The following is a 72,089-nucleotide window of genomic DNA, read 5'->3' on the forward strand; positions in this document are numbered from 1 at the left end:
TTCCTTTAAAAGTCCACACCATTTTAGTACATATCTTTCCACTGCCAATCACAGGAAGAGAGATCACTCTTACTCTATCCACTTCATATTAGACTGCAGAGAACAAAGGGACATGATTTTACTTTGCCCTCCAGTTCTAGACAGATTCAGTCCAAATGCTCTTCTCTTCCAGACGCCCAGACCTTCTCCATCACCTGCTGCTTTCTGAGTTCCCACAGAACAGCACACAGTTCTTAGGACGTGGATGAATCACAGTTTAGTCTTGTATTTAAACAATGGCCAATTTAAAACAAAATGAAATCGATGGTTTTCTCAGTTGAGTCAGGAAAAGCACCTGATTGTGTTCTATACACATAAGTGATTTAATGAGAAACTTACAAAATGCAGGACTCAAGGAAACGTTCCTATCTTGTTAAAGGTTATACGCTAATAAAGCAAAGAAGTTTACTTAATAGGAAAGCTTTAAATTATTTGTCTTTAAAACTGGAAACAAGAGAAACCTACTTATTTTCTAAATTAACATGGCACTGGAGGACTTCGTTAGTGCTATAAGAAAGAAAAGTAACAAGGACATTAAGGATTTTTTTAAAAATGGATTTTATTATTTACAACATATATTATAATAACACATGAAACACTAGGACTTATAGTAACATTCAGCAAATTTCTTAGATTAAAAGAGTAGATAAAAATTTATCACCAGCACTGATAGAAAATTAAGTAAATGGGATTCCACTCATAATAGATATAAGAATTAGAAAGTGTCTAAGCTAAGACTAGGCATACAATCTTTGGTGACATTTTAAAGCTATAATAAAGCACAAGAAAAATAAAACATGACTGATACAGCATGCTCTTAATGGATATAAAATTATATATTGTTTGTTAGCCTTAAATTAGCTATTTCAGGCTAATTTCAGTTAAAGTTCTCAATAGCATTCTTATGGAACCTGATTAACTTATCAAAATTTATATCAAAAGATTACAACCACAATAATTGCTATATTGGTAATGAAAAAAGAAAAAGAACGGGAGCTTGCCCTCTCAAACATAGAGACAGGCTTCAAAGCCATATTAACAAAATCATTTTTATTGACCAAAGAATTTATAAATAGACTAGTAAAATAAGATAATTCAGAGGCAAACTCATGATACATGTGCATACTTAAAATATAGGAGGTTTCTAAATGGATTAAAAAATTAAATGATGAATTTGAATAAATCAAATTCACAAACCTGTTCAAAGAACACCAAAAACAAATTTAACAGTTGAAAAACTAAGAAAAGATATTGGAAATGTACAAGCTTGGCAAGGGATTATTATCTAGAACTCACAAGGAACTCCTACAAATGAACAGAAACACCATAACGCTAAAGAAAAAAATGGAAAAGGTTAAGAATAGGCAATTTCCACAAGTGGGCTCTTCAAAGGCTAACAAGTGTATCAAGAGTTCCTGAAATGTGTTAGTAATTAAACTAATGTGAAAATTAGCTATTACTTTATACCTAATAAATTAGAAAAAAAAATTATAATGCTGGAAATATCAAATGGCAGCTGGGTTAGATATAATTGCTAGTCCTCTGAATAACCACCAACAGTCTTTATTCAAGTGTAGTATGTGAAATATCGATCTCTGTATATGTGCAAATGTACACATCTTGAATATATATATATATATATGTGCTCAGCAGGTAAATCTTACATACACTTACGATAGACAATTGTGCCCTGAGTTCATAGCCCAAATGTTTTTCTCACACAGGTGCTGAGGAATGTTTCAGAGCATGCTCATCATAATATTGCTCATGGTGATTGGAAACTAGGTATTTGTCTTAATTTGTGCTTTCATCATTGGAGCCTCAGTGATGAATGTATTCCAAGAAGTCCACTGAAACCTTTAAGTACTCATCAAAGCAGGAGTCATGCCTGCGTAGCACCTAGGCCGAAAGATGAAGTGTGTGAAAGTCCTGCTCTAAGTAGAAAGTGGGGAGAGGAAGAAAGAGAGCAAAAATCATTATCCACAAATTTTGACATCAGAACAAACACTATATACAGATGACACCAAACTATGATTCTCTGAGTCCTGGATTTAGCAAATAAATACTTGAGATGCTGAGTTAAATTTGAATTTCAGAAAAACAAGTCATTTTAGTATAAATATTTCCAAACAATATCTGAGACATCATTATATTAACATTGTTTCATACTTTACTGAACTTTAAATTTAATTGAGAGTCTCTATTTTATCTGCTAATTCTGCACCAAGAGAAAAAAAAATAGATACTCATGTTAGAATGGTTAGCTTTTGAGAGTATGTAGACAAATGGGTCTTGGAATTGTAAATAAAATGCATGAAAATAAAATGGAATAACTGAAAAATAAAGGCAAGGGAGGGCCAAGCACAGGTCTCTGATAGTAATGTCATACACTGGGTATAATTAACTAGCTGGTTCTGAAGAGTAACAAGGTGTAGTGGATTGATAACTGGTCAACTTATAACCCCCAGCTGAACTGAGTAAGTGTGGTGCTGGGTGTGGGAGGCCCACCTGGGGACCGTCGCCAGCAGCATAAGAGGCAAAACTGGAGAAGAAGAAGTAGGCTGTTGGGAGCAGAGAAAAGGCTTTTGGGAGCTGGTAGAAGCTGTTAGGAGCTGTTGGTTCTATTGGAGGAGCTTGTCATGCTTGTCACTGGCGTCTCCTGAAGAAGCTTGCTGTGTTGGCTTCCCTGATGGGAACTCTGCCATCTTGATCACTGGAGGAGCTCGGGACCTCACTGTTGCTGAGGTGGCTGTGGTAACTTTCAGGGGAGCTCTGGTTCTTCTGCGTGTCACTTCCTGGCTCCAGTGCAGATCACTCAGCCTGCTAGCCCAGATCCTTCATTCCTCTGGCACAGACTTCCTAGATTCCACCACTGACCTTTGGTGGACCTAGACTCCACCACTGCACCTTTGCAGTGCAGATCCATGAAAGATGCCTGCATGAGATGTTGTTATGAGCTCTGGGCCTCCAGGTGGACACATGTGAGGCACTGTTATGAGCTCTAGGTCTTAAGCTGGACTCATGCAGGACATTACCGCGGGATCCAGGCTGTCAGCGGGATTCTTGGTCTAGTGTGTGGACAGATTTCCTGCACAAAAGTGCAGATTTCCACAACAAAAGTATATACAGATTTCCACTACAAAAGTATATAGTTCTTTGGGTGACTATTATAAATAATCATATAAAATATGTGTCCTGTATTGTATTGTTTCTCCCCTTGCACAATAATCCCCAGACCAACACACAGTGGAAAAAATGTAGAGCAATCATTGGATAGCAAAGGAATCCTCAAATACAATCTGTAGTAGCCTCATGGAAAAAGACATGGAGACCATGGAATGGAGTTGATTTGCAGGGAGATTTCCTAGTAAATTAAATCCTTTCAAATAGAGAAATATACATATATATGTGTGTAATTTATATATAATTTTCTAATATATATGCTTTTTAAAATTTTTATTTCTGAAGAAAAATATATATAGTGTTTTTTAAATAAAATAAATTGTGTTTTTTTACATAAAATAAATCCCAGGCTATTGTGTAATAAGTGCATTTTTGAAATGCTACACCATGCTTTAACACACAAGGGTAAAATACACAAAATCACTATACAAACAGCAGAAAGTTGGATTCCAACTTGTTTGGGTTTTCTTTCTGCAGTTACCACATAGAGAAAATGAATTTGGCCAAAAAAATAAAAGAATTATGAAATCCTGAACCCATCATAAGCCCTGTGTCTTAGTATTAAAGTCAACTTTGTCAGCTTACTTTCACCACAGAAATGGTGTCTTCAGGCCCAGCATTACAAACAAAACACTAATATTAGTACCTTGTAAAGCTGAAGTAATGTGCATATCAAAATGTTGGATTAATAAGCTGTTGAAAGCAGCAGAATTTAAACAAGTGAGTTAAGTTAGAGGGCTAACTAAGTGAGCAAACCACAGATTTTCTGGCTAGACATTTCTTTGCATAATTAAAAGAGTACCTGGGTGCTAGAAATGTAGCACAAATTTAAAATGCCTACTGAGGATGCACGAGCCCCTGAGTTCATTCCCTGCCACCACAAAAATGAAGACATAACAGTACCGGAGTACGTAAATTCTCCCTTCATCTGTTAAGAATTTCAGATGTTGAATCAGCTAGAAATGAGGGGAATATCCTATAAATCTGAAACATGGTCCTTTAAATCCATCCCTCATTCTCTAGGAGCACGAATTACCTTTCTCTTTCTTTGCTTCCATCTTATCTTGCTGATTATTCTTACATTTCTCGCCTGTAGTCCTAAATGAACTCGGCCAAAGCTAGTTAGCCCAATTCTTCCTGGCCTGAGAACTTGGTCCAACCTTCCTTTCCCCTGTGGTTTTCCTATGTTACCACCTCTTACAAAGAGCTTTTCGAGAAGTTTTTCTTACTTGATAACTCCTGAGGTTATCACAGAAGTGGATGACAAACCAGTAGACTTGTAGACTTGTGCAATGCTCTTCTAAGAACAAAGGCAGTGCAGTAAACTTTGTATTTCCATAAAAAAGAATTAAATATCTCTCTGTGAGTTGCATCAATATTTCATTCAGAAATTCATGACTTCGTTATAGGAATTAAAGTTATCGTTTTGAGTGCTTTGAAATCCTAGGTCTAATGGGGAAAACCTGTATAAATATGGCAAACTTCCTAAAGTACCTGAACCACACCTTTTAAGTAATCTTTCTTAACATAAATAAAGGAATGGACACTGACGTTTTTCTCTAATGTTTCATTACGGTTCTTCTAAGAAAAAGCATAGCAACAAGTCCATTTCTAGCAGAAAGTATTTGACATTTATTTCACCTAATTTGTTAATCATCTTGAAATATTTATTTTCTGTGAGATATACCTTCAGGCAACAAGATGATCTCTACCATTTTGAAATTTATATTCCAGAGGGGGAATACTGATAACTAATAAATAAGCAAAAATTAAATAAGGTAAAGATTCTCAAGTAAGTGATGCCTTGGATACTTTTTTTTACTCATTTGCTTTTAGTTTCTTTTTGCATGTATGGTTATATCAGAGAAAGTATGTGTTCAGTGTCCTAGGTACTCTGCTAGATAGACCAAAAGTTGACCAATTTTTTTTTCTGGAAAATGCCAGATAGTAAATGTTTTAAACAGGGACACCCATGGTCTCATCTCTGTACTCGTAGCGCAGAAGCAGCCATAGATAATACATAAGCAAATATTCAGGTTTATGTTCCATTAAAATTTTACTATGGACACTGAACTTTGATTTTCATACAATTTTCATGTATCCCTAAATATTAATCTTCCTTTTGTTTTCAACCATTTAAAAATGTAAAAGCCTCTCATAGTTGGCGTGCAAACAAAATAGGCAGCAGGCTGTGTTTGGACCACAGGCCGGAGAGCTGTAGTTTGCCATGCCCCACTTGACACCTGTTTCTCAGTCCTCAGCAAGTGTACAAGTGAGCTGCCATCTTGTGAAAAGGTAGATTATGAAGTAGTGGGTTTGCAATTGGACTTGAGACTCTCACATACTCATGTTACTGATCTAGGGAACCAAAGATGTAGAAATCTTGGTTGTGGCTGCACAGAAGTTCTTTGCCCGGTAGAGAAAAGTGTGGGAGATCTGTTACTGGATAGGGCTTGGGGCAGTGTGGGATAAATGGGAATTTCACTATGGCCTCTCCAGACTTTGATTTTACTTTTAAAACTGAGATTTTATTTATTTTTTTTTTAATTTTTATTTATTTATTTATTTATTCATTTTTTTTCTGGTACCAGGAATCGAACTCACGACTTTGCACTTGCCCGGCAGGTGCTGTGCCGCTGAGCTAAATCCCCAGCCCCTGAGATTTTATTTTTAGAGTAACTTTTTAAAAACACAAAATTTGGGATAGACCAAAACAAATTTGGCAGAATCACATGGTAAAATTTTAAAAAGCTATTAGATATATGTTTTCTAAGAATAGTAGCAGGCCTGGAAAATACATTCAAAATCATAAGAGAAAATTTGAATATACACCCTATGTACTCACCATACCTACTCATGTGTATGCATACAAGAAAGGAATTCCACATAATTTTGCCAGGGATTGTATTTGGGGAGTAGAATGAGAGAAAGTTTTACTTGTTTCATTTATATTCTGTATTTCACAAATATTCCCCTGTAGGCAACTATTATTATGAAATAATATACATGAAATACATTTTATGAAAGTTGAAGACACAAATGAAGAATTAGGCCATGCTGAAATTATTATTTATCCTTCCCTCTCAGTCAAAATTCATTCAACAAACACTCATTAACTTTGAGAGCCTATTACATAGAAGAAAAAGATCATATTTTTCTTGTGGATGTCTGCAATTTCCAGGCATGACCCACAGTTTTGAAGGAAGATTTTTCCTGTAAGACCTGAGTAACTTCACAAAATAGAGGCCTAATTCTTTGTTCTTTGAGAATGGATATATACCATATTTTTGTTCAATCTGAGGAACATTGAAGGAAATATATACTAATGAAATAAACTTACCACTTCCCTGTGTGAGATGTGTTGTATTTTGGTGATGTTTATTGTACCAAATACTTACACTGTGCTCCCAGGGACCATATAGAAATATGATAAGAGGTACAGGCTCTATAAGGGGTCTGAATCCCTACCTTCTGCCCTGGGAGTGAATTTCAGGGCTTGGCCCCTGCATTAAAGTTCCCTACAATTAGTACATCTTACTAATTTCACAAACCTTTAGCACCATTCTCCACCTTAACATTAACACTATCACCTGATGTAGGCTGGGTAGTACCTCTTAAGAGACAGTTCAGAGTAGTTTCATAGATTGCCTAAAGACACACAGCACATAGACAAGGAACTTAAATAGAAGTTGAAGCTTTCTTGGCCTTCTTCCCTTTCCTCTAAACCTCCCTGTTGATTTTGCAAAGGGAATAAACACAAAGCCAGTTGACAGACAACTAGATTTGTTAGGACATTTCACTTTGTTTCAAGTTAAAATTTTCTGTAGTTGTTTGGATCCAACATTGAATCCAGTATAAATGAAGCAGGAACTGAAGTAAACTAGGGCACATTTAGCCCTGATGGTATGTGTCAAAATACCATTTGGATCTGTCTATTTAAATCTACATTCCAGGATTTTTCACAACGAAGAATAAATAAATAGATGCATTCTTGAGCACAGTGCTTCATGAATTTGGGAATTTTACCTTGTGAGTTTTTTTGGTACTCTGATTACTATTCCGAGCTTATCTTTTGATCTTCTAAGATAAATGCTGTATTTTTTTTCAAAGAAATTGCTATTGAAGTTGCTACTCTATTTTGACTTTGATATGTTACTTTATTCACTTTTTCCTGGGTTTTTTTTTTTCCTACTATATATTACATTTCAAGGTCTTTAAGAAATAACCTTTTCATTTGTAAAATTCCAATTACAGAATTTTAATAAAAAAGGGTGTGGTCAGACTTATTTGTTATTAAAAATTGAAGAAAAATCCATTAGTAAATTAAACTGAAATTACTCCTTTCACAAAAAAATAGATTTATAAATCAAGAAACCCAAGGTTACCATAGCAATCAGTGGCATCGAAAGATTAGAAACAGAGGACTGTATTCTACTTTCTAGAAAACGCTTCATTAGAGAAAAGATATATGTCTTCAAGGTATGAGAGGACAATAAAAGTATATCATCACTTAACAAAAAAACTTCCAATTCCCCCCCAACTAAAAATAGTACAAAATAATTTGTATAGCTTTTAGCATGAGTGTGTATGACACTTCTATCTGGCACCATCTGATATTTATTCAATAAAATGAATCAGATAGGATTGCATTCTCAGCTGATTATATTTATAAAAAATACCCTCGATGTAGCAAAAATGTGGTAGGAAAAACTATTCAGAAGAAATGAACTTGCAGACAGAAAAGCATTTTTTTTTTTTTTTTTTAAGCAAGAAAAGAACCAAAGGGGAACAAAGTCAGCCAAATCTGAGCTGGACTTACAACTTACTTTGGGAATTAACACAAAGTCGTGTGTGTGTGTGTGTGTGTGTGTGTGTTTCTGTAAGTGTCTTTGCATGATTTCTGGTCTTTTGGCTCATCGAAAATACACCAAATAGACCTGCTGCAATGGACATCTGTTGTTTTTGCCTGCCCAGCATCCGTTCCCCCTTCTTTGGTCAAAGCATTTTAGCTTTCCTTTGAAAAATCACACTTTGCCCAATGTGGATAATCTTTGTGTGATATTCACTCAAGATATCCTTCTCTGCTCTGAACAAAGGGCAGGAACATGACCCCAAACAGGCCAACCAGACTGTCCATTGGACATCTGAATCTTTTAGGAATGATATAAGGGCAGCAAATGCTTGGCGGGAATCCATCACAACAGGAGCACCAGGAAGAGACTGTGCACTGTGTCCTGTGATTTTGATCCTCAGAGCAGCCCACTCATCATCTTCTCAGAGGCTCGGTTACTTAAGTTTTCTTCTATTCAGATTTATGCTTTTATTTATCTATTTGGATTAACGCAATAAACCAGAATTAATTTCTGTTGCTTATAACCAAACCTTAATTGATATTCACACCAAATGGGGCATGACACATTTCATAGAGCTAGCGTGTGCATTTCACAGTTTCCACTTTATAATTAAGTTTGGGGGGGGGCACACTGTGATCCTAACATCAAGATTTTCTAGAGATTGGATTCTGTACTGTCCATCAGGATCTTCATCCTCAGAACCTGTTAAAATCTTATTTAAATCATTAGATTCAAGATTCACATGCATAGAGGAAGAAAAAGCAAGGAGGTTTTTATGTGTGAATAGTCCATCTTGATTCATTCAATGAATGAGCAAAGGAAAAACAGGGAGATATACAGTGTTCTGGGTAACAACTAGCACACCCTTAGGTGGGAGGATTTTGTGTGTCCAAAACCACAATGCTTTTAGCCCCAGATTAAGACTCTCCAACATGAAAAAGCCCAGATGAGAAGGGGATAATTGCAGAGTCATCCCAGTATTTTATGTAAGGCAGATAGATCTTCCATATAAGTAATTGAAAAAGAGCTTAGTGGACATAGTGCCACTATTCACAGAAGGTAAATGTGGACGCAACTCCTTTTGTGTCCTGGATGCAAGAAAAGAATAAAGTGGTATCTACATATACGACAGGGTGTTACTGAGCAGTAAAAGAAGAAAAATTCTAATACATGCTAAAATGTGGATGACACTTGAGAACATTATACTAAGCAAAATGAACCAATCGCAAAAGATAAATACAGCAGAATTCCACATATGTGAGGTACATTGGTAGTCATAGTTATAGACATAAGTAGTGTCTTCCAGGGACCACAAGCTCCTAATGGAAGAGTTTAATGGTCAAGAGTGTCAGTTTTTAAAGCTGGAAACAGCTCTGGAAGTGAGGTGGATAGCAGAGCCAGTTGCACTGCATTAGGAGTATATCCAATGCCACTCTTAACTGCACACTTGAAAATGGCTGAGGTGGTAAATTCTGTCACACATATTTTACTGAAATTAAATCAAGGAAGAGAAAAAGTGAGCTTACATGAATGAAGTATTCAGCTTTTTGTGGAAAATGTTAGGACAAGGGCTGAGGCTAGGATTTTAATTTAACCACATAGTACTGTAAGACCCAGGGGTTTTATTTTCTATTGTCATAGTTTTCAGACTCCAGCACTGGAAGTTCCTCTAACAAGTCAGAAAGAGAAGATGAACCCATTTTTCAGAGGATAAAAAATAAGTGATTCGGATAGAGAACTTACTCAAAATATCAAAGCTAATAAGTAGAAAAGTCTAGTGAAGTCCTTGCTCTTGAGAAGTGGAGCTCTATACATTTTATAATTTGATGTAAACTTTCAATTCTATAAGTACTATAAATTATATTATACTATATGTATGGTATGTGGTACATGGAAGTTGCTCTCAGAATCCAGAGATTATTTGCTTTGTCTCAAAAGATTGTTATTTTGGTTGGATTCCCAGATGTTTGGAGACTTATATGCTCTTTTAGAAATCATAACCAATAATCATATTGAATAATAACACTTATTATTACATTAAAGATTCCTTTATTTCTCAGACTCTGTGCAAATCACAGTGTATGTATCATTTCATTTAATGCTCATGGTAAATTTACAAAATTGACGTGATTGTTACTACTCTTGTTTTTCTGTTACAATGAACAAACTTAGAGAAACAGAAGTGACTTGTCCAAAGTAAGTCTACCAGTCACTAATCAGTGGTGATAAGATCCAAGAACAGGAAGTTTGACACCAACACTCCTCACACATCCCTACTTTTGAATTTGAACTCTGCTTCTGCCTAGTAGGTCGTCTCATTGAGTTATTCCTTAGAGTGGGGCTAGCATTCATTGAGAGCAATCTTCATTTCTTTCACAACAAAAAAAGAAGAAATTAATTAGGTTCTGTTTGAGTGGCAGGATATCATTCTTCCTTTTTGCGGCAAACTTCCTTCCCGCCTTATCCCTTAGATATCCAGCACTTGTTTGTTCTATTTCTTCTGAAGAGAATCTTCCAATTCTTACTCCTTTCTCTGATCTCATAAGGGCCAGTGATGCTTATAATGGGATTCCAGGGCTATATAGGTATCTTCCTCATTAGATTGGGAACTGCTTTAAATTTGGAATTTGGATTGTTCATCATTATCTCCAGAGCCTAACACCACCACCCTTGGCACATGATAGCACTTAGCAGGAAGGGCTGGCAAATAAGTGATCCTGGAAACTTTTATTGGAAATCTAAATTGCCTTCCTTGGCAAGTACATTTTTAAAAACAGTGCTCTACATACTTGATGCCCTCCCCTTCTCTTGATTTCAATTATTTACATCAGAATTACTTAATCATGTGACAGATAATTAAGGAATACATTATTTATGCTAAATAAATTACCCTGACATCACTTCTCTTTCCTTCTCCTTGGCTGCAGAGTTGGAGTTTCAGACATCTCAAAACTATCTTGGGCATCATCTCTGCCCAAGTGCCAGCATCACCATGTCAGGTCTCTTTGTAAGTGTTTCTCTTGCACTTGTGCTTCTAATCTCTTTTTTCAATCCTTTTGCTGGTATAAATCAGCTTCCAGTCCTGCTACCTGCAAAACTGTAAAGACCCTTAACTTATGTGGGGCTCAGTTTCATCATCTGTTAATAGTTTGCTCTCCTTTGCCAGCAAGTTGCAAATGCTGTACAGAATTAATGAGGTCCTGGCAAGCATGAGGTTGTGAGTTCAATTCCCAGTACCAAAAAAAAAAAAAAAAAAAAAAAAGATTTAATGAGGGAATGCTTCCAACACATTAGCAAAGGAAATGCCAGCTCAACAATTCTACCCCCCAATACATGAGACTGCATATCTGCAGCAGGCATATATACTTAGCAGAAATAAAATGGAATCATAAAAGTATGGAATATTAGAACTGTAAGCATTGTGTCATTATAATCTATCCCAATGTCTTTTCTGCAAAGCAGGAAACATGCTCAGAATATGTAAGTCATTTTACCATGCCTAGTAATATATTAATAGCCATGATGAATATTTATTAGTAATAACCAACATTTAATGAGTGAAAGTACCAAACATCATGCCAAGGACATAATTAACATAATCCACTTTATTGGATGATCACAGTACCTTGTAAAATCCTTGCTTGATGGGGAAACTGAGGAAGAGAATTTAAATGCTATGCTAGGCCATAGGGAGGTGTCAGTGTCAGGGCTTAAGCACACACTCAGCAGGGATCAAGAGCACAAGTTCTTGCTCATTATACTGAATTACTCCTCAGAAAGAGTCAGCAGTTATGGTAAAGGTCAGAGTAGGCACATGCACTCTACCCTCTTCCTTCCAAGTCAGAGAATCTTTAAGATGCTATGTCCTACTGCACGAGCATGCCTACTGCACTTCCCAAGATGGAGCTCCCATCTCAAAAAGAATACTGCCTTGTTGTAGACTTAGCAACTCAGGTCCCTGAGGACCTCTCAATAGAGCTTTATGATTGGGTTCTCCCTTTCAGCATCCATGCATCTATTTAGATATTTTCCTCGTGGCAGCATTTGTGCTCGTGGAGTTTTACCGCTGGTCAGAGCACTCTTCTTTGCCACCAAATTGTAATTGCTGTCAAATATCTGCAGGATTTTCATGCCTAATGGATCTATCTGAGCACATTGAGTTAAAAATACGTATTTAATCTATAAACAATAGCTGTTTCCTGTGATTTAGATGGGCACTTATTTGTGTGGTGTATGACCCTCAAGTATTCCATCAGCTCCAAACAGAGCTTTTTGATTTCAGATGTTGAATATAACTGTTGATTCTGGCTCAGCAGTGTTCCATTTTTCTCTCCACTGCTTATGTAGAGGCAGTTGAAGGTTTCAGGGAATTTATATACCATGCTGGTATTTTAGTTCATGTGAGTGAAAATACTGTGTCCATATTCCCTGCACGGGCTATGTGTTTTACTAAATCTGCAGTGCTGGTTGAACATGCTGTGATGTACAGAAGACAATGTTTTCCCTGGAGAGGAGATCCTTTGTCTGATTGGCAATGCAAGCCACTGCAAGGTCAAGGTTACTGAGTGGTATTGGCCATCTGTTATCTTGGCAAGTATTTGACTGGAGGGCATTAATGTGTTTGTAATTTCCCACTTGATCTGAGAATAGGGTTAAAAAGACATGGTCGCCACTGGGAGTCACAGATCAGATCTATACCAGCGGTCTCCCTCCTTGCTTCCTGCTTAGAATGGCCTGGGCTGTGCTCAACTTTCCTTTCCTGCAAGTTGTTGAGAGGTGGCCTATTTTGTCATGCTACTTGGAGAGAAAATCAAAAAGAGGATCCCATCAATGAGATTATAACAAACAATTTTAAATCACTCTGAGAGGACTTGAGTTTTATAAATCTTTCTAAAGCAAAACAACGAAGCAATGAAATCTTAATATCTGCTTAGGTAATCAGTTCTCATTGCTCCATTTACCTAGAAAATTGGGGCAGGAACAATGCATTTTGATCAAGTCCTCCATATGCAAAGACACATGGACCTGTTTGGGGGCCTGTTAAATGGTAAGAACATATTTTATAGGTCTTAAGTTTCTGCGGAAAGTGGTCCTTTACTTGTACCTTCACCAGTGCAAAATCCTAAACAGGGAAAGTATTTCAGAGAAATGTCAGGTACAAAACGTCATCACAGCAAAATGGAATGCCCAGGAGGGCCATACTGGCTAACAGGAAACAAGATTTTAGCATCATAATGAGTGCATGGGTGCTTCCTGATATCTCTTCATCTACTGAATCAGGCAGTCCTTCTTTTTCAACTAAAACAAGGAGGAAAAGCAGATGGGGAAGCAATTCTTAAGCAGACTATAAGTGAATCAAGAAAAATAGCACATTTTCAGACTGAGTATACTTTTAAAAAGAATAGTCGCGAAGAAGGACAGGATTTATCAAGAAGATTCATTGCCAAAGCTTAGCATTTGGTGGGAACTTCAGCTCCCTCGAAATGTTAGTTTAGCAAAGGATCAACATGTGTACATTAAACTTACAGAAGTAATCTAAAAACTTCAAAATAGTATGAAGATAAGTCTAGATCTCTCTTTTCTCATGATTTTTTTTATCACTATCTAAATCATGGTTGAAGATACTCACGTAAGTATTTAGATCTTAAAACCAGTAATATCTCTGCAAAGGATATCTTTTGGCCTAGCTCAAAAGATCGGTTGTCTAGATTGTCTCATGCCTGAGAGTTGAAGAGATTTGGGGACTCTGGTGGAATTTAGAGTAGGAAAATGGAGCTATTTTCACTTTTACGATAACCCTGCTTTGCCTTCAATTGGTAAGAAAAAAATCACTTCCTAAAGTCCTGCTTTCTTTATATTTCCTAAAATGTATGCAGATCCTTTTTTGTGGCAATTCATAAAAGACTCCCCTTTATTTTTTTATAAATTCAGTACAAATTCTAAAACCGAACATGATAAAAATTGACCATTCATTTTCCATGTCAATAGAAGGAATATAGTCATGTAACTAAAATTTATACCTGAGGAAAAGAATACTTTCCAGTCATTACCATATCAGACTGGTGTTTACTGGGCTTTGGAGAAATTTTATAGACTTTTATTATAGACCAATTGAAAAATAATTGAGAAACAGGGTTACCAAATAACTAAGTGATCAAAACTAAGTTGCTTTTCTTGTCTGAATGTATTTGCTAAATGTCAAAACAGATTTTTGGCAAGCAATCTATTAATTAGTTTTCCTACATCTAAATTTTGTTTCATTTTTCCTGTTTTTTTCCTTCTCCTTCATCCATCAAGGATACACTCATTGAATACAAAATTCTAGTGTTGTTTCATTTTGTTTTGTTTTTTCCAGCACGTTTAGACAGTTTTAAACTTCCTTCAGGCCTTCATGTTTTCTGAAAAAAAAAAAAAAAAATCTGCAGTCATTCAAATCATTTCTGTATAAGTAAAATGCTATCTTACAGTTTTTTAATCTTAATTTTAAAGCAGTTTAATTATGATATTTCTAGGTCTGAATTTCTTAGAATTTTTCTTGCTTTCGATATGCTGACCCTGAATCTTTAAACTTAAGAGTTTCACCAAATTTGGGAGTTTCTCAGCCATTATTGCATTAAAAATTGTTATAATATTTCCCTCTTCCTCTTCTCTGTCAGAGATAACTATAGCCATTCAGTTATTTTCCCACAGAGTTTCACTCATTTACCTCAAACATTTTTTGCTCTTTGTTTTCACAGATTAATTTATATTGATCTATTTTAACATGAACTGACTTTAACATATGCACTGTGCTACTTAGCCCATCCAAGAAAATTTTAATTTCTTTTATTTTATTCTTTTTAGTCCTTATTCCCATTAATTCTTCTTGTATCATCATTTTCTATAAGTCTCTGTTTTTCCAGCTGTTTCGGGTGTAGTTACAGTGGCATCTTAGAGCATTTTTATCCATTAAACTCTTTAGTGAATAATTTTAACATTTCTTGTCATCTGGGCATTGATATTTATTAATTGTCCTTGCTCACAGAAGGTCCTTTATATGCCTAGTAATATTGCATAAAGTCATGGACATTTGAATACTACAAGCCTTGAGTCTTGCTAAATCCTGTGGAGAATGTTTATAGCTTTGGTTGTGTCACTTTGGTTGAAGCTGCGTTACAGTGTGCAATATGTGGGGTATGGGTCCACTGTCACATCAGTGCCCAAACACTGTACAATGATATTCAGATCTGCTCCACCTGTGTACAATGTAGTGGCCCCCTTGAGACTCAGGTGGTGGTCTCTCTGTTACTTCAACTATCAAATTTTTAATGTTCATGTGTGCACAGCCAACATGTGAGTCCAGCAGTTCATAAAGAACATTTCCCTAGGGAGTTTCTTTCTGTTCTCCGTATCTGAAAAATGCTACCATTCTAGAGGACTGGGAAGATGCTTCCCAAGAGATGGAGGAAGTAGGGAGGCAAGGCAGGAACAGGGATTTCAAAAAGAGAGAATCAAAGAAAAAATGGAAATACAGCTTTTTCAAATTGGAAAGGGAACAAAAGTTGATGGGAGCAGGAAGGGATGGGAGGGGAAAGGAAGGGAACAAAAGAGAATTAAGATGTGTTATGCACATGTGCAAATTCCCCATGATAAAGGTAATCTTTATGTATTGCAAACGTGTACTAATAAAATTAAGTAAAATTAAAAAAGAATGCTAGGGCTTTGGTAAACACCTTCTGCTGTGCACTGCTATGAGTAGGACTTTGTTCAGGGCCAACTTATAGGAGTATAGAAGCAGGGGTGGGGTGATGTGCCTCCCCTCCTCTCAGAACTGTAGTTCCAAGGAAGAGGGAGGGATATTCCTTTCTCAGATGTTAGACTCCTGTGCACTCCTATTTCTGGGGCCGCTGCTGCTACTCTAGGAGCCTTCTGCAGCCATGATGTAAGAAATGGGAAAAAGAATGGGAGGTGAAGAGTGAGAGTTTATGCTTGTCTGTTAGTGCTGAGAACTACCGTTCCCTCTTCTCCAACTGGAATAAGAAGGTGCCGTCTTTGTACCTCAAAATTGGTTTTGAGTTTCACCTTTCATGGAGATTAGGTTATGGAAAACCAGAAAAAAAAACAAAACAACCTCCTCCCAAAAATCAATCGATCAGTCAATCAATCCAGTTCCTTCTTTGCCAAGGAGTTCCCTGGTACTGTGGACTCCTGCCTTCTTCCGAATCTGTTCATCACTCTTTAAATCCTCTAACACCCCTCCACTGCATTCTTCACAGCTCCACAGCTGCATTCAGTGTGAGAGATACACTGGGATATGGTTACACCATCTATGTGGCACTAGAATCAGGTTGCTTAATTTTGTAGATTTGAAATAACAGAGCCAACCTCAGATCGAACTTTTACAATACTCAACACAGTTCTTTAAATTTACAGTGTTAGTGCCGGTAATTCAGCTTTACTGTTCCTGTCGATAAGAAAGACCAGGACGGTGCTTTGGTGATTTTAGAAATTGATAGATATTCTGAATGTGGACTATTGAGTAACTAAATCATCTTCACAACTGTCTTCAGTGAGTTTTCAGATCAGATGCAATACGTACTCTTAGCAGAGACCTCTGCTGTATGAATACGGCTCGTTTCTCATAATGAGCATACAATTGTTACTTTGAAACAAATCTTTAAAATACTATTCACCCTATTTTATAAAAAGCAAATGTAAGAGTATCTTGTTAATCAAGTTAGAAGCTCAAAATATCAATACACACCAAAAGGAAAAAGAAATCTATAAAACTAGTTCATGTTATTTGAAATCTACATAAGTGCATAGTTAATTAAAATTTTCAGTTGCTGTATATCCAGGAATACTGGGAACCCCTGGGCCTCTGGGAATCATGGTCCATTTTTGATAGGACTTCTTCTTAAGAAGAAACTAAAACCAAAAGTTTTGGGTATGCGAGACAGAAAACATTGGAAACCATGTTATTTTTTCCTAAACAAAAAGATAGGTACAACTGGAAATATGTTCTCTTGTAATATTGCTTGCCTTCCTGGTACTTCTCCGCACATCTTTCCATTTTTATAAGGTCATGTTGTCTTTTTCTAAGCCAACAGCATGATAAGTGATTTCTTATTAAAGCTTTGCCTGAAAACTCTATTACAGCTCTCATGGATGGTGAACTATTGAAAAATAGGGAGGCTGAAAGTAGGCTAGAATTTCAGGCATGATGGCAGACAAGAGACAGAAATTCTGGGTCAGGAGCTGTCCTAGTCTTCCGCAATTACACAAGGAGGGGATGCTCATCTATGACCCAAAAATGCCCATCTTATGCCTCTTTATTGTCCTTAAAATGCATTGTTTTTGCACTGTTATTCACAGAGCAGGGAAAGGTCAAAAGTATATAACATATACTGATACGAGAGAAAAACGACAGTTAACTACTCATCAATACTAATAGGGGAAGACAGCAGTTCCTTTAACAAACTGTAATTGGTAACTATGAGTGTTTTTCTACCGGGGTAACTTTGCGCTTTTGTTCTGTGATGACAATATTCTACACGCAAAAACAATGACTCAGTCTGTAAATCCCTATCATTTGCTTGCAATATCAGATTGTGAATACTGAAAGAATGGCTTCTTGACTTAAAAGTCTGCAGTCGCTCAAGCTTGCCCATGACCAAAAATGCAAGTTACCCATGAAATAATAATTATAAGAGCTCAAATTCATCGAGTCTTTATGTAAGCCAAGTATTAGTTTAAGCACCTTTGTCTTTTTTTTTTTTTTGGTTTTTCTCCGGTACCGGGAACCGAACTCACGACCTTGCGCATGCCAGGCAGGCGCTTTTGCCGCTGAGCTAAATCCCCAGCCCCAGTTTAAGCACCTTTAACGCATTATCTAGTCACACATTTTTGCCATAGAACCCACACAGGCAGTTACTGTTTTCACTCATATTTTACGAGGTGTGAACTGACAGAGGGTGAAACACATTTCTTGGGATAATTCAGGTAGTGTGTGTCTGCCCTGGTTATTATATCCAGGCATGTGTGAGATCAAGGCCAGTGTTTTAACCAGGGTGTTATAAATACATAATACATACAAATATTTAAATGTTATAAATTCATAAGAAACAGCTACTTGTCTTACACTTTCACTTTACTTTTGTTTATTTGTTTCCCTTGATCTCTATTCCCTTTTGCAGTTTTTTAGACTTCCCTTATTCTAAACCAAAGCTGCTGTGAGGCCTGGAGAAGTCCCCAGCATGATTTCTGGGACACGTGGAATAGTACCTGTGGCATTTGTGTACTGTCGAGGCTTTCTCCTTCTTCCTGACTCTCAGGAAGCTCCTGGAGGGGCTCTGCTTCCTCTCCACAAGTAATGTTTCTAACCCTCCTCAGAGGTCCTACCGTAGGCTGCTGGACAGTCCATTGTTCTAATGTCTCACAATACCTGGACTGTATGCTCTGCAAGATTAGCATTGGCTCGGTTGTTCCGCACCATGATCTCATGATTTAGCTATTGTTGCCGTCTTGTTCTTCTCACTCTTCACAATCCACCTTCTCCTTTTCTTATAAATGTCTTGTAATTAGCCATTTTGACCCTACTATCTAAAGTACATCTGTACCTCTACCCTTTCTCATGACGCACTAGGTACGCTCTTGATCTGTTTTGTGCTACTACGGTAAAATATCAGGGAGTGGGGAATTTACAGAAAGACATTTATTTCTTATGGTTCTCCAGGCTAGGCAGTCTGAGGCTAAGGTGCTAGCACCTGGAGCAGGATGTTGTCTCCTTGCAAGATGGCACCTTGAAAGGTTTGCTGTGCAAGAGGAAGAAAATCTCTGTACTCACACACAGAAGGCAGAGGAAAAAAATGAGTGAAATCCCTTTGTCAAGCATCTCGCAAGGGCTCCTAAGTCCATTCTTGGAGAAGAAGTTTCATGACATAATAATCACCTCAAGGCCCAACCTCTTGATAGCAGCCTATTGCCAGTAAATTTCCTTTATTGGCTAAGAAACACCTTTATTTCATTGTTTACAATTTTTCTCAGTATCTGTTTGCAGTACATAGTGTTTACATTATGAAGTTGGTACATGGACACAACACACCTTAATCCTTTTCCCTTTTCCTGTCCCTTTCCCTTCCATCCCTCCTGCTCCCCACATCTCTTGATTCCCTTTCCATTTAAGAAAGATCTATCTCTCTACTTCCTCTCATCTACCTTTCATTTTGCTATATATTTATAATTTGGATGTCTCATAGAAGAGAAACCAATGTGATATTTAAACTATGCATTTGATTATAATTAACATTATTAACATAATTAATTAATGTTAATATGTTAATTAACATATTAATAACATATAATGCTAATTAACATATTAACATACAATTAATTAACATAATTTACATTATGGCCTCAGCATGCAATTACCTTCCTACAAATGAACTAATTTTATCCTTCTTCATGGCATGATAGTACCCCACTATGCACCAATACCTAATTTTATTTATCCATTCATCTGTAGATAAACAGGCTGCTTCTAAGATTTAGCTATTATGAATTTTGCTTCTATGAACATTAATATGTAGTTCTTATGCAATATATCTTTAATTATTTCTGGTAGATACCTACAAGGGGATTAGCGGGGTAAAAGAAAATTTTTAGTTTTAGTTTTTTGAAGAATTTCTCTACTAATTTCCATAACGGTTGCACTAGTTTAAATTTCCACCACTGTAGACAGGTTCCGTTTCCTGCCCAGCCTCACCAGTATTTGTTATTATTTGATTTCTTGATGATAGCCATTCTTTCTGGAGTAAGATGGAATCAGTGTTGTTTTAATTTGCATTTCTGTATATTAGTCCTGTGTCTGAGGAACAGCTGGCAATTTTCTTTTCTCATTCTGTAGGTTGTCTTTTCACTCTGTTAGGGTTGTTCCCTTTGCTGTGCAGGAGCTTTTTAATTTGCTATAATCCTGTTTATTGATGCATGGTACTATTAACTGTGCAACCTGTTTCTGACCAAAAAGTCCTTACCTACACCTATGACTTCAACAATTTTGCTTCTTCTATTTTCTACCAAGTTTGAGTATTTGTATTTTCATGTTTAGTTCTTTGGTCCATTTTGACTTTAGTACATAGTGAGAGATTAGGGCCTAGATTCAATGTTCTGTGTATGAATAGCCAGTTTTCTGAACAGCTTTTACCTCTTTTTCTTGCCTAATTGCTCTTGCTAATGTTTAAACTACTATGTTGAATAAGAGAGGTGACAGTGGGCAAATTTGCTCCTGACTTTAGAGGGAAAGCTTTCAGTTTTTCTCCATGTGACATAGTGTAGTCAGTCTGTCACAAATGGCCTTTTTCAGATTGAGATAAAATTCTATTCTTATCTTAGTCTATGTTTCCATCATCAACCCCTTCATGTTCAAACGTTTTTGCTGTGTCTATTGAGATGATCATGTGATTTTTTTCCTAGTTTCTGTTTATGTGATGTATTATATTTATTGATTTGCATAGATTGAGTCATCCTTTCATGCATGGTATGAACCCTACTTGGTCATGATGTATGATCTTTTTGATGATTCATTGCACTCTGTTTGGCAATATCTTCTTGAGAATTTTTGTATCTATATGCATTGAGAAAATTGGTTTATAGTTCTCTTTTCTAATTGTTTCTTGTCTGGTTTTGGAATAGGGCTAAGGGTAGCTTCAACTAGGGACTTTGGGAGTACTCCTTCCCTTTCAATTTCATTAAAGGGAGGAGGATTGGTGTTATATCTTCCCTGGAGTTTTTGTAGAATTCACCAGTGAATCCATCCAGATGTGGTCTTTTCTTTGTAGTTTTTATTACTGCTTCAATTTTATTGCCTGTTATTGGATTATCAGAGTGTGTAAATCATGTTTTAGTCTGGATAATTCATGTGTACCTAAGAATCTATCCATTTCTTCTGAATTCTCCAATTTATTGGTGCATAGGTTCACAAGTAGTTGTTAAAAATATTTTGTCAGTGTTTTCACTTTTTTCATTCCAATTGCATTGATTTTAGACTTTTCTCTCCTTTTTTGGAGACTGACTAAGAGTTTATCTATTTTGTTTATTTTTTTTGAAGAACCAACTTCAGTTCATTTATTCTTTGTATTTTTTTGTGTGTCAATTTCATTGATATCTGTTCTGATTTTATAATTTCCTTCCTTTCACTAATTTTGGGTTCAAGTCATTCATGTTATGCTAGGACCTTGAGGTGCATTGTTAGGTTTTAGGGGAGGGCTTGCTCTGGTTTTGTGATTTGGTTATTCACAGTGATGAACTTTCCTCTTAAGACTGCTTTCATTGTATCCCATAAGTTCTGGTATGTTGTACTGGCACTAACATTTAATTCTAGAAAGTGTCATATTTCTCCCTTGGTTTATTCTGAAACTTATTGTTTATTTAAGAGTATGTGGTTTAGGGTCCATGCAGTTGCATAATTTTTGCCTTTATCATTGATTTCCAGTTTCATTGTGCTGTGATCTAATAATATGCATGGTATAAATTTTATTCTTTTGCATTTACTTAAACTTGCTTTATTCACTAGTATGTAGTATTTTTGAACTTCATTCCATGTCTTCCTGAAAAGAATGTATGTTTTGTTTTTGTTGAGTGGAACACTTTATAGATATTTATTAAGTCCATGTGTTCAAAGATTTTTTTCAACTCCCATATTTCTTTGATTTTTTGGTCAAGTTGATATGCCTATTTGTGATGGTGAGGTATGAGTTTGACCAGAAAGGAAGCTCTGATAAAGTTACAGACTGGAAAGATGGTGCAGAAGAGGACCTAGTTACTAAGAAGGAACAGGTCATGTTTATCTTACCATTTATGTTCAGTAGTACTTGTTTTATATTCAATGCATGTATGTTAATAATTGTTATCTCTTTGCTAAGTTTACATATAGATGTCCCCCAAAGCTTCATGTGTTCATAAATGGGGGTTTTGGGGGCTGGGTGGATCTAGAATTCATGATTCTTAGATTAAGGATGTGCAATACTAAATTAGTCCGCCAAATGGAATTTGCTTAGTTCTGGCTGTGGCTGAATAGATTAACTGAAGACAGAAGGCCCAACCTGGGTATGAGTGGTACCATCCAAAATTGTAGCCTGGATGGGATAAAGGGGAAAGGCAGACTCATTGCTGCTGCTTGCTGCTTCATCCTGCAGTGGACTGTTTTTCCTCTGCCTTGCACCTCTGCAATGCCAACCTGCCTTGTACCCAGCTGACTATAGAATGAGATATCTACAAGCTGAGAGATACAAGAAACTTTTCTATTTTTAACTTTTGGAGTCAGGTATTTCATCTCAGCAATGAGAAAAGTAACTAAGACACTTTTCCTTTTGGATTGTTCCCTTAACCAAGATGTAGTGACTTTCTTTGCCTGTTTTGATTAGTTTGTCTTGATTTCCAATTTGTCTGAATATAGGATAGCTATACCTGCTTTTCTCAGTTTCTCACTGACAGAATATTGTTTTCCATCTGTCAATGGTTTCTTACTGGGGTAAATGTGTTTCTTCTTTATAGCATATTGTTTCTTATAAGATATTGTTTCTTAAACCATTCTTCCAATCTTTTGGTTGGATAACTGAGACCATTCACATTGAGAGTTATTACTGATAGGAACTGACTTATTCCTGTCATTGCATATTTCCCTGTTGCTGATTTCTCATTTATCCCTTCTACTTATCTGCTCACATTACTTGGTGCATTCATTCTACTATACCTGTTATCATTGTTAGCTCCATTGCTGCTTTTTATTTTTTTATTTTTATTTTTTATTCCTTTTTTAAAAATTTATTATAAAAATAAAAGAAGGAAAACATAATAACAAACAGACATCCATTTACAAAATAGTATAAGAACAATACAAACAATACAGAGTTACAGACAAAGTGGTAGGAAATTAACAACTGTTGTTGTATTACATATTGATAATTATGTATTAATACATATTTATTGTTGCTTTTTAGGATAACCTTGAAAATCTTTTAGAGTCCTAGTTTAGTTGTCAGCCATTTTTAGGTGCTCTTTACCATGCATATATCTCATTTCTCCATCAATTTTGGAAGATAGCTTTGCAGGATACATCAGCCTATATTGGAAATTATTTTCTCTTAGGGTTTGAAATACTTGATTACAAGCTTTCCTGGCCTTTATGGTTTGTGTTGAGAAGCTGGCTGTACCTATAATGGGCTTACATCTGTAAGTGATTCATTGCTTTTCTCCAGCTGCTTTTAAGATTCTGCTTTGTTGAACTTCCAGGATTTTGACTGTGATGTCTCATGGAGAGATTCTTTTTTGATCATGGCTATTTTCAGATTCTATATGCTGCACTTATCTATTTGTTATATTATTTTCCATAGTGGAAAAGTTTTCCTTTATTTCAATAAACAGGTAACTTATACCATTTGTACTGTCTTCTGATTTTTCACACAGTCCATTTAATCTTACATTATTCTTCTTTGAATCATCTAAGAGCTGTTGGGTACGTTTACCAGGCTCTCTTGCTGTTTTTAAGGCAGCTTTCATTAACTAGTAAATATGATCATCCTGTCTTTTCATTCTGACACTTCATTCTCTGCCCATACTTTCAATAGAAATTTTAATCTGAATTTCTTTCTCAAGCATTTTTTGGACTCTAATTCTTTTCTATGCTGGTCATTCATGTTTTTCATAATTTTCTTTAGTTCTTTTAGCTTTTTATTATAGTCTTATGTAGACTTTCTGATAATTTTGCTTATTTGGCCCACTATCTCTTTACTTACATTCTCTGTGAGCTTGCCAAATGCCTATTGGTCTGCTTTGTTTTCTCCTTTCATATCATTTTAAATAATTCAGCTGTGTGGGTATTGAGTTTTTCCCCTTCGATGTCCCATGGCAGCTTTGGGGAAGTTGGGAGTTTGGGGAGGCACTTTGTTGACATATCTTTTAATGCTTCTGGTTTTTGTCTGTTTGTGTATATTAAGGCTGGCATGTTGGTTGTAGTGGAAATTTTGGGCTCTAATGTAGAGACCTCCTTTTTATGTTCACTTTTCAGAAATGCCCTCTGGGCATGGTTTAGTCCTCTGCCTTTGTCCCAAGATCCTGCCTCCTACATTTACTAGGGTGGGAGGTTGCCATACATTTGGCCCAGTACCCAGTTCTCCAGGAATAGGATGCAATATTTTTAATGACCACAAGGTCATCTAGATATCGGCACCCCCCAAAAAACCTATTAATAGCAATAGTTATGTCACTTTGACAGTAGTAATAAAGTCAGTATCAATTACAGCATCAAAAACAAACAATATTGACAAACCATAAAGAACAATAATGTACTATCAGTGCTGACAAGCCAAATATTGACCTATAGGAGATATCTACTGAATGGAACAACTTTACCTTCAATAGCAGTAGAATAGCAATAAAGCTACTTAGGGATTCATAAAGCTTAGAAGTTATACTAGCAAAGGTAAAGGAAACCAAAAAATGTAAATAAAAAATTTGGGAAAACTAATCAATGGGGTGTGAGGAGGCAGAGAGAAGACTGAAATAGAAGTGAAAGGAAATTAATAGCATTGGGAAACAATTAAAAAGAACACTGAGCAAGAAAGAGGAGGAAGAGAAATAGAGACAAAATGCAGGAAATAAAAGGCAGATAAGAAGAAAGAAAAAAAAGTTGAAAGAGAAAGGGAGAGGGAAAAAATTAAAGGAGAAAAAAAGAAGGCAAAAGGGGAAAACAAACTCCAAGCCCTCAGGAAACACAGTGAAAGAAAAACAGCCCATCAGTCACGACGTTCTCCACCTAGCTTTAGGGTCTGTGGGTTACTGAGGAGCCCTCCTTTGCACCCAGAAGCCTTACTGCTTCCTATAGGAGGACAAGATCATGTCCTTCCCAGCCTGAGCCTACACTTCTGAGTGGGGAGGGGCTTGGTCTGGCCACATCTCTCTCCATGGTGGTCTCCTATGGTTGTCTCTCACCCTGTTCCTCTCGGAGGCTAATATCAGGACTCTCTGAAGTAGCTGGCCAGGTTGGGGAGGGGTGGGGGTGTTCTCCTGGGTCTGGAATCACTGAAGTTCCTGGCCAGGTCAGGATTTCCTGGGTCTGTTGGCTTTCAGGACTTTCTTTCTCTCTTGAGGCATTTCTGCCATCAAGCATAAGGTCACTTCTGCTTCCCTGTGTCAAAAGGAATCAAAATGTAAAACCAGCTTGGAGGTGGTGGATGGTTGTACCTTTGCGCATCAGGGGACACCGTGCCTCTGGTGTAGATCTGCTTTCTTGCATGGGGTTGAGGGGGTACCACGTGTCTGGTGCAGGCCTGCTTGCTCTGCCATTAAGCTTCAACACATGAATTTTGGAAGGGATGCATGCCAGCCATAGTGAGTAGTAATCACAATGTATAGACATATGCAGGTTTACCTGTGCTTGGGGGCATATATGCACAGGCACACACAGACACACAGACATACACTTACACTTAATAAAAATTTTTCTCAGTAAGACCTGAAACAATATAAGTACTAGAATAAAACAGAGTGTATGATGGAGGACAATGACCTGGGCAATATATGACTATTTGGTGCTTTACTTAGTTATTATTTTACCTACAAAATGTTTGATGCCATAAAGGGACATCTATTTCTCTTTTACTCTTCTGAATTTCCCTAAATAATGCTGTGACCAGGATATGGTGAATATGAATTAAGTTATTTGTTAAATATGTAACTGAATTTCAACCTGGGTTTGAGGCCCCCTAAACTTGGTCTAGAATTTCAAATAATCAGCATATAAAGATGGCGACCCCAACAGGTAAGAAACAATACTGGAAGTTACATTTACTATTTACAAGGGATAGTCAAAGAGTATTGAGAATGTTTCAATTTTAAAAATTTATCACACTAAAAGACATATTGCCATTAACTGCCTTCCATGTTCCTACTGCTTCTGAAGCAGTTCTGGCAGTTCTCTCTCATGAATGTCTTTATAAGGTGTGATCAAAAATGCAGTAAATCCTGCTGGCAGGTGTCATCCAACATAAAACCAGGCTCATAACAAAATTATGGTGTGTCTTTATCCACTTTGTTCACTAGATCTGGCATCATATGACTTCTGGCTCTTTCCCTGAGTCAAAATGGTCATGAAAGGCAAATGCTTTGAATCAATTCAGAACGTCAGGGGAACCACAGCAGCAGAATTAATGGCAGTCATAGCAGAGGACTTTCAGAACTACTTCAGAGATTGGCAAGAATGATGGAATAAGTGTATTTGAAGCAAAATTAAGTATTTTGAGAGGGATTAAAGTCAATATGTCTTTGGCGTAATATTTTAAAAATGCAATTACATATCACTTTTTCAATCACACCATATATGTGTATATAGAAGACAGAATTAATGTTAATAATGTATCGTATACACTTTGATTTGAGCTATCTTTAGGGGACACTGAGAAATCCATATGAGAACTAATAGAGACCAACTCTACTCTGATGTGTGTATTGAACTTACTGAGATATACTGCACTCTGCATATGCTTGCAGATTACATTATGAGGTTTAAACTAAAATGGACAAGCAGCCTACATACATTCACATGAACAAAAATGTAGATTGGAGATGATAATGTACTTACAGTGCAAACACAAAGGAACAGTTGAAAATTGTAGTAGCACAATTAATGCTAGAACAAAATCTTAAAGGGCTGCAGAACCAGGCAAAAAAAAACATAGTAATTATCCATTCAAATTTGATTCACTGAAAAGTTGGTTCCCACAAACTCAACTTGCCAGGAAGAAAATCTGATGCCAAAATTTATATTTACTATTGTCAAGGATCTACTTGGCACTAAACATATGTTGTATATTGAGATATTAGCTAATGGTAATAGAAACAAGCCATCACAATTAGGGAAACATTTAAAAACTAACCATCCAGAACTTGAAGGCAAATCCAGGAGTTGTTTCAGGGATATTACAAGACATGCAAGGCTACACAAGTACCTTACAAAATTTTATCACACTTAACAATTAAATTTTAGTAAGCTATTTTGAAGTTTCTGAATAGCAAGAAATAAAAGCATCATATTTGTTCTTCCTGCTAGTACAAAAGTAGTTAAAATGATATACATAAAATTTGTGAATAAATACTATACCCAATACAAAAATGAACATCTGAGAATACATACTTCTCAGATAAAGAACCACAAATTGCAAATAAATATATTAAAAAATGTTCAACATCATTGGTCATTTGCAAAATGCCAATTAAAACAACACTGAGATTCCAGCTCACCCCAGAAAGAATGACTATCATCAAAAAATCAACCAATAATAAATACTGGAGGAGCTATGGGGAAAAGGGAACCTTTCTCCACTGTTGGCGGGAGTGTAGACTGGTGAAACCACAGTGGAAATCACTGTGGATATTCCTCAAGAAACTAGGATTAGAGGTTTCATTCAACCCAGTTATTCCCCTTCTGGGTATCTTCCCAGAAGAATTGAAAACATCATACCACAATGATATATGTGCCCTCATGTCTATAGCAGCACAATTTGTAATAGCTAAATATTTCCCATCAACTGAGGAATGGATAAAAGCAGATGTGTGTTTTTGTACAATGGAGTATTACTCAGCTAAAGAAAGATAAACGTGAGGCTTTCATAGACAAATGGATACAACGGAGCCTTTACTCACAAGTGAAATAAATCAGACTTGCATGTGTAAGCATCATATTGTCACCCTAGTATTAGAAACTGAAAGAGTAAATAAGATCCAAAAGGTACAATACATATTGTGAAAGGGAAAGAAAGTGCTCAAAAGGAAAGAACTGAGCTGGGGAAAAGGAAAAATGAAGGAAGGAAAAAAATATATATATATACATACATACGTACATACAAGATAGCTAAGATAATTGTTCTACTAATTTCTATTAGTTCATTCAAAGGAACAGCTAGTGCTTCTATTGTTTGATCAGTTTTCTGTGTCTATATCTGGTAATCTGAGTAACTATTTTGAAGATAACATATGCAATATAATAACCATTGTTACTTTCCTATTATCTTCTTTTGAAATTTTGCATCATTTTATTGTTTTTTATTCTCTTTAAAATAAAAAAAATAAATGAATACTATCAAATGCCAAGAAAATATTGACAGAAATTTGAAGGAATTGTCAGAGTGAATTTTGAAATATAGATCTTAGCTGTGATATTTAATAAATTTACAGGTATTATAGCTTGTCTCACCTAATGATATTTGCTATATTTTGATTCAATAATTTATTCAGAAAGAACTTTTTATTTTGTGTAACTAAAGAAAGTTTGTTCATCCCAAATTATATTTGTACTATTGTACACTTTATTTAATACAAGGTATGCTGTGTGAGAGTTTGTGGGATTTTGCCAGTATGTGGAATTATTCATGACATACCTTTGTGGATGGAATGAAAAAAGACTCCAGGGTAAAGGTTACAGAAAAGATATGAGGAGTACAGTTCATTCAACACCTCATCCAAGTGAAGGCTAAAAATATACAATTAGTATACTTTATCAACAATATAGTTAATTTTATAAAAGCAAGACTGTTAAAATATAAAAGACACTTTCCATACTATATAATGAAATGAGGATTGATAAAAGACTTTTTTTCCTTCTTTGAAATTATCAGATTTTTCTCTTGGCAACATTCTTCAAAGAGTTCTTGTATTCAAAGATAAGTTATGTGTGAATATGTTATCTGGATGATATATATTTTCAAAAAGGCATACTTAAACACTCTCTTTGAAGTAAAGGTGATAATTTCACATGAGTGTAAGAGGACATATTTTTAAATACCTCTTGCTCTGAGAACACATTTTGAAATAAAATTTTGGGGAAGTTCACATAGACAATTTTGGTGCTGAAAACTGTGTTACATTTTTTAAAAAATAAAACAAAGCTCATGTCTGAGCCCTTAAAAGTTTCAAAATGTTATTTTTAAAACTATTTTAAACTCTTCCAGATAATATTTCTAAATTAGATTTTAAATTAACCTTTACAAATATAACACTTTTAGAATACTTTGTAAAAATAGCTAAATGACATCAAAGAATACTGAAATTTATGGGCTGCTTTAGGCAAAAAATACCTTTACAAAATTAGTGGATGAGGTTGAAAAGTAAACATCGTGACTTAGTAAGCACAGTCAGTGATTTGTAATTTTTTTCTTTTTATCAGTGATAATGATTAAGACTACCTGCTTAGAAAAGAAGCAGAAAGAGATAGAGACAGAGACAGAAAAACAGAGAGAGAAGATGGAAGGAAGGAAAGAAGAAATTAAGGAAGGAAGGAAGGAAGGAAGGAAGGAAGGAAGGAAGGAAGGAAGGGAGGGAGGAAGGGAAAAGGAAGGAAGGGAAGGAGGAAGGGAAGGAGAAAGGGAAGGAAGGAGAGAGCGAGGGAGAGAGCAAGGGAGGGAGGGAGGGAGGGAAAAAACCAAATTTAAACTTGGAAAAAGAGACTGTGATTTGCAAAAACACATAGTAAAACTCAGTTACACTGTCCCCACTAAGGCAAAATATCAGTGATGACTGTAATCATATTTCTAGCCCTTGAAATACAAGATGAAACAACAGCTAGATAAGCAATGAATCAATCCACAATATTTTCTTGCATCTTTCTTTTATCCAAATATAAACATTCCTCAATATTTACCTTTTCAATCAACTCACAAGCAATAAAATACCTTTTAATTTTTGGCAAAACTGATACAGTTATTATTTAGTATTAATAACTATTATTCATATATTTTACAAAGAACATGATGTTTTATACCATTTGTGAATTGCATAAAAGGAAATGATTTTTCATATTTACCTTATCCTTTTAGATTTCTGGCTTTATCTTTGAAAAATTTGATTGTTACAAGCTAATTAACACAGTGTTACATATTTAGAATTGCATCTAAATAAGAATGTATTGGGTTTATGCTCAAGGCATTTCTTTTGGGAAGAATATTCAATTTGAAAAGGTGGAAGGCCAGAGAAGGACATTTTCTGTCCACTGGGATCAGTAGAGTGTGATGGTTTAGGATACAGAATTTGGCACTGAACAACCCCGTACATGATGGTCAGGCCTTCTCTGTGCTTACCAGTTAGTTAAATTACCTACATCCCTGTTCCTTTTTCTATGCAATGAAGATAAAATTACCTACTTCAGACCATTAAAATAAGAATCTTATGTATAACATAGATCAAGTGGTAATGCCTAATAAAAATGAAGTACATTTTATTCAACTTAATAGGTTGAAAAAACAGCTTTATAGGTCATTATCAAATATTTTGGAGGTGAAGACGTATATGTTGCATATGGTATTTGCATCAATCAGATAAGGATTTATCTGTACTTATGAAAAAGAATGATAACAACTGCATTTTTTATAGTTGTACCACAAATGGAAAGTGGGACTTAGTCGTAAGAATGTATAATTAAATTGTGTCATATGTCTTCAAGTAGACAGTATATGAAAGGAAAACAAATATACTAACACGGACTAACAATGTATTAACATCTCAACAGGGCAATCCTGAATTTCTAAAAGAACAAATTATACTATTAAAAAGGCAAGGTATACAATATAAATACTTGTAAAAATATATGAAAACATGAAAAACAATATTGCATATTGTTTACAGGTAGGTGCATATCGAATGCAGGTGCAGAGAGAATCTTGAAAATGATATGCACATATTTCAGTGTCATAGTTACCTCTGAGCACACAAAAGGGAAGGTTGTAGGGAGGTAAAAACATGTGCTTCAACTGGAACTATGCAATTTGATTCCTTAAGCTGAGTAAGAGAAATATGAAAGTTCATTTTATCCCTTCTTTTACTTTTGTATTATTGCGATTTCTACTATGTAAACAAAAGTCAAAGTGAGAAAAGTATTTCCTTCTATAAGCAGTAGTGAATGGCCGGCTATTGGAGACTTCCACCTTGGAAGGATGGGAGGAAGGAAGAGAGGAGAGGAAGAGATTAAAATCAGAAGGAAGAAAAGTGATTTTCAATATCTTCTTAGCATTTGCCTTCAAAAACTATTTCAGACAAGCACCCTGATGTCCTCTCTCTCCTTCAAAAAGAAGGTGCTCTGTGTGGCAAGGGCACATCTGGTTAATAGGTTAGTACTGAATACTTAATTATTCTCCTCTGACGCAAGGATGTGCTCTAACATCTTGAACATCCGGGTAGCTTTCCTTGCTTAAACACTGACTGAGAGAAGGAACTGTGTTAGTCTCTATACCTTTCTGCTTTTTATTTTAATAAGAAATGGTATCATTGTAGGCAGACAATTTGATGTCATATTTTTCTATGATATTTTCACAGTGCGCACCAGGGTGTCTGTGCTCTGCAGCTGTATGACATGCTGGATATTTTTTTTTTTCTTTTCTTCACATCAGAGCCTCAAAAACAAGCTCCACAGCATCAAGCACAAAGACTATCCATGAACATTCCATCTTTTTCTTTTCTCTTTTGTTACTTAATAAAGAAAAAGTAAAGCCATGATTTCTGACTATTAGACAGCAAACATTTTGGAAATAATTTCTCTACTAGTGGGTTTTGATGACCCAGAGCTCTCCCCACTTCCAGCCTCTGTGCTTGGGCTCCAGGGGATGAGCTGGCAGCCTAACTAGAGGCTACACTGGAGAAACTTGCTGGGCACAGCCCTTAACGTTCCTTCCCGGAGATCAGATTGAATGGGCAATGACCTGTGGTTGTGGAACCAGTGTGTGTACCCTCCCTGGCTTCATAGTCACCACTGCCTCCATGTCTTTGCTACCAGTGGGAGTGACTTGCCCACATACCTGGGAGAACACAAGCCACTCATGTTAGCATACCAGTAATGCAGCCCGGGTTGCTAGGGAGCTGCCCTCTGAGCATCCCTTGATCTATTTTTAAATTTCCACGTTTGTTGCCTCTCTGAAAAGCAGCAAAGAATAATTCCGCTTGGCTTTCTCCTCTTTTAAGAAACAAAGTAACCAACAAGGCTAAGACCTGTTGAGAAGTTAAAAAGCATTTGCTAATTAAGCTTCAGAATGTTGTGGTATTTGTGCCCATCTAGTTTCTGCTTAATTAATTTCCACACAAGGCAGCGTCTCAAAAGAGGTAGAAGCAATGTCTATAAGGAATGTAGGTGAAATTTGCGCTAGTATTTGTATTTCAATTCATTATGAAGCTCTCGAACCACTATCCTTTCAATCCTTCAACAATAACCTACTGTGAGGACCCCAGAATCCTCCACGATGGAGAATAAATGAGAAATCTGGAGGGCTACTGAACAGTGAGTTTTCACAGCTGATATACAGAAAACTACTTAGCACAGGTGTTTCAGTAACTGTGAAATACTGGGGAAATTCAGTCTTCTCTGATGCTTAGATTCACTGTCTTGTGTGGGATGGAGTCTTACGGAACTTGTAAAATATCTGTAATATAAATAAAAGAAGAAGAAGAGGAAGGACAAAATTAGCTCTTCTCAGAACTCCAGAAATTGTTCCTTCTTTGGAACAGTCTTCCTTTTTGGCCATTGGTAACTAGCAGTTTTCTTGGTATTTTTTTTTCCAAGTTAAAATGAATTCAACTTCAAATGTTGTTAGTGAGTTTTTAAATGATGTGTTATATGCATGCAGGTGTGAAGAAATCTGGTGGAATAACAAGGGTGCTAGTCTCCATGTGTCATCTTCTTTTTTTTTTTTGAAGCCCTTGAAAAAGAAAGATTTCTCTCTCCTCCTATAGACTTCTTCCAAATGTCAACATCAACTGATCAGTAAGGTTAGCAGCTGCTCACTCTCCAAATTACAAGGGTAGCAATAATTTATAATTTCTAGATTCCTGAGTAATAGTCTAGTGATATTACAATGTAACCTCAGTTCATAACTGCTTTTGTTTGTGAACAAGTTGGTTCTCAAACAAAAGTGGCAAAAATTCTTTTATTTCTACCCACTCTACCTTGGGTGATGAGGGACTGTGGCTACTTTTCCCACACAAACACAAATGTGGCCATCTCTTCCAAAATTGTGGAACAGATTAGATTCGTGAAAGTTATAAGCAATAGTGTTGTGGTTTCTGTGTATCTCTATGAATGTTCAGGGAAATAGAGGCATGGTGAGAGGACTGTTAATCTGCATACATTTCCATAAAGCCCTTGGACTTCTCTTTGATAATCTTCCACCTACCATATTTTGGCCAGATGAGATGGGCAGATGTATTTTATATGTTGTGATGTGAAAATGCGGCATAACATATAAAATACATCACAATATTTGATACAAGAAGTACAACATTTACAGAGGAAGTCTCTATTATAACTTGGTGTAATCTCTATCTTCTATTGGCATGTGCAGTGGGCCAGTCACCCTTCTAACTCTTCATTGTCTGTAATAGTCATATAAACCCTATTTCTGAGATATTATTATTATTCTTCATTTAATAGCTAAAGCATCTCTGATCTTCTGAGATAAAGTTATTTTCACTGGGGTAATCAATCCCAGGGGCATTGGAGCACAGAACCCATGAGCATAAGTACTGCTTTACTTTATGTCACTTCTGCAGACTGTGTTAGATTTCTATCACTGTGACAAAATACAGGAGATAATCAATGCATGAAGAGAATAGTTTTGTTTTGGCTTATGGGTTCAGAAAAGTCAGTCCATGGTAACTTGTTCTTAATGGGAGCATAAGGGGAGGCAGTATAGAGCAATAGGAACATGTGTTTAAAAAAAAAAAAAAAAGCCTATTCACCTCATGGTCTGAAACAAAAGAAAGAAAGGAAAAGACATGTATTTCATAGTTCCCTTGAAAGGCATATCCTAGTAATCTAAAACCTACTGCTGAGCTCCATCTCATAAAGGTTTCTGCCGCCTTCCAAAAGCACTAAGCTTGACACCAACTCTTTAATACATGGACCCTTGGTGACATTTGAAATTTAAGCTATAGCAGGACACATGGTATCCGCCACTATCCTTAACTTGAAATTTGGAATATTGTTCAACGAATCAGTTCAAGGTAATTAGCAACATGGAATCCTGACATGTTGCTTACAGGAATGCTCACACTTAGGACACAAGCCAGGGAGATCTAGGACAGCACATGGAAGTGGGATTAAGAAACATGAGAACTTTAATCCTGGCCCATATACTGATGGATTTAACCTGGATACACTTCCAGAACTCAGTTTCCTGTCCATACCCTCGCATAGTGTTATGAGATACTCTCCATGAAACACTTGACCTATAACAGCATTCAGGACATGGCAGCTTAAAGTTATGCCTTTACTGCCAAAGCATAATTCAGAAATTATACTCAGAGTGCCTTTTCACTGAAGAGCTTTACTCTCCAGTATCAGAGACAACTTCTTCACTAAGTGTTGTACTCTGAGTACCAGAATTTATTTGTGCATTTTCAGTAGTGTGTCGTAAAATGTGGCCTCAGTCCTGGAAGCAAGAAGCCAGAAGGGCAGACTACTTAACCAGAATCAAATGTCAAGAAGAATCTTGAGGCATGCCCTGCTTTGTCTATCTTTTCAGTGTCTTGTTTTGTTTGGCGGGAAGGGGAGTAATGGAGCTCTAGTAGCAATAAAGGTTCCTCTTTGCCCTCTAGTTCTTTTTTTAAAATACTAACCATCTTTTAGTCCTTTAAAATGGAACATCCCTGGTGAGAGTTTGGTTTCTGTTTCTTAAAGGAGTCTGGAAGCCAGTAACTGACATTAAGGAATGTCATACTGATTGTCATTTGTAGAAAATTAACAAAGAAAAACATGTGTCTCTCTGGTGGGATATGATATTCCTGCTCTGTTTTTGGTGACAGCTGATCAAGTATTGTAGTTTATAATGGGTAAAACACCATAAAGCAAGTGCTAAAATGACAAACTCAAGGTGCTGAAGAGAACCTCTGGGAGCTACTCATGTTCCTCATTTATTATCTACTGTATGCACACCACACAATACCAAATATACAGTGCTATGTACTGTTTATGATCTGGTAAACTAAATACTGAAGATACGGGGCCCAAATGGCTTCACCCTGCTCAGGTGCATGAGAATATACATAGGAATTTACGCAGGAAGAGCAGTGCCCTCAAAACTCTAGAAGAGTATTGCTAAGGGATTGAATTTGTCAAGATATGCCAGTTGTTCACTTCCATCTCACCTTTGATTCCCACATCAATTTATTTCAGAAATAAACACAGCAGTGAGAGTGACAAAATGACTGGCTTCATAGCATTAAGCTGACTTACAGGATGTGACAGGGTTGCAAAGCCACACCTTTTTCTTACCCCCCCTCTGCTTTCCCATCAGCCTTCCCCGATGGAACCAAAGACTCCTCCAGCCTCTGGGAGAGAAACCAGGCTCCTGCCTCTTCCCCTGGCTGAGGCTGAGCTCAACTTCAGGCTCCTGCGTGCAGTCCCCTGGTGTGGAGCCTCTTAAAGGGCAGTGAGTGCACAGTGACAGGTTTCTTCTGACCCCCAAAGTGAAGTCACCCTGCCTCCCTCACACATGAGCAAGACATGTGGTTAGAAACAAAGGCAAACACTTTCCCCCACTCAGAATTGAAAAGAAACAATATTTTACCTCAAGAAGCAACATGTTTAGAAGAAAACTCTGCTTGCCTTCCAGGGCTTTTCTGAGCTGAATCGTGAAGGAAGAACTTTCTGCAGAATCAGGAAGGGAGAAGAATTCTAGACAAATTGCACAACATAGGCGAGGATGGAGCTATTTAAAAGGTCCCCAGTATGAGGACCAGATACATGCACAGGACAAAAAGGATCTCCTTTTGTCTCCACAGTGATACACAAAGAGAAAGCTGTGATAGCAATGTATATTCCTAGTTCATATGGCAAGTATGACTGAAAGAGCTAAATTGCATGAGCGCTTCTTATGACATTGATTAACAAAGATTAGCTGTCTTTGTTACCACTCTACTTATAGCTATGACCATGGCTGTTATTTTTATCGCCACTGTTTATGGTCACATGCAAGTGGCATAGGTAGAAAGTGCCATTGTCAGTGAGGACCAAGCGTGTAGGTGACATAGTGAGTCTTCGAAACGGTAAGTGGCAGAACTGAGACCCAGTGACATGGTGTCTGGTAGCCTGTAAAGGCATAATAAATACTTGCATGAACTGCAAAGGTTACTCAATTATAATAACAACTTAGCCTGTCAGTGTTTGGGGGTCCCTGCCCAGAAGACTTCTGGCTGAGAAAAAAATAACTTCATTATCCATAGGCCAGCAGGAATCACAAGACTCACATTCCCATTGGTTTTCCTTGCCCCCAAGTCTCACCAAGGTGACACCGAGTGGCCCAGGTGGATGCCGCACACAGCGCATTGCCATCACAGAGGAGGAATCACAAGCTGAGAAAAAACCCTTATTTCACAAAGACTTGAACCTTGCCAACCTTTGCCTGGAGAGAGATATTATCTTTATTATCCTGGTCAGGAAACAAATCCACTTTCTGCCCCAGACAAAGTCGGGCTCTTCTAAGACTGTGGCTACACAGGCACCCTTGCAAAAAGATAATCTGGGCCCAAAAGTGCACAAAACATGCAGAGTCAGAGAGCTGGCTCTCGGTATGCACATTGGCAGAAAGTCACCCTCAACAGTTCCCCGCCTGCGGGCCACTACACTAATATAACAGAATTCTGAGAGAGCTAAATCAATGCAAATAACAGAGGGATCATAGATAAGTGTGGTAAACGGTCCTATTCCCCTGAAACTTACTTACCACCCTTCCCCTAAGGAAGTGGCAGAAGAGGAAAGAGCTTTCTGTGGGTGAGAGAGCCGACAACGTCCCAGTCCCTCAGACTGCATGCTGCTCAGAAACCCAAGGGACTCCTTTTCCAGTACTCAGAACGAATTCACAGTCTCATGAACCTCGTAAGCTCCAGAAAGTGAGGATGGGAAGTTGGTCTTAGGAAGTAGATGCGGCCTGGAAAATTACCCTCCACCAGCAATGAAGTACTGCATTTTTTCTGGGCAGAAGCAAACTCATAGATTCCAGTCCTGAATTCCTTCTTTCGTCCTTGTAGATATGCAGGTATATTTTTAATGTATTATTTAACTTTTAGGAATATATGTCTGACTCTTACCACTAGAGTTTGTTGTTCAGTATAGTTTGAGGAATCCCTATTTTGAAAAACCTTTCCAAGGTGATTAACGTACAGTTTAGACTGGGAATTGCTGTTTTAGGAAAGCTTTTACTGTTTGGCTTTATGTGTGGGTAAGATAAATGATTTGTAAATAACTCTTTTAGCAGCTTACTCTTTAAGAATTATCTTTAAAAAGCCCCCTCCCAAACAAAGTAGGGAGAATTAAAGAGTAATCTTTTAAATCCTATCTTATATACAGAATTAAGATGCGTTGTTTCATTAAGTATCTACTCGTGGAAACTCTAATGCTTCCTTTTATGAGAAAATAGGTTATTGTACTCAAGAAGCTCCACTGCGTAGTATATTTCAGTTTATTTTTCAGCTTTAGAAATATTAGGCCTTTCTAATACATTGCAAATGAAAATTCACGTTAACTTTGGCCATTTTTGGTGCCACTCAAAGGCACAACTTCATAATTCATCTTGAGTCTGCCAATTCCACCACCTAATCTCTAATCAAAAATAGGTGCTAGGTTACCCCTGTTGGTTGTCAGCATAATCACATACTAATTTTGCATTTCTGTTTTTCATGACACCATTATACAAAGTCAAGACTCTTCATAAATAGCTCTCTTCTACCATTCTATTTTTTCCAAAGAGCAGGCCTGTCAACCAGAGGCTGTAAAATCATTTTCTTGTTTTCTTCACCAGCAGACCAAGTGCAGCCACAGCAGCTCCAAGACTGCCCACTCTCTAGGGACATTTCCCACTTGTACATAGAACTACCTAAGAGTTTTCATTCTTTTCCTAAAATGAATACTAATATTAAATGGACAGAGAGAGCAATATATGATCCCAGGAAAGACTGTTCAGAGGCACTACTCTTTTTTATAACTATATTGGAATTGACTATATGATTATTGAGAAAATTTATATTTCATGTACTGCAGTTGTTCTGATATGTTAGAGTTGGTTTGCCACCTAGGATTTTTATCTAAAGACAAAACTTAGAGGAAACATTCTATTTGCACATGAGGCTGAGACTAAAATTTCTAGAGGGAATAGCTTACTGTGCTTTGTATTAAAATACTACTTTATTCAACAATAATAATTAAATGCCTCTTAAGGCCACATAATAGTAATTGGTGCTAAGAAATAAAACGCATAAACATAAGCCTATTATTTTGTTAAGTGTTTGCATCTTAAGTCTCTCTTTGATGTTTATTATCTTATTTGTGATGATGGACAAATTGCATTTTTCAAGGAAATTATACCATTAGGGACTGAGGTTGAAGAAATGAGCTAGAGTCAGTCATAGATTATTAGACTACAAAGTAAAATATAAAGTTTTAGCAGTCAGATCATTTTTACATAAAACAAAGTGGAGATTTGGAATTTACTTTGACTAACATTTCACAAAAATCCTGATAAGTCGTGGCAAGTGGACCCAATTTATGAATGTATACTATGCAAATAGTTGGATAAAAGGCTTAGGGTAAGATAAGTTGATTTGGTAAAATATTTTAAGTAATTTTACTTAATAACCTCTAGACTTATGCTTTTAAAAGGAAAGAATATATTTGTGCTAAAAGATGAATCCAGCTGCCCATCAGAAAGGGTAGCAATGTGGTTCCTAATATCAATGGTCATTTTTTTTCTGTAATAGATACTGCAAGACCACAAGAAGGAATGGGAATGCTTGTAATTCTAAAGCAAATCTGGTATCTACAACTTATCCTGGCATCTAAAGAGGATAAGGAATGATACCTGCAAAACTGAGTTTCTAAAAGGTGATTAAAGTATGTAAATCAGGATAAATTTTTCCCTATCTGTCAAGCTTTTCTTTTTCTATTCATAAACACTTTTTAATGCACATGAAACACTTGTTTAAGAAAAAGAACAAGAAAAATAGAGTGAAACATTATTTTGTATATTAATTTTTCTTGCTGAATGTCTTTGAATGGAATAACCCTGCTGGTTAAAAATAACTTTAAAATGATGCTTTTAATCAATTTTATTAGACAAAACTTTCCAGGTTTAATCCTGGAGCTGAAAAGACATTCTTTTCACATGTATGCATTTTTTTCCTGACCCTTGCATCACTTTATCTAGAAGTTATTTTTGTTACTTATAAATTGATAAAGTTTTTAATAATGACTTCTGTTTCAGTATGCTTGAAAATGTCAGCTTTTAATCCTTTTATCAATAACTTAATTAAGCCAAGTCCAACTACACTTTCTGTGAATTATTCTCTCAGAACACATGGCAATTAGCAGACTTTTTAGGGCCACTGGTATATATCTTTGAATAAACTTTTGTCATCTAGCGAAGAAGTAAAGAAGATAGATGAACAGCTAGCTTGAGGACCTATTACATGACACTGAGTCTTTCATACATTTCTGTCAAAATTGTTTTATGTTCTACCATATCCCCACAGTCAAGGAGCAACAAACCTCAGATAGACTCAGTACAAGAGAGAAAGACTCAATACAAGAGAGAAAGAGCAGGTAGTCTATCTATTCTTTAACTATATTCCTCAAACTTGTTTGGAAACTTGACTTGCTTTAATTACCTCATCTTTGTCATTCCTTAACCTCCTTTTTTCACTTTAAATTTCATAACCCTTTTCTAACTTCTTTAAAAACACATTTAGATCACCTTAATACCTTGCTGCCATTTAAAATGTTTCATTAACATCATTGTCAGACTCCTCATGTATATTTACCTATGTACGCTTCTCTCAGGATATCTTTCCATTCTAACTGAGACAGTGGGCACATTTTAAAGATCTTTGGTGACAAAAAGATCACCAAATTACCCTCGAAGAATCTCATAATCTTAGAAGCACGTGGAAAGAACACACAAGCCTAAATGTAGGTTTCTACGTCTTGGCTTTATTCAGCCTTCATATATATCTTTCTCTTCAAAGGAAGCAGCCACCATTTTCTGAGAGAAAATGTGAACGGTAAGGAAACAGGCATTTAAATTTGCATCTCAATGCCCAAGAAATCCAAATGGATTCTCCCCTTTTCAAATGTGTTAGCCCATTCCCCCTCGCTTCTGTGTTATGACAAGGAAAGGTAGAACTCCATTTTGGTCAGTTTCTTCCATCTATCCCCCCATCACATCACTTGAGGAAGTACTAAAAAATATATCACAAACATTTAGAAGGAAGCAGGGAAACTCATTGATTTTCTGAAAGCAATTTGTTAATTAACATCAAAGGAATGAATTCTGACTTGCATAGCCTAGTGAGTGGCATTTTTCCATAGTCCTGGTTGCTATGGTGATGAAGGAAACTCGTTTGTTCTGGGTCACTCCTAAATTTGTGCATGAAAGCATAAGAGATTATTCCTGTCTAATCAAGTTATATGGAAAAGTTGAAAGGGAGGTGCTGTGTTTTATAGCCGTCAACCCTCAACATAATAAAACACAATAGCTGAGGAAAAGGGATTATATCTTCCTTTAAAAAACAGAGCAAAGAATTTCTAACTGACCCCAAAGCTTCTTCTAGCAGAAAAGCTCCCTCCCTGCACTAATATGAAGAATGTGGAATCACGTTTCTTAAAGGGAATTAGAGTACATATTGAAAAACTCTACAACCCGACTTTGCATAATGAATAAGGAGTAGGGTGTGCATTCATTAAACAATTTTACTTTTGAACTTAAATTCTACAGTGTGTCAAATGCCTCACTAGCTCTGCCTTGCCAGGAAGCCAAGTTCTGTTACAATTAACATAATTGGGAAAGCTAGAATGGAGAAGAAATGGCTTACCTCTTTTCTTACCGAATATCTTGGCCGCTGTGGTATACAGATTTAAGGATCTTTTGCACATTCCTCTGCCTGATCAACACCTCTGTTATTCCTAAAGCAGATGGTAGTTTTGTGTCATTATTGAGCTTTCCGTGTCAGCCCAAATATCGCTTTTACAAAGAAATTGTGCCTTCATTATATTGTGATTTTTATTTATATAAAGCTTATTAATTTTTTTCCTGAAGACATGCAGATGTGATTTCTGATCTTCCATTTATTAGTTGTATGGTTTGGTAAAATGTCCTAATGTTTTAATACTTCAGACTTCTTATCTATGAAGTAAGGATGGTAAGACTTACCCACAGAAGAATTTGTATGGTAGTTCCTACATTTATCTCTTGATGCATAACAGAATATACCCCATATCTGGCAGTTTAATGCTATGAGTATTTATTATTTATGGAATTTTATGATTAGGAATCTGGAACAGTTTAGCTGGGTGATTCTAGATCAAGATTTTCTCATGAGGTTCCAGTCAGACATCAGTTACAGATGTAGTCATCTAGAGTCTTCCCTGAGGCTAGAGGACCTGCTTCCAAGTTCACCTATGTGACTGTGGGAAGACTTCAGTTCTGCACTAGCCAATGACCTATTCCTCATCATGTCATTGTCTCCACTGAAGCCAGATTGATTTAGAATACCATTTTAAGAAAACACAGCAATATAACAAGAACAAGAAAAGGCATCAACACAGGAGCCACATCCTTTTTATGACCTGATTTCAGAAGTAACAACTATCATTCTTGCTGTATTTTTTATTTTTCATATTGTTTTAGTTTATTAGTACACATGCACATTACATAATATTTACATTCCAGGTGGGAAGTTGGTATATGTACATAACACATCCCAATTCCTTTATTTTCATCCCTATCCCTTTCATCTCTTTCCTCTTCTTCCATCTCTTCATTCCCTTCAAAGCTGAGAAAGCTCTATCTCCCTACTTCACAGGGTCTATATTCTACTTTGCTCTTTATTTTCACACTGGGTTTCACCTGTAAGAGACATACTACAACGTGTAAGCTTGTACTTTCAATTTATTTCACCGAACTTACTGTATTTTATTCATTTGAAACAAACGGTGACACTTAAGGTGCCCAATAAGAGTTTACCCAAAGAGAGACCAAAACTCCACTTTTTAAAGAGATGAGTATCAGAGAATTGGTGGACATATTTATGAAGCCACAAGTATTCTTTAGGTCCACAATTTCCATTCATCTCACATAAAAATATACAACCTCCCCAAAACAACTGAAGTCTCATCCTACCACAGCCCCAGCTCAAAGGCCAGAATCTCATCATCTAAATGGAGTCCTTGTGTGCTTATGAGACATTAGATTTTGTTCTTTAAATACAGCCTGTTAAATACACTTTTCTTCTACCTCTGAGAGAAAGGGTATATGTTATGTATTCCCAATGGCCACAATATATATGTGTGTATATAGTGGTAGGACAGATTAAGGGTAGCTACTACCAGTATTTCTGTCCCAAACATGAGAAAGTAAGAGGCACAAAGCTTTCATCATTTCATAGCTACTGTGACATTCAGTTTGGAAAATACTGGATATTCACCAGTTAGGTCTCACCATCTGAGAATAATTTTTTATGGGTATCATCTGAGGATAGTTTTCTCATGTCTAATGCCTGAGCTATTGGTTTTCTCCTCTTTTCTTAAATGACAAGACCATGCCTGTAATGTCCTCAAGATAAGCCATCTTATACTTTAAGATCTTGCAGTGGGCAATGCCCTCAATATTCCTAGCTCCTCTAGTATTTGATTGAAAGATCTGTAGGACACACAACTGGCATGTGTGGTGGGTCTTGTGTCTGACCAAAAGCAACTCAGAGAACTGAGCAATCTCTTTCTGAGGTCTTGTGAAATAATTTTAAAGACACATCACCTTTAGATCAGATTTTCTGGCTCCACCCTGTATATGCTGTTTGCTTAATTTTAGATTTAGTTACTATTTGAAAGTTCTGTGAGTTTACAAAACCATCAAGTTCCTTTAAACTGAGGGTACTCATTTTCAGATTATTTTTCTTCTCATATACATCACTTTAAAGAGCAGGAAGAAACTATGTAGTTCCTTGAAAAAGCTTTCTTAGAAATTGTGATATAGCAGTCAGTCTACTATCCATAGAGACTGCCCTCATGCCAACGTTGAAGAAGGGTTGGAAAACCCACTTCCAAGTTTACTGGTATGTTAACTGTTAGTCAACTTGAGTTCCTCACTGACTTCTAATTAGAGATCCCTGTTATGTATCATGTGATACTCTTCAGAGTAGTTGACTTCCCTTGAAACAAACTGGTCTAAGAGGGTGTAAACAAACTGGTCTAAGAGGGTCTGCACAGGAGCAGACACAATGTGAGTGAGATAGACCCAGCAAATATCAAAGAATTTGAGAGTACATCTGAAAGATCACTCAATCCTACTATGATGAACTGAATTGTGTTCTCCACAGAATTTTAGTGTGTAAAGTTCTTGTAATTATTATATGTTATGCAATAACAGCTAACATTGTTGTTTCATTCTGTGTGCTTTGTTTACATTGCATTGGGTCTGAGTAAGGATCTCTTAGGCATAATAAATAGGTCCTTAATGAACAGAAACTTAAATTCAAGATAGGCATTTTTCCTTCACTCCTTATCCTAATTTGCATGAATTTCCCATGAAGAACAATACTCTTATCTTTACTTATCTTTACTGAGAAATAGGGTCAGAAAAGTCCATGTGGGCTTTCATAATGTGTAACAAAACTGGCCTTATACCACTACAGTCTACATTCTTTCCACTGTAACAAGCCAACTTGCTAAAGAGACAAGCTAGTAGTTTGATACAGTTCATTTCTTGGAAATTGTCGTTTTAAATAGGAACAAGTCACTATCCCCCAGAGACAGATGAGTAGAGAAAACAGTGTAAATGATTTTATCACACTAAATCTTTGGATACCTGAGATTCCTTTGATTTTTATTTTTTTGCAATAGCACCAAGAATTACATATCAATCTTCTCTAGGAAACGAAGATGATACATTTATATTCATTCCACGTTGTTTGAGCCCTCCAACACAGCAGTTAGTTATTATTAGAGCTTACAAAAGATGTGTTTGACCTCTGTACATCTCCACAACATATGAAGGAAATTAGGTATTAACACAAAGCATCACCAGTTTATGACTTGGCTATTGCCACAGGAGTGCTGTGTAAGGAACGACCCCCAACTCTGGCCCCCACAATAATAATGTGTTCTTGCTTACTTAGTGTGGGCTGCCTAGGCAGGTGATGTCTGGTTCAGTCTACTTTCTGCATGGCTTGGTGGAGAGCAGTAGGCTACTTCGAGGCCTGCTCCAGATTTGATTTATCTCCTTTGATTCAGTGAGATGGCTGCAGGATGCCATTCTCATAGCATCCAGATACACAGGAGCAGACACAGGCTCTGAACACACTCACACCTTCATCATATGTCACTGGTAAAAGAATACACATGGCAAGCTCAGAATTAATGGAGTAAGAAAGTAAACTGGGCCATTAATGAAGGAACTGAAGGTCTCAAAGGAAAAGACATGAATACAAAGAAGAGGAAGAAGAACAATATTAGAATTTTTCACAAGAAACCATGATAAATTTCTTAAGAAACATCATCAAAAGGAGAGGAGTAAGCATTGGTCAGTATCATTCGAGCTCAGTGAGGCCCATCTAAGTCTTTGATTGTACATGAATTAAGTGCTTACTTGCTTAGCACCTCAGTTTCCTCAGCGTGACAATAATTTTCCTAATGACTAAATGTGATCACGTACATGGAAGTGAATGCCAGTGTCTGGCACATAGCAAGAGCTCAAGCAAAGCAATAGACATACAAGGGTAGAGCTATGAGTGTTCATATTCTCCTGGAGGAAGCAAGAAATCCATTTGTGAAACTACCAGAAAATGATTACCGGCAAGCTCTAAGCAAGAATAGGCAGCATATAAAATTTGATCCGTGTGGAAAGGGCTTCATTAGGAAAGTCTTTTTTATCCATGTAGAATAGAGCTTGCCAAATGAAAAACTTCAGTTTTCTCTCTCTTTTATTTCTTAACAATTAATTTCAGGAGAGCATGCATATATTTCCATTCATCTTAACTGTTTATAAGATAGTCTGGCAGTGAAATGACATGGTTGTCATGGAAGCAATCAAGAAGCAGAAATCAAAACTCAGGAGAGTATATGCAGCTGACCAGGCTCATTTTTGCAGTATAAAAAATTTAGGTTTTTTTTCTTTACAGTAAGTCGCTTGTGAAGGAACATGTCCAAAAATATTTTCATTTTGTGATTCTAAATCAAATTCATTAAGCAAGTGTATTTCAAGAGTAATGAAGCAGAGGCATATATGTACCTGTATTTAATATCTATATGTATCTTACACGCATTTATACATTCTAGATAGAGCTCATTCTCATTCCCTCATTGCCTTGGCTGAGTCAGACATTCTTTTCTACTTTGCATTTTGAGACTCAAGGATCTTTTTTATTCAGCTTTGTTTCCTCAGTGGGTAAAATCTCTGCTCTCAAAGAGTCTCAAATTTGGTTGAGGAAATGAAAAATATTTAAAAATAAATGTTTAAGAAAACAGATAAGGATACATAGAAGTAGTAATTGGACTTACTCAGGTACTGTTTCTGCCTTTCTGTGCATTCTGGGTAGAATCTGTTTTTAACTTTCAAAATCTGAACAGACTTTTCAAGGAAATTTTAAAGTATGAAATATATATATGCCTGTATTTTATATATATATCATATATATTTTATATATTTTATATATATGATATATATGATGCCTATTGTGTATACAAATGTATGCATTTTATATATATATGTATTATATATACATCTTTATGTGGATATATACATATATATGTATGTATATACTTGTATATATATGTACATATAGCTATATATGTATAGATATGTATAGCTGTATTTAAGCTTTCATAGGAATACACTTGCTTAGTGAATTTGATTTGGTATTTCAAAATGAAAATGTTTTAGGGCATCTTCCTTTGCAAGTGACTTCTTGTGATTTATTTCAGTTTACTTTAGCACTGAACAAGACTATTCCTACAGAAGTACTACGCTAGGTACTTTCTAATATGTAAATTAAATAAAACATCCCGGCTGCCCAATTACATTCCAGTATATGGAAGAATCAAATTTTTAAAGAAAATTGAATGCAATCTATTGTTTTTTACCTTACCAGGTAGAATAAAGTTTTCTGTTCTTTGTTCTAAGGGAAGAAAAATTCACAAAGAAAGTGACACTTGGGATGCTCTTAAAAGATGGATAAGTGTTATGGTTTATGTCTGTGTGTCCCCCCCAAAGCCTCCTGCGGCCCTGGGGCAGGCTATTAGAGTTTGAATATGGGTGTGAGAGCTACACCCACCCTGGGGTGGATAGTTTGCATACATAAGGGAGAGGAAAAAGAGTGCTTGGGGCATTCCTCCCCCATTCCGCCCCGGTGTAAGTGAGTTGTTGCTTAGCTGTGGCTGCCGTCCTGAGATGCAGCCCTCTGCCATGTGCCACTCTGCCTTATGATCTCCCAAGTAAGGATTGAAACTTCCACAAACTGTAAGCGAAATAAACCTTTCCTTCCTTAATTTTGGGCGTCAGGTGTTTTGTCCCAGCAGCGAGAAAAAAGTAACTAAGACAATAAGATTTAATTAAAAAGATACAAAGTAAAATATGGAGATGTCTTACAGACCTTAGAAACTCTTGATCTTGACTTAGAACTGATCTTGATCTTGGACTTAGGCAAAACACAGGAGAAAATGTAGCTGTGAGAGGAGAGACAGACAGACAGAGACAGACAGACAGAGACAGAAAAACTATGAATAGATAAGAATAAAGCATAGAAATCTATGAAAAATGGACAGAATAATAAAAAACCACAAAGGTGACTTAGGAATTATCTCAGTGGGAAATTAAAGAAGTGTAAAGTCATAGAAGATATGAGAAGAACAAATTCCACAGGAAAATCAGTCAGCAGATGAATGAATACTAGGATGTTGGTGAAAATTAAATATCTTTCAGGGCAGGGAATTTTTCTTTGGAGTCATAAGAAAAAAAAAAGGATATGTGAGCAAATATAAAATTTTAAGGAGAACAAGAGAGAAATTAAACAGGTACACATAAAATAGTCTTAATGTGACCATTTTACGGACAGGTCTTCCCAAGGGTAAACGCTGATAGTCACTTTATTCTTTCTTTCCTTGCTCCTTAAACTAGATGCCAAAATATATTCTTTCCTAATCTAGATGAAATCTCTGCTAGGTACCACAGTTTTTCTGGTCTCTTTAATTCCTGAGATCAGTGTTATTTTGCTAATTAAATAGTCTCAACCAAAATTTAATCTCAAAAATGATTCAATTCAGGCCCACCTCTACTCCCTTAGTACAAGCTTATTTCAGGTTTATCAGCTTGCAGTGGGGGGAAGGACTCAAGGATTCATATCTCTCTCTCCACTTTTCACTTTTTCTCTGACTCCCTATATAATTTTACTCTGGTAGAACATTGTTACTGTCTTAGTTACTTTTTTTGTTGCTGAGACAAAATACCCAGCATCCAAAGTTAAAGGGGAAAAGATTTATTTAGCTCACAGTTTGTAGAGATCTCAGCCCATAATCGGTTGACTCCAAGGCAGGGTGGCACATGGCAGAGGGACAACAGTTCATGGTGGCAGAAGATAGCAAGAGCAGTAAGGGGAATACAAGCCTCTTTCTGTCCTTTATACAGTATTCAGCCTATCGGGATTAGGGCTGTACCAATGCAATCAGTGGACTGATCCAGCAATCACCCACCCATACTCCTACCACCTTTAAACCCAGCATTGAACCGTGAATCAATCACACACTCTAGATTCAGCCACCTCCATAAACAAAAATTCTACTACCCTAGTACTGAATGAAGTTTTGAGGGGATGTCTAGACACAAACCATAACAGTTAGGCAGAGAGTAGAGTAAGAAGTTAATTGCTCCATTGACATTGCTGAAATAATTGTCTTTTTTTATGATACAAATTCTAGCTGTGTAGCTCAGGCTGGCCTGTAATTTCCTGGTATCTCAGGATACCCTCACACTTATGATCCTCCAACCTCAACCTTCCAAGTGAAAGCATGTGTCACTCTGCCCAGCTCACTGATAGTCTTTTTCTCCTTGAGATAAATGAACAGTTTAGGATGCTATGCCTCTTGAGAATCTTTTGTTGGGTTTTGCAAAGGTTGGGTTTGGCAAGCATGGGTTGCAGCTCGTGTAATATGGGACAGCATTGCAGCCTGGCTAGAAGTTCCCACCTCCACAGTTCTCTAGTCTTCTGGGTATCTATGTTCTAGTGGGTTACCTCAACCTCCTATGCAGGATAACACTGTCCTGAGATCTCAAGAAATGGGCACCCCTCCCAGTAACTGATAGAGAAGCAGTCTCCTCCTGATGCACCCTTCTTTCACCCCTCAGCAGCAAGCCAGGTCATTACAGGAACCAGCTTTTGAGTTTAGACCTTTCCCAGAAAGAATCATATGACCAACCTTAGGTTCTAACTCAAGAAACATCTATTAAGGTAACTTTGTGGTCCTTTCAAGAAGTTTTCCACTTGATATAAAGTGAGGAACAAAGATATGATGTCACATAAACATTTCCACTTTTCTGCCCAGTGAAACTTTCTCATGGTCTCTTTAATCACAATCTCTTATACATTCAAGGTGGCCATATATAGCAGAATTGGTTTTCAGCCATCTCTTTTGCAAGTCCTGTGTTTAACATCTGTCTTCAGAATGAGGGAGGATTTGGCAATCCTTCTGTTACTCTCACCCAAGGGCCTATGCAGAAAATTCAAGATAACAAGAAGAGTTGAATTTAACATCCTGGTACATTAATAAAATGGGATATTAGATTATTTATAAAGACTGAAGGAGGTCATTTAGAGATTTTTGTGGTTAATAAAAAAGAGAAATAAACTCTCATAAGTGAGGCAGTTTGTCAATTAACAATGAGGAAAAGATTTAGGGAATAACAATTTGTGAGGCTTGATAGCATCAACATGAACTACAAGCCATCAATAGACTTATGAAAATCTTGTTGTCAAATCCAGGAATATGGTATTGAGAGATAAAAGGAATAGACCCTCTCTAGTCCCATGAGAAGAATTAACAAAATGTTTTGTTGTGTAGATGGTAAGAATCAGTGGTCAAAGTAAATCAGGTTATGTAGAAAAGGAATAATATTCATTAAGCACTTGATTGGCAAGTTCTTAATGTATTTGGCATTGTCCTAGTTTTACAGAGAAGAAAGAGAGTAACATACAGTTTAACTAAATTTCCCTAATGCTCTGTAGCTCTAAAGCAGGTTAGGGTTTTGGACTGAGGTCTGCCCCACACAGAGGAAGAACTTGGGTGACTCAGAAGAGGAAAGCAAGCTAGAGATGAGTGGCTATAGATCTGAATGAAAAGAGGAGATGTGGTTTGTGTGAAGTGGATTGGGGAGCTTGTAAATCAAGACTGGAAGTGCAAAGCTACTCTCGTAGTTCACAAATGCAGTACAAGTGTGGTTAGGTAACTGGGGTGCCCAAATAGAATGATGTGCCATCAGAGTAGAAATAATAAAAGCACTGATGCACAGTTTGTTGTTTAGTTGATTTTTTTTGAGAGCTGTATCCACCTAAGGAAAAGCTGAAAGACTGAAAAATAGACAATCTACCTTAGGGAAAAAAGATGTCAGAAAGCTTAAGGAATATACTATGGAAGTAGATTACAATTGGTGGCAAAAATGAAAATGAAAATGCATATCTGATGAATGAATTAGATAAAATGTTGGAGGAAAATCTCAAGAATCTTAGAATTTTAACAGAATGTAGAGATATCTAAGAACAGAAGACAGACTATTGATGTAGGTCCAGAAGAAAGGACTGAACTAGAGAAACTTATACCTCATGGCAGATGTTTAAGCTTTGTAAACGTAAATCCCCAGAATGCTGGAAATGGAGTTCTATGCAGCAACAGGCTACTGGATCTAGTTCCATATGGAAAGATAATTGAACTTTAGAACTCTGTATTTCTACTTGGAATATCAACCTTACTTGGAGCCAACTTACAGGTTGGGGGAGCTGTGGCTTCTTTACCACCTGTAATGGTGTCTCACTTCGCTTGCTTATTATGGAGAAAGGTTAGGAAGGACATTTCACATCTCTATAGCTCTTCTTCCCATTTCTCTTATATTTATCTGTTGTTTTACTGCTATGATATTGTTTTTGTTTTTGTTTTTGTTTTATGAGACAGGGTCTCACCATGCAGCTCAGGCTGCCCTTGAACTCACAGTGATCCTCCTGCCTCAGCCTCAGAGCTTTGGGATGACAGGGGCATACCACCGTGCCCAGGTTTCTCTTGTATTTGTCATGAAATCATACATGAGTCATTGATTGTTGTGAAACACCAGCCTGTATATTCTTCAGATTAAATGAATAGCTAATTTAATTCCTTAAATAATTTTGTATTTTTAGTATAGGAAAACTGTGACTGTAGAATGCTATTAGAGAGAGAGCCCACAGAAATAACACTGATGTTCATGGCACATAACAGGAGAGAAGGGGAGATTTAGGGAAAGATGTCTCCATGATGATGAAGTCTGAAATAGGTACAGAAGTCAGAGCATGGAGAGAGTAGAAATTTTCTTTTGTCCTGTCCACATTGGAAACAGGCTGGAACTTGGATTAAACAACGTAATTGAAAGATTATACCAGATTTTCTTTGGGATCTTTACTGGAGTTACCTAGAAACAAAATGCCTGCTTGGAACAATCCTGGGTGCCTCACTTCTAGGGAACAAGGTGGTCTGATGAAGCCTTATAAACTCCATGGTACAAAAAACTTTCCAATATTTCTGGAACAGTGATAGTTTACAAAAGAAACAAAAGGACTAGGTCCTAGAGTTTGTATTTGAAGCTAATGTTTAGACCTGAATAGCCTGAAGTAAAGAAAATCACCCACACACTTAAAAAAAATTGATTCTTTAAATTCTGACCAAATAGTTTGCAATGGTTGTTTATCTTAATGCATTAGGGCTCATTAGATAAAACACAGGAATTGCCAGAGAGGATTAGTGGGAGTTCATTTTGTTTGTTTGTTTACATTTGCTTACTGGGATTTATACATTCAGTCTCAGAAGGAGGGATAGAGCAGTGACTGATCTGAAAAGAAATTAATTAAAATATAGGAAAGCGAGGGATTTGGTAAATGATCCAGATTAAAACTTTAAACAAACATGGGAGAAATTCTGAGAACAAACAAAATTTGAAAGAAACATGGTGAAGTAGGTATTCTTTCTACATCCACAGTCTCTTCACAGGAAGTTGGAAAGCAGCTCTTATAAAGTCCCAGGGTACCAAGACTCAGCACCCTTTGTCCAGCATGCCAGAGGAGGCTGCATTACGGAACAGGGAGGGCTGAGAGTCCTCTGCACTGACATGGTTGGTTTTCTTAGCAGATTTTAGGCAAGTTACTTTGCTTCCCTGAACTCCTGTTTTCTCATCTGTAAAATGAATATAATGATAGAATCTACCACATAGGACTGTTGTAGAGATTAAAGGAGTACATTCATATAATAATACTTGGATTTCATATTATTATTTTTATCATCACCACCACAATCACCATAATTATCCTCAATATCATCATCATTCCTGGTGCTTCCTACAGGGCCCCAAACATAGTCGCTATTTAGTAAATATGGAAGGACTGAGTGACTGAATGAATAAATGCTAGCTAAAATGAGCATTTTGCCTCCTGCTTTTACACTGAACTTCTCCCAAGAGTGTTTAACACTGCACCATACCCTTAGTGGCTACATGGTTTACGCAAGGCCTGCAAGTGTATAAGACACATTCAGTATAAAAAATAAAATGTCTTCTTGATTGTTACATTTTTCTTTGCTGAAACAAAATAACCAACACCCAAAGTTAAGGAAAGAAAGGTTTATTTAGCTCACAGTTTGTGGAGATTTCAGTCCATGATCAGCCGGGTCCAAGGCAGGGTGGTATGGTGAGGGTCAACATTTCAGGGAGGCAGAAGACAGCAAAAGCAACAAGAACAAAAAAGAAGAGCAAGCCTTTTTTGCTCCCTTGTATTATAAGCAGGCTGCCTGCCGTGGGGCAGGTGTAGCACTCACTCCAACTCCATGGGCTCCTCTTGCACAGGATGAGGATGTTCACAAAGTGAGGACCCTGGCTCCCTGCTGAGTCACTTAGTTAAACTTCTAAACTCCTCAAGTTGACACAATGAATTAGCCATTACATTGTGTTATTTGTACACTTTGGGTAGATAGCTGAGAAAGGAGAAATATTTCTTTAGTCAGTAGAACAAAATTCAATCACTGGAAGAAAACAAGGGACTCTTCCTTATATCAGGGGTATAATAAGAAGTGGCAGGGTTTGTGGCAATGAGAAGCCCCTAAGACCTCTGGTAGACAGTCTCTCTCTACTGAGGTCCAGCCAGTCACTGCTTTTGAGACTATAAGCCTAGTGTTTCTAACTCTCACTTTTTGGAAGAACACAGACACTTTCTAAAAATGCTTTTGTTTCTCACTTGTGGATTCCATGGTTTTTGTTGTTGTTGCTGTTTAGTTATTGCTCATCTTTCAAACAGTGGAGAGTTTACCTAGTAATGTCTTTGTCATGACTGGTAATCTAGTGCTGGGCCTCCAGAAGAAGGAGTCACTTCTTAAAATGAAAATCCCGGGCTGGGGATTTAGCTCAGCGGCAAAACGCCTGCCTGGCAAGCGCAAGGTCGTGAGTTCGGTTCCCGGTACTGGAGAAAAACCAAAAAAAAAAAAAAAAGAAAGAAAATCCCTTTGGAATGCATAGTCCCTAACCACACTGTTAGAGAAGGTATGTGAACACCTGAGGGAGGGAAAATGAAATAAGTGGGAGGGAGCCAGAGGCAGAACTTCCCTGCTCCACCCTTTTAACTATATCTGGTCATATACAAAGAAATGGAGGAAAATGAGAAGTGATATTTGAACAGTGGTGACGAATGAAGGCACAGTTAAGAGAAATATTTCAAAGTGTTCTTGGGGGAAATGAGCAAATTAAAAGCTAAAAATATGATTTCCCAGTCAACATGAAAAACATGAGGCAAGGGATTTTAAAGCCACCCATTTTATTTGAAATACTGTGTACTTTCCCATATGTTTGTTTCTCAGGACCCAAATCCCTCGGTGCTTTTTCATCTTTGGAAAGTTTGGAGAAACTGGAAATTCTCTGTACCACTGCTGAGCATGCTTTTGTCCTGCCTAAACTTTCTATTCTTGTCACTGACAATGGTCTTTTCATATATTTGTAAAATGCCTACCTTTGGTCATGAACTAAAGGCCGCAAAGCTCATTTCACTGTTTCCAGACACTTGTTTCTTTCCATTGTTCATATACTTTAATTATTACCTAATACATTTAATTCCTGATTCAAGGAAAAGACAGGCTATGAAACAGAAATGAAAGATCCTGACTCTTCAGGAGCTTAAAATCTAGTGGAAAAGACAAGCCATTATATAATAAGAATGGAAAGTGGTCTCCATAATATTATCCATTATATACACTATACTATGTAGTGTACTATTTTTACCAGGTTTGGGGCTGCTGAAGTGTTCTTCTAGATGTGATTTCTAGGTTCCTTTTCTCCTGAACAAAGAATTGGTCAAGACAAGTACAAAAGGTTTTACATTTATTAAAGGTAGGAAAACAAACATGCTCTGCAGTGTGAGTGTGGGCCAACTAAAAGTAGGAAAATAAGTTCATTCTACCGAGCAAAAGTGTAACACTGTGCAGGAGAGCACAGTGGCCAAGAGTTCAATGGCAGCCATCTTTTGTATCTTCAGCTCCTCAGGCTGACGCCAGATTTGGCCATCCTATGAAAAACCTGGTTGAACTCTCACAAAAAGAATGGAAGGTAGCATTCCCTGATGGGTTCCAGGTGCAGGACTTTAAGAACTGTTTTTCTGCATTTTGTTAAATCTGTGTAACTGTTTTGGGAGTATAGCCATTTTTACAATGTTGATTCTTCCTATCCATGTGCAAGGAATGTTCTTCCATTTATTGAAATCCTCTTCAATCTCTTTTTTCAGAGTACTGTAATTTTCATTGAATAGATCTTTCACTTCTTTTGTTAGATTGATTTCTAAGTATTTCATTTTTAGGGATGCTATCATGACAGGTGTTGTGTCTCTAATTTCTGTCTCAGTGAGTTTGTTGTCTGTATACAGAAATGCTATTGATTTTTGAGTGTAGACTTAGTATCCAGCTACTCTTCTGTTTTTTAAAAATTTTTATTTTATTTTTGTCTTTTTGACAAAAATTTTTTTAGTTTTGTCTTTTTGAGACAAGGTCTCACTGTGCAGTACAGGCCAGCCGAGAGCTCACTTTGTAGCCAAGGCTGGTCTTGAACTCACAATAATCTTCCTGCCTCAGCCTCCCATGTGCTAGGATTACAGGCCTGCACCACCATGCCCAGCTGGTTTTTTGTTTGTTTGTTTGTTGTTTTAGTACCGGGAATTGAACCCATGACCTCAAGCTTGCCAAGCAAGTGCTTACGCCACTGAGCTACACCTCTGGCTCTCCAGCTATGCTTCTTAATTTGCTTATGAATGCTATAAATCTTTTGGTGGAGTTTTGGAGGTCTTCTATGTACAGTAAAATGTCATCTGCAGATAATGATTATTTAACTTCTTCCTTTCCTGTCCTTATTCCTTCTATTTCTCTCTCTTGTCTAATTGATCTGGCTAATGTTTCCAGAACTATGTTGAATAGGAGTGGTGATAGTGGACATCTTTGTCTTGTTCCTTATTTTAGAGTGAAAGCTTTCAGTTTTTGTTCATTTAGTGTGATGTTGGCTGCTGATTTGTCATAGATGGCTTTTATTGGATTAAGGTAAAGACCATATATTCTGATTATCTGTAGGGTTTTTATCAAGAATGAGTGTTGGACTTTATCAAAGATATTTCTGCATCCACTGAGATGGTCATGTGATTTTTGTCTTTGGCTCTGCTTATATGAGGTATTTCATTTTTGATCTGTGTATTTGAACCATATACCTTCATTCCTGGGGTGAATCCCACTTGGTCATGGTGTATAATCATCTTGATGATTTGCTACATTCTATTTGCTAGTATTTTGTGTAGCATTTTTGCATCTATTTTCATTAGGGAGATTGGCCTGTAGTTCTCTTTTTTGGTTGGATCTTTCTCTGGTTTTTGGTTTCAGGGTAATATTTGCCTCTAGCTATGAGTTAGGAAGAATTGCTTTCCTTTCAATTTTATTAAAGAGTTTGAGGAGTATTGACATTAAATGATCTCTAAATTTCTTGTAGAATTCAGCCTTTAATCCATCAGTACTTGGGCTTTTCTTTGTTGGTAAGTTTTTCATTACCTTTTTTATTTCATTAACTGATATTTGATAATTCAGAATTTTTATATCTTCTTGGTTCAGCTTTGCTAATTCATACCAAATTGTAGAAATTTGTAGAAATCTGACCATTTTTTCTGTTTTCCATCCTCTGAAAGTAAAGATTTTCAAAGCAGGTTGATGATCTTCTGAACTTCCACAGGATCTGTAGTACTTTCACCATTTTTATTTCTCATTGCATGAATTTGAGTTTTTTCTTTCCTTTACTGAATAAGGTAGGCTAGGGATTTATCAATTTTATTTATGTTTTCAAAGAACCAGTTGTTCAATGAATTAATTATTTGTATTGTTTTAAGTCTCAATTTCATTAATTCATTCTCTGCTCTTTAAAATTTCCTACACTCCTTGGGCTTTCTGCTTGACTTGCTCTTCATTTTCTAGAAGCTTGAGGTGCAGCACAAGATTGTTTATTTATGTGTGTTCTGTTTTCCTGATGTGGAAATTCACTGCTATAAATTTCCCTCTGAGGACTGCTTTCATTGCATCCCACAAGTACTAATAAATTATATTTGCATTTTCACTTGATTGTAGATACTGTTTAGTTTCTTTTCAAATTTCATCTGTTACCCATTGCTTATTCAGGAGGGTGTTATTTAATTTCCATGTGTTTATGGATTTTTTGTGGTTTCTTTTCTTATTAATTTCCAGTTTCATTGCACTATGGACAGGTAAATGCATGGGATAATTTTCCTTTGCATTTACTTCAGCATGTTCTATGTGCTAGTATATCGTCTATTTTAGAGAACATCCCATGTGCAGCTGAGAAGAATGTGTATTCTGATCTTATTGTGTGAAATACTCTGTAAACATCTACTAAGTTTGTTTGTTCATAAGTTTGGTTCAGTTCCATTATTTGTTTGCTGATTTTTTTGTCCAGCTCACCTATCTCTTTGTAATAATGGGGTATTAAGGAAATGAAATTACTTCATTACAACTATGTCATTGCTCATTTGAGTTTTTCATGTCTATTAATATTTGTCTTATATAGTTGGGTGCTCCCCTATTTGGTGCATATATATTTATTATTGTTATCTTTTCCTTTTGAATTTTTACCCTGACAAATATGTAGTGATCTTCTTTATCGCTTTTGATAACTCTTGGTTTGAAATTCACATTTTCTGCAAAGAGTATATCTAATCTTGCTTTTTTCTTGGTTCCTGTTGCATTGAGTACTGTTTTCCATTCTTTGATTTTCAGTCTATGAGATTCTTTTTGAAATAAATGTGTCTCCTGTATACAGCATATTGTTGGATCTTATTTCTTGATCCATTCTGCCAATCTGATTCTTTTCATTGGCGCATTGAGGTCATTTACATTGATGGTTATAACTGATATGCATTGACTTATCTTTGTCATTTTTTTCCTGCTGTTGATTCCCTGCTTTTCCCCTCTTTTAATTGTTTTCACTGCCTGGTGGTTTCTTTCTGTTGTTGCTCTTGGAACTGTGGTCATTTTTATCTCCATCTACAATATGTTTTGGTACTCTTTGTAGGGTTGGTTTGGTGGTCACAAATTTCTTAAGTTGTCTTTGTCATGGAAGTATTTATTTCTCCATTAATTTTGAAAGATAATTTTTCAGGGTACATCAATCTGGGTTGGAAATTGTTTTATTTCAGGACTTGAAAATTTTCATTCCAAGCTCTTCTTAACTTGAGGGTTTGTGTTGAGAAGTTGGAAGTGATTCTAGTAGGTTTTCTTTTATAGGTGATCTGGTTTTTTTCCTCTAACAGCTTTCAATATTCTGTTTTTGTATTGAATTTCTGGGATCTTGGTTATTATATGACTGGGTATAGATTTATTTTGGTCATGGCTATTTGGACTTCTATATGCCTCATTTACTGTATGTCAGATTGTGTTCCCATGCTTGGGATATTTTCTGCTATTACTCCTGCAAATAGTCTTTTAAATCATTTCTGCTGACTCCCACATTTTCATTGACATCGTGTATATCAGTCTTATATAGCTTTTCTTTGCATCGTCTTGTACCTGTTGAATTGTTATTTCCTGATTCCTTTTATTTTTAAGAGATCTTTCCTTTCATGATCACTAACCATGATCCTGTTTTCAAGGTGTGAAAGTCTATCTTCAGTTTTCTTCCAGTGGTTTTACCTGCTTTCAATGGAAGTTTTAATTTCCTGGATACTTGTTTGGCTGTATTTCACGCGTTCTAATTCTTTGCTATATTGTTCATTCAAGTTTTCCGTCATTTTGCTATGCTCCTCTATTTTTTAATCTATATCTTCTTTAGGTATTATTAGCAATTCTTTCATTATGATTGTCATTTCCTTTTTCACCTGAGTGATTATTTTTGATCTGATTTCCTCTATGGCCTCATGGAGTTGTTTCTTTACTTTAGTTCCTATCATTTCAGAGATTTCAATTTCTACTATCTCAATGTCTTCTGGACTTGTTCTGGGTCAGATAGAGGTCTGAGGTTGTATTTTCTTTCTTCATTTTGTCATTTTTTATTTCAAAAAAATTTTGTTTTGTTTTGTGATGATCCCTGTGAGGTTTTTTAATAAGTGGCTATATCACTAGTAACAAGGCTTCTCTAGGAAAAATCTTTTCTTGAGGAATGTTTTCTGTGTGTAGGAGATTCTTTGTGTCTGTCCCAAGATCCTACCTTCCCAATTAATTGAGGGTGGGATGTTGGTATCTGTTTTTGCTCAGTCTCCAGTCTTTTGGTATAGGGCTGTGGTGACACTTTTACCCCAGAGCTTCTCAGTATTGTTACAGAGGAGAGAACAACTGATTACAACAGGTATGACATCCTAGCTAAAGTAGGCAATTAGCAATATAGACAGCATCAAACACAATTTAAACACAATTTAGAAATTGACCAACTGTGGTACCTTTTTTTTTTTTTTACTTGCTCCATAAGAGCAAAGTCTAAATTTATATAACAGAATCAATTGTATATTAGGAGTTTATATGCAAAGTGTTTCTCCTTGGTAGAGTGGATTTACCCTGTGGTGCAGAAATTTAGGGTTAATGGTGTGTAAGATAAAGATAACTGGAAAGGAAGTAGAAGCAAGGCTGGAGGACAAAGAATGGTCATACAAGTTTTAGGAAACAAGAGAAAGGGATACAAAAGAAAGAATGAAGGCATATTTGAGGGATTATCTGAAGTTGGTCTCTGAGTTTAGGGTGGTGGGATTAGAACAAAAAAAGAAAAAAGAAAAAAAATTGAGAAAAAAGGAAAAGGAAAAGAAAGTAAGATAAAAATAGAGATGGCAGTCTCTGTCTTTGTCCCTAAGGATAATGTTAGTTCTCCTAACTTACCACCTGCTGGCTGGCTGGTATTCAGACTTTTCCATCTCACTAATCTTGCCTTTCCATCATGTTCATCCTAGTCAGGGGTCCTAATAAGTAGCTGTCCTCCCCCAGTGGCCTGGTTCTATGATGTAGTGAGGAGGGTCCTGCCAAGTCCCAGGTGTTTCCTGTGCTGGCTGCCAGTCACACAGTATAGCCATTTTTCATATATTAATTGACCATTTGGATACTGTCTTGTTATTCTCTTTCTCTTCTTTCTAAAACAGTATTTAAATCCTCCCTATTTTTAAAATTTGCATATTTGGTGAATTCTTTTCTTTCTTGACTTATTTATTTATATCAGGGATAAAACTGAGACTATTTTTCATCAGTCTGTGATTTGGCATTTCAGTTTCTTAATCATGCTTGCATATAAGAAAATTGTTCATTTCATTTAATTCCATTTTATCAAAATGTTCTTTCATGACTAATTTTTTTTTAACTTAAGAAATTTCTGCTTATGAAAGTAACCCATGTGTTATTTCCATTGTTTTGAGTTGTCTATTTTGAAATGCTTAGAATTAATGTTTATGCCTACATGCTATTCCAAATTGGAAGATTTCTTAATGTTTATCTATTTTTTTGAAAACTATGTACAAATATCTTTGATGAAGATCTTTGATAGAAGCAAAATGTCTTTTTTTTTTTTTTTTTTTTTTTTTTGGTATGGGAAATTGAACTCATGACCTCAGGCTTTCCAGGCAAGCACTTATGCTACTGACCTATATCTCCAGCCCTGTTTATCTAATCTTATCCCAACTTTTCCCCACCCTTTAATCCAAATGTGAGCATTTTCAATTGTTAAATAGCCCTAAGTCTTAGGCCTATGTAGCCTAAGTGATTCCAGGCCAATGTGAGGCATAAGCACCTCAGCCACAGCATATAGCTCATAGCTGGTACATTCTCTAGGACAGCTGGAGATGATTCTAGCTTGAGATGAGAATAAGGGCTTCTACTTTTATATTTTTTTAATAAATACATTTATTTGAATATTCAATTTGGCCCCAAATACCTATATATTACATTACTGATAGTCTGTCCTTTTGTTCCAATGTTCAAAGTTTTCTAAGTACTAGATGAAGTACCTCTGAGATCAAAAGGATTCTGTCTTGTTTTAATTCTTTTCTCCAGAACAAACTTAATAGGTACATTGTAAATCCAGTTCTGAGTACCTTTTAAATTAAATGGAACATAAAGTGGCAATTTTTCTCCTAATCTATACAGGAGAAATCAAATTAGATCACCTAATAAAGAAGGTAGAATTAATTTATTTGAAAATATTATTAATTTTCCCTTTATAGCTTAATTTTCAATGCTAATGGAGACATTGGATTGAGGTCATAGGATTAGTTTGGTAATCCTCCCATAGCAAGTGCACTCCTTAAACAATAGAAATTTATTTTTTCACAGTTCTGAGAACTGAAAGTCCAAGTTTAGAATATCAGCAAACTTGATTTTCTCTGAGTCTCCTCCTTCCCTTGCAGATTCTTACCTCTCATCATGTATTCAGATGTTTTTCCTCTGAGTTCATGCATTCCTGGGGTTTATTTTTGTCAAAATTTTCTCTTTTGAAAAAGTTTCTATTCATACTCTATTTGCTCCACATCCCCAATATCCTCATTTTACCTTAATAAGAATTTTAAAGGCCTTATCCTTAAAGGCAGTAAGAATTAGGAGTTCCACATATAAATTTCTTTTGAGGGGAGGGGAAGCAGTTCAGTCTGTGAAAATCACTAGTGGACATCAGAGAATGGAATGAGGGAACGTGTTACATTTAAGCTAGCAGAGATGTTGTGCAAATATGCAATACTTGTAAAACTCAAGGATTTAAGAAATGGAGTAGACATGGAACTCACATAAAGCATTACCCAGTTGTGTAGAAGAGTAGTGGAAACTAATGAGTTAGGTGGGGAAGAGATTCAGTTTAGGGAGACAGCAAAGACTGAACCAATAGGGAACAAGAAAAAATCTTTAAGGACTGAAAAATTTGAGAATTGATTTTTGAAGGTGATGAAGTTGGTAGATTTTCTGCAACATGGAAGACAATATCTCAGAGAAGTGAATTAGGCACACAGGCCCAAACTGCCAATATGGTATAAATGGGTAGGATATAAAAGATAAAATAACAGGTTTTATTTATTTCATTATTTTCAAGCTTGCCCCCTTGGAACTCAATTTGACATGTAAAATCCTGTCATCAGTGTGAGAAAATATTTTTGAAAGCATTTTCAAATGAATTCTTACGAAGTCTAAGTTCTTGTTTCCTCAGGGGAGGGAAAGTATCCCTCATTATATACTCTTATATATTAGTCACAATCTACAACTGTATCTCTAAATGTCTTCAATGTCTTCAAATCCTAGAACTCAGATATTTTGCGCAAGTCTTCAAATCCCTGTAGACCTGCCAGGCCAACAGTCTAACGCAGGAGCTCATTTCTAAGATCTGTGGAAGAGGAAAAGGTGGACTTGTAGCCAGCTCCCTGTCAGCACAGCCCACACCCACAGGCTGCCTCCTGTCTGCAGAGGTCCCAAGCAAGGCAGCTATTGAACATGTCCAAGGAGGAAATCCTTTGAGATTTGCTTGCTTAATGAGCTCCATGCCAAAAGCATCTTACATGATACTGTCATTAAATATGGAATTTTCTTCTTTTCAAAGAAAAATTAAACCAGATTTGAACATTTTTTTCACATAAAATTATGCATGTTATATAGACTAAATCTATGTATAGAAGAAAACAAAATTACCTGAAAAGCTCCCACCCCAAATTAGCCATTCTCTGTGTGTGTGTGTGTGTGTGTGTGTGTGTGTGTGTGTATGACTACCATTTTCAACATTATTGGATGACTAGGTAGTTATAAAATTGTACATAGTGAGAACACACTATACTGGTTTATTAGCAACTTGTTTTTCCCATTTAATAAGAAGTCCTGGGCACATTTTTATATCAGTATATTTAAATCTACCTCATTATTTTTAATGGCTGCATGCTACTCCTTTGTGTGGATATCAGTTTAGCGTTGATTCCTCTTTGAAGAACATTGAAATTGTTTCCAGACTTTTCCTATTATGAGCTGTGCTTAATGACATACTTGTGTACCACTGTATATTCTTTAGATAAAATCCTCAAATCTGGAGACATTCTTCAAAAGACTATTTCTGAATAGCATATGGTATTTTCACAAAATATGACAGCCTTCTTTTTACTTTTAATAATATCTTATAGACTATTTATGGCTCTTTTTCAGTGGCTTTCCCTTTAATCTTCAAAGGTAGAAGGGTACAACAATTTCCTTGGACCTTTGAAGCTGGGGGAAGAGGGGAGACTGCACTGCTATTCGTATTGCTATGCTCAAATTGACAGAATTATTATTCATGGGTGGAAATGATAGAAACTCTTAAGGTAGTTTAGCAAAGTGCAAGATAACTGTGAGATTGGTGATTTTTGTTTCAGTCTTTAAAGAAGAACAAAATAGAAATAAAGCATTTACAGAAGGAATTGAAGGAGAGTAGTCAAAATAATTGTAAATTGCTTTGTATTTAGGGAGGCAAGAATGTAAATTGTGATTAAAATATTATGGCTAAGTGTCTATCTCTCTTTGCTTCTGCAGATATATCTTTCCTCATTTCCGTTCTTGATGCAAGCTGCTCTGGGGAATATCTTTCCATTATTTATATATGACATCTTCTTTTCTAGCTCTGTTTTTATTATTTCTTCAGCTTTCTGCCCTTAAAACCACTTCCCTGTCATTCCTCTCGCCCTAGAGTACACATCACTCACTTGACTAAGAAACGCCTAATCGTATACTTATCTTGTGTTCAACTTTGTAGGGCAATTCCCTTGGGAAGCCTTCCTTACCTTGCTCAGACTACGTCAGATGTCCCTTCTCTTTGCTTCCATTCTGCCGCTAACATTATATCCATTCCACTGAATTTAGATGTTTCCTTCTAATTGTCTGTTTCCCTCCATCCAAGGATGGCAATCTTGAGTGCAAGTGATTGTGCCTGTCTTATTCATCCCCGTGCCATTAGGATCTAATTCAGTCTTGGTAAATGGTGGACATGGATTAGTGTTTTAATGGATGAATGATAATATAACCTGATCCAAGCAGGTAGTTCAGAATGGGGGTGAAGAGCCAGAACCTCTCTTTCAGAAGGTCTTTGAGGTAGGCAATGGAGTATTTAAAAATAACTTGGCACCAAAATGTTAAACTAGAGGTGACTATGGAGGTCTAAAATGTAGAACAAGAAATGCTAAAGGTTCTCAAAAGTTGAATGTCTTTCCTTGCAAACTCAATAAGGACCAATGGCCACTTCAGCGTGGCTATGGGAATGGAGTTAGTGCATTCAGATGATTTACTGGGGAAACCCCTGATTCTCCAGAAACCTAGAAGAAGCAAAAATAAAATGAAAACTCTAGTTAAGACAAGATTCTGTCCCCAGTCATGAATGAGAGGAACCTTTACGAATGCGGTGTTTTGTGGAAGACAGTTTCAAAATGTAATGATGGATGTGCCCAAAGACATCAAATTTCAAGAAACACTCCCTACAAAACCTTCTGGAAATTTATCACATACCTTAACACATTAGATCTTCTGAGGATTCTGATAAGAAGGACCACTTCTAACTTTTCCTACCCTTATATTTTCATATGGCAGAAAATAAATTAAGCTATATCTGTTATGGTTAGATCTTCAATGTACTTTAAAGGGCCATACACTGATAGTTTTAGGTGGCTCATTGGAAACCACCCCAGGGAATTCTGGGAACCTAGTCCTTTCTTGATTACATAATTAACCTTCCCTGCCACATGTTCTCCACTGAGACCATCTTCTCACTCTAGGACCAAAGCAACAGAGTTAAACAACCATTGTACTGAACCCTCCAAAACAAGGGGTCAAAGTAAGTGTTCTTCCTCTTAAGTTAGCTCTTTTCAGGTGTTTTGTCCCAGTGACTAAAAGTGGTCTTACATGAAACCTATGTATTTGTTGCTGAAAAGTAATGAGAAATATTGCCTGAAAGAAGTCGGAAAGAGTGTTGCTGATATTATTCAGGATGAATATATGTGGTATTACTTGCAACTGTGCTTTGTAGGGCTATTATGATCTTGTGTACTTTGATTATAATTAAGCAGCTTATTTTAAATTATTTAAAACATATCCCAGACTCACCAGTTTATGACAATCCATAGAGACAAAAAAATCTAAGTTAATGTATACTAATAATAGAGTATATGTTTATTATTCTTGGATATACATGAGATCAAAATATATTAAGAAGCGGTGCCATTAGACTACTTTAAAATGTGATAAAACAGTCATTTCAGATTGGCATGTTGTTTGTAAACAGCTACAAAACTTCTGCTTTTTATAAGTGCCTCAAATGTGTTTTCCCAAGGAGCATAAATATTCCCAGTGAACTTCTCCTTATCCTCCTAATTTTCTCATCTCTAAAATTCTATAAGTCAATGAATTTCAAATCGGCAGAGTTTGAATTAATGTGATTTAGATCATAGATCAAAGACTTAGCATTTTAAATGAAAATACATTTTCTATTGTGCCTCCGTGGTAGAGTTTTTTGAAGTGTATCAAGCACACTTCATATGAGTAAGCACCTCTAAGAATTATCTACTCCATTCATTTTCAGACGTTTTTGAGAAGATATTTCTCAATTTTTTTTTCATCTGTTGAAAACCCAATTTATAAGAGCAAGAAAAGGTAGAGTGTTTTGTTTCAAGTGGGATTCATCGTTACTAAAAATTGACCTAAAGCTAGGTTGCAGAAAAGCTTTAAAATTTGGCACAGATACATTTTAAGGATAAAAACCTACTATATATGTAAAGAGTTTGAGGAATACTACATGGCTGTCATAGCAATGTATAACATAGAAAAAAAATCACCATTCTTCCACCTATTCACTATAACCTTGGTCTAGTTTCCATCTATAAAACTGAGAAAATAAAATTACCTCTTTCTACTGATTGTAGTGATAGTTAAATGAGTTAAAAGACAGAAAACTCTTAACATAGGCCTGGTACACAGAAAGTGCTCAAGATATCCTTTTAATCATTTTGCTATACTATTGTAAGCTGGTAGACAATTTCATCTTGTAACGTTCTTAGCCCTGTTTTCAACTGTTTTAGAAGGCAACTAGGTTACTTATACATGTATTTCTGTGCCTTATATTTTATACATTGTGGGTATTCCATATCTGTTTGGTATTTATTGATTGACTTATTAGTATTTATTGATTAGTTGATTTACTTGTATTTACTGATTTGTTACTGTTGGTTGCTTACATATCTTAAATCTGTTTTCTTGTTCTCACATCAATCACCTGATTTCTAGGTGTCTTAGACACTTGTTTCTAAGACACAATACCTGACAGCAGTAATTTAAAGGGGGAAAGGTTTATTTGGATTCCCGGTTTGCAGAGGTTTCAGTCCACTGTCAGCTGGCTCCAAGGCAGGGCAGAGTGGCACAGGAGCATAGCAGAGATGACACAGCTGATAGTGTGGCTGTGGAAGAAAGACAGAGAGATGAAGGGAGGAAGGAGGTGAGAGACCCTTCCAGGCCACTCCCACCCCTGCCTGCCTCCTCCTCCACCCAGGTTTCCCTTCCCAAATCACATGTAGCTATAAACTCACCAGTGGACTGATCCAAAAATGAATATCACACCTCCATGATCTAGTGACCTCCCCAAAGCCCCACCTATGAGAACATATGGCTTGGCATGGTGTCATCTAATCATGAACCATAACACCAGACACTAGAGAGAGGGCCACACCTTTGCTTATATCTTTCTGTCATTATTAGTGTATCTCTCTTGATTTCAGAAGATATTCTTTTACTAGAGAATATTACTTTTTTAATAACCATGTTGGATAGCTTTTCCCCATTACTTTGTACCATCACCTTATTAGAACCTTTGTTTAAGATCTGTCTGTAATTCCTACTGCTTCCTGATTTGGATTTATTTATTTTGTTCCAAGAGGAATGAGGCAAATGTTTTGTCTTTTCTATGAAATGTACTGCCCAGGGAAGGATACTGATTAAAAAAAAAGCTTTGGAGAAAAACTAGCCTAGGCTCATGTTACCTCTCTCCCTTATTAGCTGTACAAGCTCAGGCAGTCTATTTCTCCTCTGGAAACCTCATTTCCTTTTTACAATGAGCACATTGGCTGCAATTTTTTGGAATGGTGAAGATGAGAAAATATGTATCTGGAATGGAGAGGGTCCCTAAATGTCAACTTGGTTTGTTTATCATTTTTTCTTGTCTTTTTGAAGCAAGGTCTTGCTTTGCATTTCAGGTTGGGCTTGAGCTCACTTTTTAGCCCACGCTGGTCTCGAACTCACTATGATCCTGCCTCAGCCTCCTGAGTGCTGGGATTACAGGCATGAGCCACCATGCATGGCCCTAAATCTCCAGTGACACATTTCTCAGAATAGACCTCTGCTGTTATGACTATTTTTCTTTGTGTACCACTCCACACTATATATCAAGAGAAGGCATTGAATCACTGCCATGTCTCTGTTTTATTACACCAGTCACATGAAATTAGAGAATCAAATGCCATGATTTATTTCAGTATTTGTATTTTGCTAAAACAGGAATATCCTTAATCATCATGTATAATTTGAGGCCAACTCCTGACTCCTCTGTCATTTCAGTTGATGCAGAATTAATTCAACTTGTTGTCTACATATCAAACAAATAGTAATAAGTTTGAATTTTAAAGGGTCCCATTTTAAAGATCCCAATCAAGGAGGGCTCTTGTTTGATGGTTCATCAACATGTTAAGTGAAGGTGTTTGTGAAGATTATGAAGAGTTCAGGGCACGCTCTAGATACATACTCTAATTTTAACCTCCAATTAGCACTGTATTTGAAATGTGATGCAGGGTAAATGAACAAGCACAGGTTGTATGTGTCTCCATGTCTATATGTCACGTATTTTTCTACTTCCCTAAGTAAAACTTTCATAAAGAAACTAGACTTTGGGAAGCCAGGTAATTCCTGTGGTACTAGTCAGAATCATTCAGTAATCAACTCATTCGTATTTACATCTGCTAGAGTGGCTACTCAGCATGTTGGAGTTCAAGGCCTTGGGTTTGGAATGTTGTGCTTCTGGGTTCAAAATATCTTTGACACCCACTGGCTTTGTGTCCATAAGCAAGCATATTGGCTTCTTTGGCAATCAGTTTTTTATGGGACTATTGGCACCTATTCTGAAGGTGGTTGTACAGAATAATTGAGCTAACATGCTTACCATGTAGCAACAAATTCATATTATAGTCACGCACTGCATAAGGACACTTTGGCCAATGATGGTTCTCAAAGATGACAATAAACAGCACATAGCCCAGGTGTAGCCTAGGCTACAATGTCTAGGTGTGTGCAAGCACACTCTGAGGTGTTCATACAGTGAAGAAATCTCCAGTGACACATTTCTCAGAATAGATCTCTGCTGTTATGACTATTTTTCTTTGTGCACCCCTCCACACTGTATACCAAAAGAAGGCATTGATAAAATGGTAACTCAGACACAGTCCCTGCTGAGGTTTCATTCTACCTGCTGCTGGGACAGAAGTCCAAAATAGAAGAAATGGGAAGAGCAGATACTTAGGTCTCAGGTGGGGCTGATCTCATGTGTTCAGAGTTTGGATGTGACATTTGACTTGATTTGATAGTTCCCAGTCCTACCATTTACTAGCTGTTGTAGAGTGTTACCCCAGAGGTTCCTGCGTTCATACATAGGGCATTTAGAGAGTAGTTGGATCATGGGCACATTATACGCAGTGGTGGACTCACTCCTCCCTTTTCTCTCTGCTGCCTGGCCACCATGACGGTGGAAGCATCCCTCTGCTAGACCGCCCCTGCCATTCCTTTTCTGCCTTGAGTCAGCTGACCACGAATTGAAAACACCTGAGAAGATAAATTTCTCTTCCTTTGGGTTGTATGTGTCAGGTATTTTGTTCCAGCAGCAGGAAAGTGAGTAAGACACTAGCTTTGCTAGTGTAGGATAGTTTTTTAAACCCTCTGAGATCTTGTTTCTTTGTCTATAAAAGTAATACATATGTGTTGGTCTGTTTTCTGATATGGAATAATGCCTGAGGTAATCAGCTCATAAGAAGAAAATATTTATACTGGTTCACAGCTTGGAAGTTTGAAGGCCTGATTGCTTGGTGCTATTGCCTTTGAGCCCATGGTGAGATCGCGCATCATGATAGCAGCATGTGAGAGAACTAGCTACCTCATAATTGGGGTATGAACAGGCCAGGTCCTACATCCCTTTTGAGGGCACAGCCCCAGTAACCAGAGCCTCCCAATAGGCCTTACCTCTTAAAGTTTCCATTTCCAAACAGACTATGTGGTAGATGAAGCCTTTAACACGTGGGCTTTGGGGAGACATTTGTCCAATGTACAGAACCATAGAGTGCACATTAATATGAAAAGTTTAAAGACATGGAGGTGTTCTATATTATTACAGCAACACAAAAGGTATACTTCAGTTATTTTTTAAGAAAAAAAATTTTCCCAATTATCAGTGATTCTGACAGAGCTCATAAGGAAGTTAAGCAAGCACGGATAGCAATGATTATTATTATATTCCAGGTTTTTCATTCACAGAGAAAATGGTTTCTCACTCAGTACCATTTTGAGCACACTGAAGTTAATATTAATAATGACCCCTCTGTAAACCCAGAGAAAAGAAAGTCATCGGTTTGCAATGCTCTTTTCAGGAAGCCTACCACCGCCTCCTTGAAGTGCTCAAGACTGTCCTTCTGTAGAGCTCTTCACCTTTGTGGCACAGTCTACATTACTGTAGCATGTCTAATCATAACACAGTGAAAGTCTGATATTTTGCTGTAATTGATGTCATCCTAAAGGCTGTGCTGTGATGAATATATGTAAATATCTCATGAATGGACCAAGCTTTTGGCTCTGAACTGTGGCTTTAGAAGTCAGCGCACACTAATTGAATCACAGAAACTCATAATTTAGCAACTGTGAAGAAACCAAAAGTGTCCTGTAAACTATGCAGTGGGGTCAAGGTTCATGACTATCTGAACAATAAAATTTGCAAGGATTCTCCAGTCTCCTTGTATCTCCTGAATATCATATCAGCTGAAGATAGTATACTGGAAGGAAGGATGTGATACAAGTTTGGAAACTGAAGATTCGTTTTAGATTTGACTCCTGTGGTCCCCAAGATAAAGCATACTACTGAGGCCCCAGTGGGTGCTCCATAAGTACTTGTTAACCACAAGAAAAATACTAGAGGGTCACAAAGGAAATGAAATCTTTCCTCATCTTTTTTTTTTTGTTTGTTTGGTGGGGGTTGTATTGCTATGTAACTCCAGGCAAAGTCCTCGATTTCTCTTTCGTAATTTAGATGAATAACAATCACGTCCTCTCTCTCTCCCTAAAGTCAGACCTTCTTTAAGTCTCACTTAGATTGCTAAAAATGTTCTAGTTCTTCTCTCAGCTTGCACATATCATCCAGGTTATTCTCCCTCATTCATGGCTTTGAGCATGTTCCTCCTTTAAAAGGACTCTGAAATGACTCTTACCTAGCAAGGCAATACATAATACAGAGATGAAAATGCAATCATAAGCAATGATTGCAGGTATGGAACATGGGTTACTACTTGCTGCAAGTAGGAAAAATAGAACTTCAGTAGACTTCAATTAAATGAATAAATAGAGATTTCTAGCTAACTCAACTGAAGAATCCATCAGGACATTTGGTTCCAGGAAATCATGTTTGGAAGGCCTGGTTTCTTTTTATAACTTTGTCTTACCCTCCTCCATAGATTGAATCCATTTTCAGAAGGGTTTCTGTAATATAGAAGTTCTCATGCAAAGGAACTAAGAGAGTCTGTTTTCCAGTGATTGCAGATGTCCTGAATTTTCCTTTCATTTACAGCTTTGGTCCACATGTCCATTCCTGGACCAACAACTGTGACCAAAGAAAAGCAATCTACTCATAGGCTCAGACCTAATCATCATACTCCATTTGGAGACTATCCCCAGAGGTGTAGAGACTGAAAGTACTAGATGGGTGGATCTCTTCAAGGTGATCAGGAATTATTGCCCAAAGTAGGATGATTGGTTAAGAGGTGCTAATAACGAATGTATCTCATGCATGTTTGCTATCAATTTGACCTCTGCGTGTAATATTAACATGGTTTTAAAAATGCTGTTGAGGATGTGCACATTTAGGTGAATATGCAAATATCAGACAGTGCCAAAACATGTCCTTTGCTGCTGCTATATGCAATTTCTACAAAAGTACTTTTGAGAAAGTCCTCCTAGCTTCTTAGCAGAAGTTTCAAAAATTGACTAAGAAAAAATGAGAAGAAAGCCCAGAAGAACTCACCAAAAAATTAAGGGAAAAAAACTCAGCTTCATGTATGATAATTTGAAAAATAAACAAATTTAATGAGCAGAAATGGCACATACATGACAGAAAGACGTCTTATTTTATTAGTTAAAATGTAATTCAAATGTATTCTTACATCTGGTAATCTGAGCAACTTTGCTGAAGATAATAGATAATATAACAATCACTGTTAATTGCCTATCACCTTGTTTTGAACTTCTGTATCATTTTTATTGTTTTTGCTCTGATCTGTCTTTGTTGTTGTTATTTTGTTACTTTTTTCTCCTTAAAATAAAAAGAAAGTATTTTGAATTTTTTTTTTTTTTAAGTACCAGGGATTGAACTCACAACCTTGTGCTTGCCAGGCAGGGGCTTATGCCACTGAGCTATATCCCTAGCCAAGTATTTTGATATTTAATATGTATTATCTAAAGCTTTTCCTTATTCTAAAACAATGACATGTACATAGCTTCTAATAGCTCAACTAGTCCTTGCGATTTCTGTTCAACATGACAAATACTTCCCATACCACTGATGAACATTTTATAAGCAGTGGGAAAGAAAAGGAAAAGGAAAAGATATCTTTTTTGGGTATTTCTGGTGAGAAATGACTCTTTCATACAAATGGAAATGCCGGTAGATTCTCCTCTGTAGGTTGGTGAGTTGAGCTGCATGTATTTTGAATGTGATTATTAGTTTATGACTATTATACTTTCCACATCCCTTTTTCCTTACTTGTTGATATATGTAGAATTAATAATATCTTAATGGTGATGCAGATAATTATAGAGCAGAGTATTACTTTTTAAAAATCCCCTCCAGGGGAAGGTTGTCATCCTATGTAATTTTCTGTCAGCTTTGCTATCTTCCCCCATGTAGGAGGCTATCTTGCTGGTATAACCTACATGAAATGGATTGTGCAGGGTTAGATATGAAAGGATCCAATATCCAGCTGGCTCTGTTTGAAGTATTGCCACTGTACTGTACCAGGAGATGTTTCAAATCAAAGGAGCAGAGAGCACCACAGAGGAAATACTTTTTTTTTTTTCCTGGAGATTTGCATTCTTGAGGTACTGCTTGGAAGTCAGGCTTCTCCCAACAAAATTTTAATTTCTTGACAGTCAGTGAATATCCCTTTTTAACCTATTCTAGATACCCAGGAAAAATAAATGAAGAGTTTAGGGGACCGTTGAATATATTGTAGTCTACTCTGGCTGTGACAGTCAGCGGGAGTCATAGAGTAGGCACAGGGAGGAGAAAAGAGAGGATATTTATCATATTCAGGACTAAGTTGAAGACCAGCAACAGTAATTCACTAACAAAAGCAATATGGGATACGTTTGTCCAGTAATCTTGTTTCTTTGATTGGGTTAAGGGATTTTCAAAAAGATCATGGGGTGCTGTTAATCCACTAGTGATCATAGCTGATTATATGGTCAGGAGAGGGGGCCCAGTTTGCCAAGAACCATGACAAACATGATTTTGGAGACATATCTCCTGAGGACACACCTTCCAAACCACTCTGCTTCCCAGCTGCCATGAAATGAGCAGCTTTGATCCACTACAGCCTCTGTCATGATGCTTCTGCATGGGAACCAGTGGACAATGACAGATACTAAGAGTCAAGATTAAATCTCTTCCCCTTTAATTTGTGGGTCTTGGATATTTTGTCCCAGCAATGGGAGAGTTTCTCCATGCAGTGGACACACTGAGCAAATAATCTAGAACAGAAGTTTGCAAACTATCCCACTAGATAAATCTGGCTTATCACTTGTGCTTTCAGCAGCTAAGACATTTTTATATTTTCAATTTTTTAAAAAAAAATCAGTTTTGTCACCTAACAACTGTAAGAAATTCAGATTTCTGTGTCCAGATGCAAAGTTTGATTAAGGCACTGCCATGCTCATGTATGCATTGTCTAAGCCTATTTACTTGCTACAAGGCT

This window comes from Chinchilla lanigera, unplaced genomic scaffold (genome assembly GCF_000276665.1).
Source record: "Chinchilla lanigera isolate Chin_1 unplaced genomic scaffold, ChiLan1.0 scaffold00007, whole genome shotgun sequence".
Classification (NCBI taxonomy): Eukaryota; Metazoa; Chordata; class Mammalia; order Rodentia; family Chinchillidae; genus Chinchilla; species Chinchilla lanigera.